General features: G+C 39.0%; 3 protein-coding genes across 3 annotated transcripts; 1 reads left to right on the top strand and 2 right to left on the bottom strand.

The window, feature by feature from the left end:
* The first annotated feature begins 5,346 nt into the window (after nucleotides 1–5,346).
* Nucleotides 5,347–9,660, top strand: LOC139728007 (uncharacterized). The gene is made up of 3 exons (XM_071638973.1): nucleotides 5,347–5,497; nucleotides 6,015–6,164; nucleotides 9,170–9,660. Exons 1-3 carry the CDS (start codon nucleotides 5,347–5,349, stop codon nucleotides 9,658–9,660), a joined length of 792 nt encoding a protein of 263 aa, XP_071495074.1.
* Nucleotides 9,661–26,368: 16,708 nt separating this feature from the next.
* Nucleotides 26,369–27,439, bottom strand: LOC139728006 (beta-1,3-galactosyltransferase 5-like). Its single transcript, XM_071638971.1, has one exon. It carries the CDS (start codon nucleotides 27,437–27,439, stop codon nucleotides 26,369–26,371), a length of 1,071 nt encoding a protein of 356 aa, XP_071495072.1.
* An 8,971-nt stretch (nucleotides 27,440–36,410) lies between these two features.
* On the bottom strand, nucleotides 36,411–70,612 carry LOC139727981 (probable E3 ubiquitin-protein ligase HERC4). Its single transcript, XM_071638951.1, has 21 exons — nucleotides 70,477–70,612; nucleotides 68,364–68,632; nucleotides 67,167–67,329; nucleotides 65,523–65,599; nucleotides 64,582–64,806; nucleotides 63,708–63,799; nucleotides 62,357–62,487; nucleotides 61,706–61,940; nucleotides 61,002–61,186; nucleotides 59,285–59,390; nucleotides 56,490–56,685; nucleotides 54,467–54,630; nucleotides 46,340–46,459; nucleotides 45,474–45,569; nucleotides 43,778–43,993; nucleotides 43,338–43,433; nucleotides 42,164–42,282; nucleotides 41,387–41,587; nucleotides 39,973–40,156; nucleotides 38,671–38,773; nucleotides 36,411–37,169 (listed from the first exon to the last, which is right to left on the bottom strand). Exons 2-21 carry the CDS (start codon nucleotides 68,590–68,592, stop codon nucleotides 36,961–36,963), a joined length of 3,147 nt encoding a protein of 1,048 aa, XP_071495052.1. The 5' UTR covers nucleotides 68,593–68,632; nucleotides 70,477–70,612; the 3' UTR covers nucleotides 36,411–36,960.
* Nucleotides 70,613–72,089: the final 1,477 nt, after the last annotated feature.

The raw sequence follows: 72,089 nt of genomic DNA, 5'->3' as shown, positions 1-72,089 counted from the left end.
TATTTTTTTTTCATATTTTGCACCAGGGACACACACACGCACACACACACACACACACAAAAAAAAATCAATTCGCACCCCTGGTTCTGGCAGCACTGATTTTATACATATCTATTAGTAATCTACAGTGTTTACTATTTATCGACCGTACTGTACATCCGTACGATACGGAGCACTTATACACGTTTGCATGTATGTGTGCACACTTACAAGTATGTAGGGTCTATGTACGTTACTTCTGACCAATCCATATTGCCAGCCCAAGAGCGAGCCTTAGCCTCATTAACAAAAGATGAAAAAAAAAAATGGAGGGGCAAGCATATCATTTTGCCCACCCCCCCCCCCCCCCCCTCCATAATTCCAGAGACGAGAAGATTTTCTTATCTTTTTTTTTGACAGAAAAACAAAAAGTTACCCCCATAAAAATATTGGAGGGGCCAGCATATTCTAATTTTGCCCCCCCCCCCCATAATTACTAATTCCCGAAATGAGAGGATTTTCTTGCTTTTGAAAGAAAACAAAAATGTTGCCCCCATAAAAATATTGGGAGGCGAGCGCATCATTTGCCCCACCCCACATAATCATAATTCCCGCGATGAAAAGATTTTCTTGCTTCTTTGTTAGAATTCGAGAAATCTGTCCAATTATTTCACCCAAAAGGAGTGGCGTAATTACGGAGGGGGGCGGGGGGGGGGTGCGCCCCCCTCCCAATTCGCTGGTAAAAAAAAAAAAGACTTACCGAAATAGTAATTCAGGTGTTAGTAAACTGCTTTTGTATGAAAGGGTGATCAAGAAATAAGATATTTTTCTATGATTTCTTTTAACCATAATTAGATAGTTATATAGTGTGAAGCATTGTTCAAAAAGCCCGGACCCGACAAAAGATTGTGATTCAGCGTGATTCCTGGCATTCTGCATATAAACAGGATGTGCGCAGTGTACTCAGTACATCTGAACTAAGAGTGGCTACAATGTTGCGCGATGTGATGTAGAATGTACACCTTTGTACCTTACGCTTCGTTATATCAAAGCTAGATCATTGATTTTGCAGTGTTGCTTTACATACTAGTCTATGTAAAAATGTCTTGCATTGCCAATAAAAAGACTTGAAATGGGCTAATTCCTAACTTTTCCATGTACATATAATACACACAGACAAACAAACATGCACAATTAGTTTAGGGGATGCTCTAAAGTGCTGATTTTGGACATCCTTTCCCCGCTTGGTCACTTCGACGCCACCTCGCTGGTCAAACCTCCCCCAGTCATGAACATAAACCCACACCCTTGACTACCAATGGGGGATCCAGGGAGAGGGGCGCACCGGGCGCACCGGGCGTCCCCCCCCCCCCCCTCCCCCTTTAATTTCCAAAGCGAAAAAAAAAACAATAATATAGCTTCAAACGGCAGTTTTTGGACAGTAAAATGTCAAAACTTTCAAGCTCGGTCGCTCCTCTCGCTCGCATTTAGTCGTAATGCCATTCTCCTGAAGTTGCTGCCAGTAATTGCCTGCAGTTGCGCCTGGTGCGCCCCCCCCCCCCCCCATAATTTCCAGAGCAAAAAAAAAAAATATAGCTACAAACGGCAATTTGGGGACTGTAAAATGTCAAAAATTTCAAGCTCACTCGCTCCGTTCGCTCGCATTTAATCTTTATCCCATTCTTCTGATGTTGCTGCCAGTATACCATTGCCTGCAGTTGCGCCCGTTGCGCCCCCTTAATTTCCAAAGCGAAAAAAAAATGGCTAAGAACGGCAGTTTTTGGACTGTAAAATGTAAAATTTTCAAACTCGCTCTCTTCGCTCGCTCGCATTTAATCGTTATGCAATTCACCTGATGTTGCTGCCAGTAATTGCCAGCAGTTCCGCCCGGTGCCCCTCCCCCTTAATTTCCAAAGCGAAAAAATATGGCTAAGAAAAGAACGGCAGTTTTTGGACTGTAAAATGTAATATTTTCAAGTTCGCTCGTTCCGCTCGCTCGAATGTAATCATTATGCTCTCCTGATATTGCTGCCAGTATTTGCCAGCAGTTGCGCCCGATGCGCCCCCTTAAATTCTAAAGCGAAGAAATATAGCTACAAACGGCAGTTTGTTTGTTTTTTACTGTAAAATGTCAACATTTTCAAGCTCGCTCTCTTAGCTCGCTCGCATTTAATAGTTATGCCATTCACCTGATGTTGCTGCCAGTAATTGCCAGCAGTAAGATGCACCCGATGCGCCCCCCTTAATTTCCATAGCAAAAAAAATACGGCTACAAACGGCAGTTTTTGGACTGTAAAATGTTACAATTTTCAAGCTCGCTCGCATTTAATTGTTATGCAATTCTCCTGATGTTGCTGCCAGTAATTACCGGAAGTTGCGCCCGTTGCGCCCCCACCCCTCCTTTATCTCCAAAGCGAAAAAAGATGGCTCTAAATGGCAGTGTTTGGACTGTAAAATGTCAAAATTTTCAAGCTCGCTCTCTTCGCTCGCTCGCATTTAATTGTTATGCCATTCAACTGATGTTGCTGCCAGTAATTGCCAGCAGTTGCGCCCGGTGCGCCCCCCCCCCTTAATTTCCAAAGCAAAAAAATATGGCTACAAACGGCAGTTTTTGAACTGTAAAATGTCAAAATTTTCAAGCTCGCTTGCTCGCTCGCATTTAATTGTTATGCAATTCTCCTGATGTTGCTGCCAGTAATTACCGGCAGTTGCGCCCGTTGCGCCCCCACCCCTCCTTTATTTCCAAAGCGAAAAAAGATGGCTCCAAATGGCAGTTTTTGGATTGTAAAATGTCAAAATTTCAAAGCTCGCTCTCTTTGCTCGCTCGCGTTTAATTATTATGCCATTCACCTGATGTTGCTGCCAGTAATTGCCAGCAGTTGCGCCCGGTGCGCCCCCCCCCCCCTTAATTTACAAAGCAAAAAAATATGGCTACAAACGGCAGTTTTGGGACTGTAAAATGTCAAAATTTTCAAGCTCGCTCGCTCCGCTCGCTCGCATGTAGTCGTTATGCCATTCCCCTGATATCGCTGCCAGTAATTTGTCGTTTCACACCGTCATTCCATAATCCATTTATAAGGGGTGCAACCCTCTCCGGCACTTCCACACCCTCCCCCACCCTTGCTCGCTCCCTCGCATACTACCCCCTCCCCCCCCCCCCCCCCCCCAAGATGAAATCCTAGCTACCGGTGCCCTTTCCCCGCTTGGTTTCCCTCAAAAAACAGTAAAAGTCTAGGGATTGAGAGCTTCCTATATTCCAAATGTCTGTCAAAAAAATCTCGTAAACATTTAGTGTCAAAACGCACCCCCCTTGAAAAAAAGCTGGTGACGCCCCTGCGTGGACGCTCATTGGGACTTGCCCCCCCCCCCCCCCCCCCCCCCAACCGTCCCCGCCAAGCAATTTTAGGTCCGGGAACAAAGTTTCGAAAGGGAGAGTGCATTTTGCCCATGAGAAGTGCCCAGCTGCACTGCAAAAACATCGGTGTTGGATTTAACACCATGGTTGTCAAATCTAACACCGATCAAGTGTCAATAGAGGACTACACCCACAGGTGTAGAAAGTATGTTGTGCTGGTATTGAAAAGTGTTCACCTGGCACTTCGTGGTGTTAATTTCAAACTGTTGCTGGTGATATTTTGGCACTGCGCTGGTGTTAATTCAATAATTACACCACATGGTGTTGGTATCATATTGCCGGTGTTAACGTCAATGGTAGAACACCCGTCCAGCTTCAATTAGAGACCACTCCAACCGGCGTTACTGTGGTGTAAATGTGTTTACACCTTTTTTTTCAAAAAAAAAACACCAACTAATTTATGGAAAAATTCTTGATCGTCTTGTTGAAGTTCAGAATCAACAAGAAGAACAATAAGTAAGAAACTATTCAAAAAACAATTTGTATTTTAGAATTACACCCGGAGGTGTTAATCTAACATTTTTTTGAGCACCGGAAATTTATCACCAGCTCGGTGTTTCATATTTAAAATCGGACTTTTTGCAGTTTGCGTTCATCAAATGAGCGCATGCGCGAAGTCTGGTGTCACATGACAAGTCTCGCCCCAAATCCCGATTGCCCCACAGTAATTTCAGTTACCAGTATGTGGATTGCCCCGGCGGCTCGGGGACAGTTAAAAATGTAGACGGTCAATCGATATGTCCCCGCGTTTACACAAACTTTTTTCGCATAATGCTTCCATCCATCGCTTTGTTTCTCTCTCTCTCTCTCTCTCTCTCTCTCTCTCTTCCTCTCTCCATCCCCCTCCCTTTCTTTCTCTGAATGACTCTCTTGTTAAAAACAAGATTTGAGTAATAATGTCATGTGACTTTCTTTTTTCACAGCAATCAGTTGAAGAGATAACCCGGTCTTTCATGACTCTGGAACTGATTTCCAAGAACCCGGCGATCCTGGAAGACATCCGTATCCATGACAATCGAGCTGATAAGAATATTAAACGAACTCGTCGAGATGTTGAATCTTCGTCTGTGACGACTCCTCACCCACAAGCAACGCAGCAAAGCAGTAATCGAAACCCACTAGGTCCCTTTGCATGGCCATTGCTTTCTGGTAAGTAGGGATATGGCATAAAATCATCACTCAAACTTGTTCTATTATTCATTCAATTCAATTCAATTCGATTCAAACTTCATTTTCACCTTTTTTCAACAGAATGTGCAAAGAAATATGAAAAATCTGACATGCGTGTCGTAGAGAATATACATAGCCAGCCAGAGATAACAACATGTTCATATATCAGTACAACAAAAAAAGAGGCATACAATCGTATTTATACACTCTGCGGGGAAAAAAAAAGTGGAGGTACCCACTCAAAAGACTATGCTTGTATTATGTGGGTACCTCTGAGGGAAGGGCAGACGGGGGAAAGAGGAGGTGAAAAGCTACAACTACAAAGATTACGGGAAACTGGGGAAATATGGAATTGAAAATAAAAGAAAGCAAAAGTGTGAAAAGAAGATATATGATTTTTGATAATACGTAGCTTAAATTTCATTAACTTTACATGATTTCCTGTTATCTTTTGCAGACATACAAACATACAAGCAATAATTTTGAATTTATGTTATAATCCATGTATAATGTAGGTTGAATATATATATTATATAAGAGTATAATTCTCCCGTACAAACAGTTAACATGCTGTGGTCTATATATGCTACTTGCAGGTGCAGCCATGAACATACAGGACAAACCAAAAGATTTAAGAGATCTATATTTTGGCAGTGTAAGTGCATTGTAATAGGCCTACATTATTTTCCAAACTTCAGATTTAACGAACATTACTATAGCAATTCCACCTTACTCATAGCCCAACTGGGCCAGATGCCGTGCGACTTGCTGTACATTACACAATGTGTGAATGTGTTCTTCCTTTTCATGGATTGTCAGGCCAGTGCTTTATGTGTCCGGCTGGTGTTCCAGGCCCACGAGGACCTCCCGGTCCAGCAGGTGTGGCTGGCAGGGATGGCCGCGACGGTAGAGATGCTCCGATCGATCTACAAGGTACAGTATGAGATAACATTTGAAATGACGGTATATTGGCTGCTTGGCTATCTGAAGAGTCATGTTTTCGTCTTTCTTCTTTCCTTCTGAATTTTAAGAAAGAGGACAGTTTTAGCAATTAAAGTCTTCATTTTGTATTACTGATTATTTTTCGGGTTTTTTTCACAAGAAATTAATGCCGCTCAACTAATTCGTCAACGCAAGTCTATAAGTCATCTTCAAACGCTATATCTATAGAAGTCACAATGTTTTCTACATGTAGATATAATCCAGATTCTTTCAAATTCGAACATTTCTGACCAGTTATAAGATGAGAAAAAGAAGCCATGAATGTCATAGATGCAAAAAGGAATTATTTTATGCTTATATATTTTTGCTGAAGAAGAATGGTCTCAGCACAACGAAGTTTTGGCTGTGAACTGGTAATTTTTGGGGCGGGAAAGTCTATTCTTGTACGATACTTCAACTGGAAATAACTGGCATTCGACATTGTTCGTTCATCATTATTTTAATGTAGTTGTGGATGAAAGTCCAGAGCCAGTGGAAGAGTCTGAGGAGACTATTTCGGCTGGTGAGGAAACGCGCTGTGACAATAAGACAAACGGTGCCCTCTACGTCAGATGGGGCAAACCGGATTGCCCGCAGGGTGCCAAACTCGTATATTCGGGTGAGTAAAATGAAACATAGTGGACAGTTACTTGCCATGCATTTGGCACTCATAAGGTGGCGGAGGACATGTACAATCTTCCCCTAGATTAAATGAGTGGTATAATACGCCTACGTTTTTTTTTTTTGTTTTTTTTTTTATACGAACTCGTCATAATATCTCACCCAAAGTGTACATTAGAACGAATGATTTCAATTCTGAAAATGCAAAATCTCCCTCGTTTGGGACCCCCCCCCCCAACACACACCCACACCCACAGTGTACCCTTGGGTTGTTGCGTAAAGAAAAACTCTGGTTCGTCACACAGGAAAGATTCTGTGAAAAATGAACCTGAGTTTTTCTCATGTAAAAAGTTTTATGCAACAGGCCTCCCTCGCACATAATTATCCTCCAAATTCTATACATCATGCAGCACCCAGTCTTAAAAGCAACCATCACTTCACATAGATCTGGTAAAGTAACGCTAGAAATTGTAGAAACGATCTGAAATCAATATTAGATGAACTCTAAACTGGTGGATAGCTGTTCTAACCAAGATGATGATGATAATGACAAATTTGATGAAGAGACAAAGCAATAATATTAGAGAGAATTTTTAAAGAAAAGGCCAACGATTAGTAAAACAAAAATGAAGGTGATATAGGTTTTCCCGCCCAATTTCATCAGATGTGCATTCGAATTAATGAAAAGGTATTCAATTCAAGCGATTTTAGTCACTACTCTCCTCTCACGGTTCATTTTAATTCTTTGAGTATTCAATTTCATTAAATGTCATTCCTCTTAGATTTAATTTCATTAAATTTAGAGAGAAACTCATTCAATTTAACGACTCAAAGTTGGCATTCAATTTCGCGCTAGCTGGATATACACTGTACGTTCAAATTCGTGCCAAATACCAGTTGCAATTTCATTTATCGGAACACGACATCGCACTTCGAACGTTCGAATTTAATCAGCATACACAACTTCTACGGGCCTTTTTTCACTGTCTTACGCTTTGATGATACAATTTCATTTTCATTCTGAAGTCTCATTAATTATGATATTTGTATTGGATGTACTTTTTTTTTCCTGTTGACCTGTCACTTTCATTTCATCCCTAACAGTGCGGATGTCACATTTTGGAAAAGGTCATATCTCAGAATTGTATATCTTAGGGGTCATAAGTATACGTCCAAATCCATATTGGTCCATTTTGATTCCATTCCTTAGTTCCTCTTGTCCACATCATAAGTTCAGCTGTAGATAGTCCTATTTCACCAGTGGGTTATGTATCGCCAGTTTTGGTGGTTGTCAAGGTCATGCTTCATCCACTAATTCTGTCCGTATTCGAGATGTTCGCTCATGAATGCTCATACGTAGCAGCGGGAAAAATCGTGTATGAAAGTGTAAATGTGTGTGTTTGAAAGTGGGGTTATACGAGTTATTAGCTATATGTGACCCTGCATCACAAAACCAACAAAAAGTCGCCAGACATGGATTTTCAGTTAAGAGCATATTCTGAAAGAGCAGACTTTTAACCTACTTTTAGTCCTCACACAAAATCAGTGCGTGCGACTTTTTGTTCGTTTTGTGATGCACGGTCACATAGTATGAGTAAAAAAAAAAATCAAATTTCAAAGCATATAAAGTTTGCATAGTCAAACAGCTGAGTAAGTACAAGAAATAAAGGCAACAACGAAAAAGACTGCCCATAATTTTTAATTGTTTGCCTTATCGTGAATTTGAATTCCTTAACGCTCTCCACGAAGGTGCTGATGCGAGTTTGTATGGGTTGCACTTGTATCTTTAATTTGAATGCCCTTTTTACACCCTTGTGTGAGAAACTCGTGAAATCGCATGCTGATGGAATTTAATTGAATGAACTAGGTACCTTGTTTAGTGTCGATCTCGACTAGCTAATAACTCGTCACAACCCCACTTTCAGGCGCATGCATTTACATTTTATTCATACACGATTTTTAGCCGCTGCTACATTACAGAGTATTCGTGATCATCTCGAATATACTGACAGAATTAGTGGATGAAGCATGATCTTGACAGCCAGCTAAACTGGAGATATAAACCTTTGGGGAAATAGGTCTATCTACAGCTAATCCGATTGCGGCTACTTATGATATGGACCACAGGAACTAAGTACTGAAATCAAAATAGATCAATATGGATTTGGACGTATGGGATCCCTAAGATATTCTGGGATATGGCTATTTCCTAAATGTTACATCCATACTATTAGAGGTGAGTTGAAAATAAAAGAAAGGTCGATAGGAAAGAAAAACATATAATACAATTAAGATCATTAAATGAAACTTTGAAATGAAAATGAAATTGTATCATCCAGGAAATGACAGTGAAAAAAAGGCCCGTAGAAGTTGTGTATGTTGACTGAATTCGAACGTTAAAAGTGCGAAGTTGTGTTTCTATAAATGAAATTGAAACTGATATTTGGAGCGAATTTGAACGTCTATCCAGCTGCCGCGAAAATGAATGCCAACTTTGTGCCGTTAAATTGAATGAATTTCTCTCTAAATTGAATGAAATACAATCTAAAAGGAATGACATTAAATGAAATTGAATACTCAAAGAATTAAAATGAACCGTGAGAGTAGAGCAGCTAGTGACCAAAAATCCCTTGAATTTGAACGCCTTGTCATTAATTCGAATGCAAATCTGATGAAATTGGGCGGGAAAACCTATAGTATCTCGTGAGCTTATTTTACTTGATGTCGAACTCGTGGGCTTTATTTACTTAGTGTCGAGCTCGTGGGCTGTATAACTAGCGGGCTGTATGACTTGTGAGCTGTATGATTCGTGGGCTGTATGACTTATGGACAGTATAAGTCGTGGGCTGTATGACTCGTGGGTATTAGTCTCGTGACATGCACCCCTTCCCTCGTTCCATACTAAATTCTGAAATCCCCATAGACTTAATACACAGACCACCAGGCTCCCGTATGGAACGGCTTTTAACTTATTGTGTATGAAATGATGTGCATTGTATACAGGGTCAGTCGGCGGTGAACTTTACACACATGCTGGGGGCACTTCTAACTACCTGTGTTTACCAGACCAACCGATCTATGACGAGGTGGAAACAGTGGCTCATGGTTGGCGAGGTCTCGTGTTTTCTGCTGAGTTTGAGACACACTCGTTTGTGGGCCACTGGCAAGAGCTTGCCGACCAAACCCCGACCTGTGCTGTCTGCCTGGCTCCTTGCGGACGGACGACGAAGTTAGTGATCCCAGCCCGCAACGAGTGTCCGTCAGACGACTGGCGTTTGGAGTACGCCGGTTACTTGATGTCGTCTGCTATCGTTCACCACAGAACCGAGTACATCTGCGTGGACCGCCACGCTGAAACCGTACCGGGAACGCATGGGAATCAAAACGGCGCTCTCCTGTACCTCGTGGAGGGGAGGTGTATGCATGGGAGCGGTCTTCCCTGTGGCCCTTATGTCAATGGCTTCGAACTTACATGTGCCGTTTGTACAATTTAGAAAACCCCTTTTGTTTCTGCGAAGTAGACTTTGACATAACCTTTGATCATGGTCACAACATCTAGGTGGAAATTTTTCCACCTCCCTGACCATGTTATGACTAAGAATTTAGGTTAAGCCCCAATCACATAGACATGCCGGATCACCCCGGATCTGCACAGTCAAACAGTCAAAGTTAGAAGAAAACATGAAACAACTTTAACAATAGAAATGCTCGTTTCGCAAAAAAAAAAAAAAATAGGCGTCTATGAGCAATGCTGAAATATGGTGTAAGATTTTAGTGAAATTTATTACAAAACACTTTTTTCGGTAATCTAATTAAAGGTAGCAGGTACGCGCCTTATGCAAATCACGATATGATAAGTGGGCGCTGCTGGTGACTTTGCGGCGTCAATAGGATTTATGCTATATGTAAATTTATACGTGATTTATGTAATACGTCTGAGGTTTATTGATCTAGATTCTTTTCTGACGACGCCCAGAAGCGGATCTAGGGGGGGGGGGGGGTGCACCCCCCCCCCAAAAAAAAAAATAAATAAATAAATAAATAAATAAATAAATAAATAAAAAATCCGGGGACCATCATGGGGGGGGCTTAATTTGGCAATGACCTCTCTACCCAAAATAGTGGTGTTTTAGATGCAAGAAAACGCCATTTTCACACACAGATTTTCAAAAATTCTCCCTACTGTGGGAGGGGGGACACCCCCTCCCACATCCCCCCCCCCCCCTCGCTCGCTACGCTCCCTCGCATACCGCCCCCAACCCCCCAACCCCAGTATAAAAAGCTAGATCCGCCCCTGACGCCAGTATTTGTATGTCTCATAATGACCCCAAACATTACAACTGACAGTCAATAGTGAACTTAATATGAACTTCTGAATGCCTATATATGAATGAATTATCAGTAAATAGAAGTAAAACACATTTTATGATATTCACCAACAGAAATATTGATGTAAAGGATTAACTACAAATTTAGCAGTGTCTGAAATTACACAAGGGGTGTGTTTGAATTCTTTTAGGAATCATAATTGACAATAGATTGATTTGGAAAGATCACATAAATATCATATGTGATAAAATTTCAAAAAATATTGGGATACTTTTTCAAAAATTTCAAAAAATATTGGGATACTTTTTCACCAAATCATGCGGCCGTCGGTGAGAGCAGACGCATAACTTTCATTCCCCAGCCACCGCCTTACACCGTCTGGAGACAGCACATTTACTCTTTAGTTTTCTTCGTTTTCTTCGCTTATTTTGCACCAACCTCGTTCACCACATTTAAGTTACTGGTACGAACCTGGACTACTGGTCTCAGTCCAATTTCTTCAGCAAATTCTGTTTCTACTAATTAAGCGCAATTATGCCCATGTCAACCAGAACAACGGTGCCACGCCCATCTGCAAGCAAGCAGCCGAGCCGCGATCCTGCTACTGCAGCAGCAGGGGAAGCTTCCCCAGGCCAGACGGCGGTTGTGGAAACTGCCCCGTTAACCCTGGAAGACTTGCAACGCAATCTCACGCAGCTTTCCACGAGAATTTGTGGAAAACTAGACCAACTTTCTGATGACGTCAATGCCATGAACAAGAAATTTGATGAGCTGGAGTCAAGCGTCAAGTTTAACTCTGCCAAAATAACCGAAATGGAAACGGAGGAGCTACCCAAAATGAAAGCAATGCTCGGCGAGAAAATTGAAAAGCTGGAGGAGAAGCTGATTCTTCTGGAAATCCACAACCGGAAATCCAATCTCCTGTTCTATGGAGTCGAATCTCAGCAAGGTGAGGATATCTACTCCACTCTTAGGTCTACCTTCATCAATCTTGGAATAGAGAAACGCGTAGCCGACGGCATTCTCATCGCCAACGCTCACCGCCTGCCGAGGCGCAACGCTACCGTCGAAGGTCCTGTGCCTATTATCGCGAGATTTTGCTACATGCGTGAACGCGACCTTGTACTAGGTGCCTACGAGAACCAACAGCGACAACCACAGCGCGGTATCACTGACGGTGCTCCAACTCAACCGCGTCCGCGAATCTCGGTGCGAACCGATCTGCCGCCCACCCTCAAGGCCAGACGAGGAACCCTCTCGAGTGTCGCGTACAAAATGCGAAAGGACAGGGGTCTTTCAACCAAAATCGCCGTTCAAGGTGCCAGAGTAATCCTGCAGTGGAGGGAAAAAGGCTCGTCGAAATGGAATCTCTACACTGACTGACCAGAACGCCAGATCATGATTCTCGTGTAAGATTGTTCTTATGCCCTTATTTCACTCATTTTGCTCTGATATCTCCTCTTTACCCATTAATTCTGTTGGTTCCTTTTCAAGTAATTTAACGTGTCTGAATGGAAAGAAATGAAAATGCCTTCTGTACATTATCACGTAGAGAAATGGTTTAAAAATTTTAAGAGCGTAATAGGCCTATTAATATGTCATTATTGACATTGGTATAATTTACACTGGTTCATTTTTGCTTAAAATCAGCATAACCATAAATTGTGTGGATTTGTTTGTAGAATTGAATGTTATTTTCTTAAATATAGATTTATTTTATAAAACTGCAAAATTATAGTATTCATGTCACTTCTTTCTCGAGCGCAGTGCGCAAAAAAAAAAAAAAAATTTGTTTGCGTATCAAGATATTACTTCTTGTCTTTTGTTTGTTTGTTTGTACCAAAACTCATGTGTTATGCATTGAGACCTAAAGAACGAAAATATTTTCCCCTTTTATTACTAAGCTGAACCAGCCGATTACATAACATCCGAATAAAAAAAAAATATTATACATAAACTAAAATATTTTGCATGGAATATTGATGGAGGATCTCTATTTCCGTTTTTTTTTTAATGTCCTTGTTTCATTCCCCTGATAACAAGCAATGAAGTTTCGTATCTACCGCAACTTTGTTTGCTGAATTTTTGTTGTTATAGCTGATTTATATGATAACATAACAAAGAGTGATACAGATAATAATGCTGCTCAATTGAGAGCAGTATGTAGAATTTGTCTACTATTTGATAGTATAATTTTCACATTGAATTTATTCAGCATATCTTGACGCATGCTTGATATGACAACTTTTTCCGGACTTTTTTTTTCTTCTCTCTCCTTCAATACCTTTACTCCCAGTCATACTGCTGTTCTTGCTTGAAATGATAGCGCATATAATTTTTTCCTCATCTTGTTTTATGTGTGTTTTCAACTTAATGTACTCACACATAATGATTTCGATGTTAGAGTCTGCTGTATCTTGCGACCCTCCAGACTATCGCGTTCTTTTCTAGGCAGATCCTGACATAATACCGCGAACATCTGATAACGAACGAATGTTCGGAATGTATTTGTTATGCAAAGTTATGTAGATAGCATTCCCCAGAGTAATTAAGACTTTCTCCTTCAAGACCTTTATTCCCCGTCATATAGCTGACTTTGCCTGAAGTTACAGTGCATATCTTCTTTTTTTCCATTCTTTCTCTTGTGTGAGTGTATGTTTTCTACTTACCGTCCTCATACATCAAACGTGATTTTGATACTCATTAGAGTTTGCTGTAGCATGCAACCTTATACAATAGACCATCGCGTTCTTTTCTAGGCAGACCCTGGTTACGTATACCGGACTTCCGATGGGAAACGAATGTTCGGAATGTATTTATCATGTAAAGTTATGTAAATGATCTTTCCTTGAGTAAGACCCGCCTTGTATTTTTGTAGTCTGTTCATGATTCACAGTATTCTCTTACCACCGTTTTTGTTCTGACGCTCACTGTAGTTTAATCATTATACGGTTACCCCACATACTGACTCTCACTTGCGTATATTATAGGCATTATGCCTTACTCGAGTCACTTCTTTTATGTGACACTCAATACCCCAATGAGATCAAATCTGCAATCATTATGTCATGTTATACGAATCAATTTTTTTTCTTGTTTTTTTTTTCATCCATCATGTTTGGCTCTTCTTATTTTCTCGTATAGAGTAAGCTTCGTATTCTTATACCAGTAACCGAAACATGACGTTTTATTATTCCATTGATTTAACCATTCTACCATTGTTATACATAGTTTTGTCCTACGAAATATAGAGCTTTAAATTAGGCGGTAGCCTTATACATTGTGCCATAAATTGTGAGCTTCATCAAAGAATTTAGTGACATTTCTGTTGATTTATTTCACTGAATAGTTTATTCCAGCATTTATGGCATCTTTCGTCCGCAATTGCAAAAATATGCAATTTTTCTGTATTAAGATGTTATCTGCCCTGCTTTGGCAAGGGGAAGCGAGTCACAAAAGTGACATTTCTCGTAAAGAGCTAGGTGTGTCTGTTATTTACACTGATGTCGGTGGACTAACATGATGTCTTGTCTAACGTGTCCCTTAGTGGGATGAATGTTTCTGCACGAAATTTGGCCTGGAAGAGGAACTCATTATATGAAGTATGAAAACATCGATGACTCAAATTCGGATGGTATGTCACTTGCTTCCTTTTGCCAAGGCGGGGCAGTTATCTCCCCGTACCTTAGATATACATGTTTTGCATGGCATCGCAACGAATGCTAAATTATTATGTGAATCTGCTATAGCTTGTGACTTTCCCCACATACCATCACATTCTGTACTTGGCGGATCTTCGTATGCGTACTCCTGATTTCCAACTGTGTAGGAATGCTGGAAATGTATTTGTGTTGTAAGCTATAATAGCCAGTAAAGGCTCGGTTGTATATTTTTGCAGTCTTTCCACTTATTTACAATATAAACGTGTATACTTATATATATGTATATATTTCTTTTTTTTCGGGGGGGGGGGGGGGTTGCTCTACTACAATTTAGTGAGGCTGGTACTTTACTATATCCACAAACATTTCCGACTTTACCACACTCATGACAGATTTCAGCCACTGTGAAACTTATCGTGTTTACTCAGGGCGCTCTGTACCTCATTCGTTAATTTTACTATTTCATACCCATATATTTGATTGTTAAACTGATTTCAAGTAGGCTACATTTATGATAATGAGCATTCGTTTATTTGAAATATTTGTATTTATACTTATCCTTTACAACCAAGTTGTCTCATGATTAACCATGCAAAGGTTCTGGCCATCTTATCTGATATTCTGCTTTAAAGTACAACACAATGTTCACCCTTTCAACGACAAATGTAAAACTTTTTAAATTATATCCGGATATAGAGCCCGCGGAGTGAAGCTGTTTAGCAACGCACGTGCGAGGCCTGGAACAGGCATGTGTTGTGGTTTATTCAAGTTTCCCGCAGTTAACTATGTTGTCATCATTTGTAAAGGGCACCGTCCTTCCTTGTCCTTCTTTGCACTGCATTTTATCTTACCATTTTGTTAATCAAACAAAAAAGTATCGATATTTACATAACACTTACTCAGCCGATTCAAACAATATGAGATCATATTGTATTAGCAGTACTCATGTATTTGCCTTTAAGTATATTCCTACATAAAATCTGTTACTTATTGAAATCTAGATAATTCAAATTCCCTTTGCATTTTCTTTTGATTTGGATTTTCATTTTACTTTTTTTTTCCCTTCCTGTCTGCCAAATTCTAAACGGTGTATGGTGGTGGCTGGCAGGAAGATGTGCACCGATGCTTTCTGTTATAGCGTATAATTATGTACTTTCTGAGGCGGATTTTTTGTATTATTGCAGCGGTAGGGCAATGCTCTCTGCTGATAAGATCATGTGCATTCCTTCTTCTTTTGTCTATACTCTCCGCCGATCATCTTGTGTATGCATGTTTTTTTATTTTATTTTGGAAGCCCACCGAGACACTCGTTGTATCTTCGTTCACCTGTTGTGTGTGTTCCTTGTTCTTCTCTCTCATCGTTATTGACCCTTCTAGCCCAATTCATTCTGCATTCTTTTACTCCCAGTTCCCTTCCTTCGCAACGATCCTCTATCTACTCAAGTCTTTACGCAACCCATGCACACTGTTATGTGCATCGATTATTTCCCGCGCCTTGTCACATTCCTTCTGCCGTGTCTGCTGGCTATTCTCCCATTGCATAATAACCTGGCATTCCTTCGTTACAGCGCTACTGTTCATGCAGGTTCATATCTTAGACAATTTCATCTTTCGTTATGGCTGATCTCTCGAATGCACCCTTTCATTCCGTGCCAAATGACGATTTTTTTGAACTGTATAGGCTCACAACATCCGAATCTGACTCAGTTGATGAGGCACCAGTAACACAAGCAACTCCTTATGACAACTTCGTTGCCGATAATCTCAATTCAGCAGTAAATGAACTGCCTTATGATCTTAGTAATGATTTAAATCTGAACACGTTATGTAATTACATAACAGTTAATCAATTCAAAGATATGTATTTTAATTTCTCTAAAGACACGTTTTCTCTGTTGCATTTTAACATAAGAAGTCTGAATAAACATTTTGATGAGTTAAAATTTTTATTAGAATCCGATGCGAGCCAATCACTCTCTATCATTGGACTTAGCGAAACCTGGTTGACTTCCACTACGGAAGATTTCTTTGCAATCGACGGATACAATATGTATGTCAGTAATAGATCGGACAGAAGTGGAGGCGGTGTTGCATTTTATGTATCAAGTATTTACAAATGTATTGTTCACAACGACATTTGTAGAATGGACAACACTGTTGAATCTCTTTTTGTAGAAATTTCTATCCCAGGATGTAGGAATGTGTTATTGGGTATAATATACAGACCTCCTAATTCGAATACTTTAGATTTTGTGACATATCTTTCAGACCTGGTAAAAAACCCAGTTTTTAGAAATAAGGATTGCTTTCTACTTGGTGATTATAATATTGATTTGCTGAAATCTGGAAATGATTTTATCTCAAGCGAGTTTCTTGAGACATTTTTGTCTTCATCCTTTTTGCCACTCATTACTAAACCGACTCGCGTCACGGATCACTCTGCTACTTTAATTGACAATCTGTTTTGCAATATCTTACCTCTTCCCGATTCTTTTATAATTCTCTCAGATGTGACCGACCATTTCCCAATCATGACTCATTTTACTTTGAAAACTTTGGCTAATGATGCTAAACCTTCGGCTCCTTTATGCAAACGTAGAGTCTCATGTGAAAAGTTAGCCAGTTTTGATGCCGCTCTTGATAATGCTGATTGGTCACGAGTTTATGAAAATGATGAAGTTAATCTGTCTTTTGATAATTTTATGGAAATATTTAATTCTCTTTTGGATGATATTATTCCAAAGCAAAAAAGTAAAAAGGATTATAAAAAGACGCCTAGGTTACCGTGGATTTCAAAATCAATTCTTCGTTCAATTAATAGAAAAAATCGATTGTATTATAAATATAAAATGGAAAAAACTGAACGATCAAAGAACAAATATACATTATATAAAAACACATTAACTAGGATTTTACGTTTGGAAAAGAAAAGGTATTATTCTCAGCAGTTGTTGAAATTTAAGTTTGATATTAAAAATACCTGGAAAGTTTTAAAGCAGGCAATGAATATTCCGAACAAAAAAGCAGAAATAGATGAAATAAAGTGGGATGATGAAATAATTGATGACCCTGTTGATATTGCAAATGTTTTTAATTCTTATTTTTCAAAAATAGGTGAAACGCTTGCTCATGGTATTCCGGCTACAGAACAGAATTTTACTGAATTCTTAGGCCAGTGTAACCCCAACTCTATTTTTTTAACTCCAACAAACAGATATGAGATTATCGATATTGTATCCTCTTTAAAAAACAAACGTAGCTCCGGTTATGATGATATAGATAATTGTATCCTTAAGGGTGTTATATCATCAGTCGCAGATCCCTTGGCTCACATTTTTAATCTGTCAATTTCTAATGGTATGTTTCCTGATAAACTGAAATTGGCTAAAGTAATTCCAATATTTAAAAAAGGTAATAATCTGGATGTCAGTAATTATCGTCCAATCTCTTTATTATCTTCATTATCGAAAGTTTTAGAAAAAATAATATACACCAGAATCATCAAATTTTTAAATGTGCACAAAATATTCACAAATTCCCAGTTTGGTTTCCGAGAAAAACATAGTACCATCCATGCAGTTCTTCATTTTATTGATAAAGTCGTTAATGCAACTGACAATCATTCCCATTTAATTAGTATATTCTTGGACTTCTCCAAGGCCTTCGATACAATTAATCACAACATTTTACTCTACAAGTTATCGCACTACGGAATACGTGGGAAGGCCTTGGAGTGGTTCAAGACTTATTTAGCTGACAGAAAACAGTTTGTTTCAATTAAAGATAATAATTCAGTTATAAGAGATGTAAAGTGTGGTGTTCCACAGGGAAGTCTTTTAGGGCCGCTGCTATTCATAATATATATCAATGATTTTTCCTGTTTCAGAGGTACTTTCCTTTATACATTATGCTGATGACACCAGTGTTTTTCTTGCCCATAACGATATCGATGTTCTTGTTCAACAAGCTAATACAGAATTGAAAAAAGTGACCAACTGGGTCAGAGCTAACAAGTTGTCATTGAATGTTCAAAAAACAAAATATATGCTTTTCAGCAATACTGTTGATTCTTTGAATTCAGAAATAGTTCTGGATGATTGTAATTTAGAAAGTGTGTCATATTTCAAATTTCTTGGTATTTTTGTAGATAATAAACTTTCTTGGAAAATACATATTGATCATATTTGCAAAATCATCTCTCGAAATATAGGTGTTATGAACAGACTAAAATTTTATATTCCTGAAAAGACATTACTTGTGTTATACTCCTCTTTGATACTCCCTTACCTTCATTATGGAATTTTAGCTTGGGGCAATACACATCAGACGCTGCTGAATAGAGTGTTATTATTGCAAAAGAAAGCCCTCCGTATCATTTCCAATTCTCCCACTCGTTCACATACAAATGTATTGTTTAACTGTAATAAGCTACTAAAAATTAACGAATTATTTTTATACAACTTAGGCCAATTTATGTATATGTATGATAACAGTTTACTGCCACCTATCTTTGGTTCTATGTTCCAAAAAAATCAATCATTCCATAATTACCCCACCCGACGCTCTGACGAGTTTCATTTACCACTTCTTCGAACGATTTTAGCAAAGAATACACTTATTTACACTGGACCTAATTATTGGAATTCCCTGAACCACGATATAAAATCTGCTCCCTCTATATACTCCTTTAAAAGGAGATTGAAGTTTTTTCTTTTGCAATCCTATAATGACGACCCCCTGAATCAGATTAGTTCATAGGCTTATTTTGTTTCCCGTCCGCAAAATCTTTATTGCCGTTTTTTTCATTATTGTTACCTTTGCCTTAGCTTTGATTATGATAAGATCTTCTTTAACTTATACCTCGCAGTTGAAGGGTTTGTTGTATATTCTTCTTTTCTTCTTCTTCTCCTTCTTCCTCTAACCTCCGATGATCGTTGTCTGTTGCTTACTCCTGTCTATTTTGTTACCTCTTCGTCGCGCTGTAGTCTTGTTTCCTGTCGTGTCGTCGAGTCAGTTTTCTTCCCTATAAGTAGTCTTGTTGCTGTCCCAGTCTTGTCTCATGCTCATTATTTCGTTTGTTATTGTTTTGTGTGTAACTGTTTGTCCGTCTGTCTCTTAGTGGGCTGCTAAACTTTTTATGCCAAACTTTTCGTGCTGCTTTGTTGCTATATTTAGTCAAATTTTGCATCGAGTTTTTAATACAAGAGGGGCCCACACTCTACAAGCATTGTCTTTTTAGTGGGTCCCTCCGTTTTTTCACACAGTGCATATTGACAATTCTTTCATTTTCGTTACTTCTGCAACAATTGCAATGTATTGATACTATTAGTTTTTCTCATTATTGTTGGTTTCTTTGTATGAATTTACATACATTGTTTCTGTCACTCAAGAAAGTGAGATTTATGTCTGTATGATTTTATTGTGGAAAAACGAATAAATTCGAACTTGAACTTGAACTTGAACTTAAATCTCTAATGCAATTGTTGCGTACTTTGGTCTTTGTGTTTGGGGTTTTGCTGCAAATACATATTTAGGCACACTTTCCAAACTACAAAAATGTGCAACAATAGTTATCAACCATTCAACTTATTTAGCTCACACTTTACCATTTTATTGTAATGCCAAAAAGATTTTAACGCTGTATGATAGATGTAAGTATGATTATATTAGGTAATCTTACGCTTTTATCGCACAGAAAGCTTTTACCCAATTTTCTGCTGCATTTTTTTCATTTTAAATTGCCATGATGTTATTCATCCCTACCGTATTATACCAGGAACGCTGATAATTTTCACATGCCCTAAGTAAGAACATCATTATTACTCAGAAATCTGTGTTTAATCAAGGTCCACTTATATGGAATTCAATACCAGACGATTTTCGTAAAGTTACTTCTTTTAATGAATTTAGATGTAATCTTATAAAAAGTTATCATTCAAAACTTCTCGACATGCTTTGCTGGCATTATTTCATCTCATGATTATAATTCACTTTTTGTCTGTACTGTTTTGTAATGTAAGTGTAGTGTTTCGTGTATCATTGCTGTAGATTTGTGTGTGTGTGTGTGTGTGTGTGTGCGTGTGTGTGTGTGTGTGTGTGTGTATGTGTGTGTGTGTGTGTGTGATTCTCTTCTTCTGGTACCTTCTTACATCTGTATATTGGTTCATCTCTTTGTTTTAAAAATATGAAAATGATTACCTCTAATGTATTTTTTTATGCTTACCTTGGTCGGCTAGATTTTTAAGAAAATTTTTAATTCCTTGTTCGCTGCTTCCCTTCAGCTCATCATGTATTCCATATATCTGTTTTTACTCTCTGCTTTGTCATGATTGTTTATCAACGGTCATTCTTTGACATTTTTGTTTTTATGCTGAACAAATGAATTCAATTCGATTCAAAACGCACCTATTGCGTAATCATACCGCTTTAATAGTTGTTATAAATTATATTTCTACCGTACTGCTTTTTTCATCCAAGTAGTTGACTGTAGTGGTACATGATTGTAGTGTGTTTCTTAACGTAAGAGTTGTTGCGACTCAGTCGTTCGGACCACGGACTTTCAATCATAGAGATCCAAGGTCTGTGTCCCTGACAGCAATTGCACCCGTATAGGCAAAGCACTTTATCCTCATTGCCGAGTCGCCGCCGGTACCTTAATTGCTTGCTTGATGGCATCCATGACTACGTTATGGCACGTGAACTACACTCCAGTATAATTCAAATTCATATACATTGTATAAGAATACATCCATGGTGGGAGGGGGGGGGGGTAGAGAGGGAACACTTGCCCCCGCCCCTTAAAGGTATACAAAGTATTGATCAATTATTTAAAGACCAAAACGAACATTAAAGGCACTTATCTTGTATAAAAGATTTCAATCTCATACCTGAAAACGGGCACTTACACTTATAAGTAAATCTAGTACAGATGGTAGCCTTGCGTCCTTCGACGAGTGTGCCCCCTGAATCATACCTTTAGTACACCCTTCAGTTTTCCTTTTCTTCTAAGCTTTCTAGCAATAATTATTATAAGAATATTTTTCATTGCTTGAACAATGCGATCATGTTTAAGCTTTCAATGAATACATTTCAGACTAAAATCGAATGGCAAAGTGAAAATGGCTCAACAATGCAAATGTGTATAAATGAATGTTTGCGAAAGGATATTGCCTGGCAAAAGTGACTGCTATTATTTTGTGTCAATAATAGCGTAATACAAAATCTGATTGGTCAGACGTGAAAAAAATATATACATTTCGAAGCGCTCGCTCGTGCACTCTGCTTGTACTTGGTAAAATGAATAGTTTTCGTAAGTTATGATCATAGTCCTTTGCAGTGATTTTTTATCATGTTTAATTCCCTAGAAATGTGTTTTCAAATGCTCTATAAACGCGATTTTTATACTCTGTTTTCAGTCCCTACCGTACCTCCCCCTACCTCCCACACCCTCCCCCAGCTCGGCCGCTTCGCTCCCTCGCCGAGGATCTCACACCATTGCACACCGTCACGGTAACGTGCCCCCGTCGAGATTTTGCCACCCCCCCCCCCCCCCCAAAAAAAAAAAAAACAACAACAACAACAACAACAACAAAAACAAACAAACAAACAAACAAGCAAACAAACAAAAAAACAAAACAAAAACAAAAACAAAAACAAAAACAAAACAAAAACAAGACAAAAACAAAAACTATAAGTGTTCTGGCGTGCTTGACGGTGGAGGAAAAAGAAATCTTCGCCCAGTCACGCCAATAGAGCCTTCCCTATATACACCACTATTATATTTTCATATTTGAAGGTGGAGGCGAAGACGATAGCATTTCATTGAGAAAAAAAGATCCAACAGGTCAAGCCATATTTGGTGAACTCGTGACTTGTCACTCCAGTCAGTGATATAGTGGAAGTAATAATCAGTTCATTAAAGCTTTCGTGCATATAGCATACAGAGAAAGAATGTGATGATTTGTTTGTGTACAAAATAATCGGAAATACTTGCAGTGATTTGATGCAACAAGGTTAGTTGTTAGCATAATGTCTCCCTCTCTCGCTCTCCCTTTCTCTCCCTCTCTCCCACTCTTTCTCTCTGTGTGTGTGTGTGGGGGGGGTGTGCGTGTGCGTGTGTGTTCATGCTAATTGGTTGCTTCTCCATGTCCTTGTACTCAATTCTGAAATAACTCTAAAGGAAAATTAAATTCTTGTTGTTGGTGTGGATTTATTTTTCAGTATTCGGTAGTTCCCTTTTAACTACTTTGCATTATTCCTGCACATTGGCCCGAATTCACGAATGTGGTACAAATGAAACCATGGTTTAAACTATAGACAAAAACCATGGAGCGCCAAGTGTCGCATGGAATATTTCGTTATGAAATCAAGTCATTTCGTCGATGAAATGATTATTTTGTAACGAAATGGCATCATTTTGTAAGTAGATGAACATTTCGTCCACGAAATGATTATTTTGTTAACGAAACGGTCATTTTGTCGACGAAACACAATTTCGTAACGAAATATTCCGTGCTACACTTGTCGCTACATGGTTTTTGTCCATGGTTTAAAACCATGGTTTCATTTGTACCACCTTCTGGAAGGAGAGGGGGATATAGCGCACTTATAGAATCGTGTTTTATATGTCGAAATGGGATTACCTCTCTCTGAAGCGTTGTCACTGTTGTACGCAACTCCATTTCCACCATGGGTCTCATCAAATTATGTCGTCCTGTTTAGGTTGGTGGAAGGAATTGGGATCCTTTGGCACTATGTCACGCAACATTGGGATAGACGATCACATAAGAATGTACATCTTTAGGTGCTAATTTCCATTAGTCGTCATCCGGTGGAGTGTAGTGGAATCTCCTTCCTCCACAAACCACAACAAGCTTTAAAGGGATGATGTAGTATTAGTTGAGGTGAGGATTCAGCTTTTAACTTTTTGCGAGATACTTAGAAACACCACATAAAATATCAAAGAGCATACAATTATACGAGGAATTTAAAGTTTATTTGATAAAAATCAGTTTCGAAATGGCCGAGATATCCAGAAACAAAGTAAAACAAAGCAATCCCAATAAAAGGAAATGGTCCCACCTTATGTAAGGATCGCTTTGTTTTGGATATTTACGCAATTTTAAAGCCAATTTTCATCAAATAAGCATTGAATTCCTCTTAGAACTAGAAGCACTCGCAATCGAGCACATGCATCCCCCGAACCCGTCTCCCATACTCAATCTGGATTACTTTTTAGGCCAGAATTTTGTATGATATGGCAACTGTTGCAGGATACGATAAAAACCAAATAGCTGTAGGTGTATAAATTTGACTATGATACATTTACATACCAAATTCAAAAAAAAAAACGGTCAAGAAACAAGGCAGGGTCGCACACACAAGCAGACCCAGTAAACTTTACCTTTTCACGTATAAAGACGGAACAAGCGAGGACGCCACCACCAAAAACAATATGGGCATCTTCATTTCACTATAATGCACCTTTTTGCCAAATTTGAAGAAAATCTTATTAGAAATGTGGCTGATAGAGTACACACAAGAAATGAGCATTGGCATCCAAAGTCGGAACACTAAGGGCGCCGTCTCCACAAACTGTTGTGTCCTTCATGCAGAATGATCACCCATACTTCTTCCTAGCAAGTCTGAATAAAATCTGTTGGGTAACAATCAAGTTATTGCATAAATAAGCACTTTTGCAAATTTTGACATGATCAAGATGACCTTTGACCCTGTAGAAGGTGGAACAGTGAGGGCAGCATTATCAATAGGTATAGATGTATAGATTTGACTATACTATATTTACATACCATATTTGGGGAAAAAAAATGGTCAAAAAACAAGGCCAGCGTCACACACACAAGCAGACCCTTTAATACTTACCTTTTCATGTATAAAGACGGAACAAGCGAGGGCGCCATCACTAAAAACAATAGGCCTCTTCATCTTACCATAATACACCTTCATGCCAAATTTGAAGATGATCGAAGAACTGCAGCCAGTAGAGCGCTCACAAGCAGACCCTATTGAATTTACCTTTTCATGTATAAAGACGGAACAAGCGAGGGCGCCATCACCAAAAAAAACTAGGCGTCTTCGTCTAACCATAATACACTTTCATGCCAAATTTGAAGATAAATCGGAAAAGAAACCCAACTGGAAGAGCACTCACAAGGAAATCTCTGCGGCGGCGGCGGCGGCGGCGGCGGCGGACGCGGCGGACGCAGCGCGACGAGGCCAAATCCATAGTATCCTCCGAACTCTGTTCGGGGGATACAATTACAATGTATATCCTCTTTCATATTTCCTAAGAGGTTTCTCATTATCTTGAAAAATTATCATTAAAAAAAAAAAAACGTTGGAAACCTGGAGCCCAATCTCAACCTAACCTGTATCATCCCTTTAAACTACAGCGATCGGGCTGGATAGAGACCATGATGCCACGAGCACGACGAGTTTGAAAAGGGTGTATCAAACGTGAGCAATTCATTTTGGTGAAGACAAATAGGCCAATGATACTTTGTACACTAATTGTCATTGTCGTTGCTGCTAGCTCCCAGTGTTATTACCATTAGCATCCATCACCTTATAATTATGTTTATTCTCTTTTGTTAATAGTAAAGGGCTTAAAAACATTTTCGTCACAAGCGCTGCAATGTCCATATCATTATTGCTATTATCATTATTACTATTTACATCACCTGCATTATCACATTATCATTATCACTGTCACACAATACTCAATGACTCCATCATTTACATCATCATGCTCAATGGAATCATAATCGCTACAATTGTAGGCCTATTCAAATCTTTATATTTATTTTTGTTTATTTCGTTCCGTATTCATTTAGAGGATTTGCTATGAAAAATTACATTACATGTGATAGCAGTTTGAAGAGGGTTTGTACTGTGGAGCACCATGTCATGCCACATAAGCAGTCTGTGATTAACTAATACAACCCAACATAAACACAATCCAAACAACATGCTCCGTCAGATACGCATCGACACCAACACACCAAACCTTCTTATTCCCATCGTCCTAAACATCCTGTTGACATTATATAAACACGCTGCCCATAGTACTCGAACAATAATCCACACAATTCCTAACGACACATTCACTCAATCACTAATGCATGTTTAGATGTAAAATTGCAAATTAATGAAGACATGACACAATTTACATTCATGATGAAACACAATAATGTTTGGATTATCAAACCAGATTTTGCTTAAATGCCTCATCGATGCCAGCAATGACCACAATAGGTTGATCGGTGCTTTACGCCAATTCAGGGCATTTGATATGTTTTCTGAGTTAATTATGCCTGGTTTCCAAGCTGTATTTTGAGCTGTTATTTTTTTTCCCTGCCAGCGATGAAATAGTTTGTGTACATGTACCCAGTATATATTGCTTTCTTCACCACAAAGGAAAATGTTTATAAAGACTTCATGAAATAACCTGACCGCATGTTCTTCACCCTCTTTCTTGTTTTTTTTTTTTTCTTTCTTCAAATCAACATTATGTGACTGGGTTGTCTAATGGGCGCTTGTGATAGCGCCACACTGAATAATGGAATACATGAAAATATGATTAAATAGCAGAATAAGTAAAGAGGTGGAAACATGAAAGATTTAAATTGAGTGGAACAATAACGACAATCGAAATAGTTATCAAGGTCAAACATAGCTCACAGTAATGTGTTCGGTATTGTTCTACATAATTCACATCCAGGGAGTGTATAAAATGAATGTTACCGCGGGAGCGTTTTGATAAAAGGGTTGTTGGGGTATTACATTTCGGAACAATTACCATAGCTGACGAGGGTACAGAATTTGGCAAAAGATACCGCTTTAACAGTCAGGGTAAATTGACTGAAAAAAAAAAATATCCGGACGCTACTCAAACCTTGTCGCGCTAACTCTTGTTTGAAAGGCTCTGTTAAAACGAGGTTTTGATTTGTGCCTGAACACATGTCTGAGCATAACTTTATGCATTTTTGACAAGAACAGCGCTCCACTTGCCGGTATTTTACACTACAGGCGCTTTATAGCAACCTCAGGATATTCAATACATGCAATATTGATGTTTGTTTCTGTTTATTGTTTCGCTTTAATATCGTAAGTTTAGAGTGACCAGCACTATTCTTTCGCCAAGTCAGGGAGCTAGCGCTTATTTCAGTAATACATTACACGTGTCTCAAGTTTAACTTGCGTCCATTTTTCGAACGTTTGCTTTGCGACTTCTGAGTAGGTTCTGGGGTACTCTGGCTTGGCGTTTACCCTGAATGAAGACTCGCCATTTGCATTTCTTGCTCTCCGCTGCTATCTGGTGGTAGACGTACTGGTTTTGGGGGTTGTCGACGCCGTGGACGACGTATGGACGATGACATGGCTCGATTGCCAGCAACGACGAATTCGTGGTCGATGGGTTGACGAAATTTGAAGAGTCGACTGGATAAACCCCCACGAGAGAAGCTAGGACGCCGAGGTAAGCATCTTCCACTGGGAACGGGTGTCTCATGGCTGCTTTATGTACCACATCACTGAGGGTATGGTATGAAAGAAGGTATCCGAATCCACTCGCATAGGGTGGATAGCGCATATGTGGGTAGTCCTGGCGAGAAACGTACCACCTGTGTGTGGGGTTCCGGTGGACCTCGGCGTTCTCGATTTTGCATCCGACATACAGGTGATTCTTTCTCCACGCCGTCGAGTCTCGGAGGGCTAGGTCACCCGCGATGACATCAGGGTCTACAAAGCAATCATCATCCGTCTTCAGGTAATACTTCGGTCGGCAGTGGCGCCATACCCATGACATTCCGTGCAGAACTTTTACCGATAAATTGCGATAGGTATCGACATAATTTCCGATCAGTATATCGCCATGAATTTTGCTCTCCGATTCGACCGATTCTAAAATCGATCCATTGAGCCCCCCTCTGCCGATGAGGAAGAACGTCCGGTACCTGGGAGGGTTGCCGTTAAAGGAATCTTGTCCCCAAGTTCCACGTATGGCACTTCGACGTATCACATTGCCAGGTGACGATAGCACCACGATATTCAGCAGTAATCCTCGCTCGCAAGCCGGAGATAGATCGGTGTCGGCGTCCTCGTGATATTGGTCCCACACGACATCTAACACTGTGTCGTTTGCATTCACACCGTCTAGAAAGAGCATGTCATCGTCAATGCTCATTCCGCCAACATACGATTCGTCAAATAAAGTCCGATCAGGGGCGTCATCGATGTTTGCCGTTCTGTAAACACTGACCATGACGACGAGCAGGAGAAAAGACGAAACAAATCGCAATGGGTTGAAGAGTAGTCTTAGGAGTCTCCATCGCAAATTGATGGAAACCATATTCCTCTTCTGTTATCAGTCCGACAGATTCGATTTTTTTTTTCGGTTAGCTTGGGCGAAAAGGAATCTTGAAAAATGACTGGGAGAAATAATTACCGTTTTGTAGAAATTTAACTACACACGTCCCGGCCTAGAAAATGTTTCCTTCAGTATGTTTGTTTGTCGGCTCGTTGCTGTCATTTCGGACAAAATAATCCTCTCACTGCCACGAAATTACACAATTCCGGTGCTCACTCGGTCTTCCACTTTGAGTGTTATACAAAGATAGGCCACGCGAGTATACAGCACTGATATAGTGCTAAGAATATTGCGTAAGTATAGACGATTGAGGTTTACCCGTATACCATTCACTGTGAAGACTCACATCACCGTAAAATCCAGGCACAAAAACACGCGAGGTGTAGGGACATGTTTCAACATCATGACCAACGTTGCGGGATCAACTTAAAGCGGCAGCCTTAAAGCACCATTATGTAAAATAATGCAGCGAAAATTCCTGAAAGATTCGAGTTTCGTGAAGGTTTCAGTGCGATGTTACATGCTCACGTGATTCCCAGCGGTATAGGGCCATTATACTGTCTTGTTACGAAGTAAAGCTGTATGTAAGAAGATGCGTCAGCGTGTTAAGGAGCCACCGTGCTCGAATATTTCACTTCCGGAAGAATCAGTGACTGGGAAGAGTGTTGGATTGCACAGATTACACTATTTCAGCATGACATACGTCGTTATACACGGTGGAAAAGCCGAAGTGAATGACGACAAAATATTGCATACGAAATGTGCAGGACAGCTATAGGGCAGGCACGTTCATCCATGGGCTTGATTGGGCTATTGACAATGAAACATCCGTCCTGTCAGTGATTAGCCGGCTTCCTCTGGTTGCTAGCATATCTGGAAGGGCACGAGGAGCTTTTAATAGTCGTATGACCCTAGGAGCTCAAAAGGAGGGCGGATAAGAAGGTTTGACTGTGCGTGTGCCTTCATTCTTAAGGAGCACGTGAAGGTGGGGGGAAGCGGTTTGCGCGACTTTGCACAAACCAAGCCTATCGGTGCATCATTAAATTATCAACACTCAAGATAAGATCGAGTAGCACACAAGTCTTACGGCTACACAAAATTTAACTGCGAGTATTTTACAATGATAAACTTAACCCCCCCCCAAAAAAAAAAAAATAATAATAATAATACAAGTGCTGCGTAATCATGCTTTCCTTGAAAGGTAATCAGGAATTAAAATAAGAGAGAAAATAGGTTCGCAATTACGAAGGGACAATTCTGATTGCTTAATCTATTTTTATGTAATAATGATAACATAAGATGGAAAACATAAGGTCCCTATATGTCAGCAAAATTGCCCAGTTACATCAACCCACTTTCATGTATTGTGAATACATAAGTAAACGCGTTAGTGAGTCAAAAATGAAAATGATGATGAACGACGCGTGTGGGAATGATTTTCTGCAAACGTCTCTAAATATAACAGATCCTCCAAAACCACGAAACATAACAATTGAAGACAACCGCAGCTGTGTAAAGGGTAACCGTGTTACGGGACATGAGTCAACCCCATCACGGGTCTCTGCCCCAGCAATGTGTGCCTAGTGCACGGGAAGGTGAGATAGGGGTTCGGTGTCTGGAAATAAAAAACCGAGGATAATCGAATAAGGAACACCTCCCAGACGGATGCTACGTGCCGTTGGGTTTGCAGGAGATAGAGCTGACGAATTATTCGTCGACTCCCGAGTGACACAGGCAAGAAATACAGGGCGAAGACGGGCGGCGGCACAGCGAACGACAAAAAGCATGATGTCACTCGAGGATGAAATTTTGCCACTTTTGCTGCAACTCTTTGCTAGGACTTAAGCAAACATGCGACATTTACAACTCCAGCATATCTCCCGACATCACTATAGAGACATCTCGGGTCGATCTTGAATAACAAAACCTCATTAATGTTGTTTTTGCACACTCCTTCCTGCCCTGATTCTGAGGTTTTCTGCAACTGACAACGATCATTATTCCAAATCTATTGGAACTTCCTTTTCGTTAATTGAGACTTGCGCATGTAGCATATTGCATATACTGTACAAATATGGGAGAATCTCCTTCAGCTCTTTTTCATTTTTCAGGAACATTGTTGTCACGCAATTTCCTCATCTACACACATTTCTTTCATTCTACTAGGGTGATATGCACACTATTTTAAATACACAAACAAAAACACTGGAGTGAGATAATAACACACACACAAACATACAAACACACACATAGTATTTACCATATACAAACTCCATGCTTTTTACTCATATTAATTATAACTGAGAAATATTGGACAACACTAAAAAAACATAAATATGATTAGTCTATATGAACTCCATGTTATTGACTCATATGAATTTAAACTGCAACTGAGAAATACTAGGCAACACTACACAAAGATTTTTGTTTCTCGATATTTATTTATGAAACACATCAATACCTCTTTGTGATGCCGGTTATATTTTGATCGATGATTAATGAAGTCAAAAGACAGTCCATGAAAAAAAAAAAGGCAACTGCAATCTTTTGGTGAAAATTTTTAACATACACAAGGTGGGATTACACACATAAGAAAAAAATCTTGCACATACCCTAGTGATGTAATAAATCAGGTGTATATATACATCATATATATGCATTTATATATAAAACACAATATAATTGTGTAATCACACTTTAAGGTTCTAGACAGAGAATAACACAGAGACATGCGTTTATGACAGTCCATTACACTGTGAAGCACAGTCAATGACAATGCAGACATTGATTGTTGTCACGATTTCTAAATGCATTTATCACATAATGAAAATGTATAGGAGATCTTCAACTTGAAAGTTTCAGAGACTTTCTGAAAAGTCACTTCTCATCAACGATCTACCATGAAAGGATGTACATCTAAAATATGAAATCATACTGACAAAAGGCACAGAAAATGATCATAACAAACTGCTAAGTAAATGTTTCAAGTATTTGCATAAATCCTGGTAATTGTTCATTTAAGTTTATTTCTAATGGCTTTCAGATATCAAGAGTGTCACAACATTATTACTATGTATATACTTCATTTGTTTATACTGCTCTGGCTTTTTTTTTTTTTCAAACCATTTCATCAAAACATTTATTCTGAGTTGCATTCCCCTAAGAGAGTAATTGTGTAATTCCTTTCTGCAGAAAAATGATAATACAAATGTGGGATTTGTTTCACTGTAGGACCCACTGCACCATAGTGTAGACGGGTGAAATTTACTGGTTTCAAATCTTGTGCAGTATTGGGTAGATTCACACTATCCCAAAACCCAATTCGTCAGTTACAGACATATCATTATCATATCGATACTTCTGTCTTCAAGTTGCATTCTCAAACACATCCAATGTCATTTATTTCACACTATGTAACTCAGCATAAGATATTATTTCATCTTTGAATTTAGGGGGGTTCAAAAAAAAAAAAAAATGGGCGGATGACATTTGCAGTAAGGTCAATATCTTTTCTATGGAGAGGAGAAAGCATGCCTATTCTGCCAATTACTCAATCTATTTCATCTAACTCTGAACTTACCGGTTACTATGACAACACAAGTGCAACAGTCTGTCTTGCATCAACTCATCACTGAAGCCACATAACTCCAAAGATATCCAACAAAGATATTTCCATATCAATAGTTGTATTGATCACACTTACTAAATATGTCTATCTCAAAGTCGTTTGGTATCCAACGATGATCTACACTAAATGAAAATCATACAATGGCAGAGTAACAATGGTCTGTTTATGCTGTAGGTGATGCAATAATTGACACTCGTGGTCTTTAACCACGGGTAGGATTTAGAAAAAAAATCTGCAAGAAATCTTGGGCAGTATCGGGTGTCATCACTGCAACAGTTGCACATGAGCACTTGAATCATGCTGTCATATGATGCCAAATGACAAATACACAATTCATGGCGAACCACAGTTAGGGTATCCATCCTTTTGGATCGTTTGTTTGTTTGTTTGTTTGTATGTTTGTTTTTTATAAGTTACACATGTGGAAGCCTCATGAAACCGCGAAGAGCCAGCAAATCATACTGCAGACCTTTGAGGTACTTGTCGTATATGGTGACAGGCTGACGAGATCAATTGTACATATACCCTGAATCAACCCTCCTCACATTTTATTCCTAACTCCCATTTGCTTTTGTCATCAAGAAATCTCACACATCACCACAGTTATGTGAAATGGGGGTTCTTGGCAGTCTGTCTCTCCCAGGATTGATGATATATTGTACGCTGACAGCAATTCAAACTTGGAACCACATCTCCTGTGTTTAACATGCAGCACAAAATACACATAGCAGATGGGGGTTTACATGATACATTATATGTCACATGGCACCGTCACAGTTCTTGTTTGGTTTGTTGACTCATGTGTGGGTGCTTATACATTTAAATATAACTTTAGACATACACACACACAAACACACACATATATTATACATAATACTTGGTAGATTACGTACCTGTACAGCGTATCTTGTAAACAATTCTATCATTTTTACACTGTTTCAAGAAAGCATGGAGTTTTGGCATTGGCTGTTCATGGAATCTAATGACGTGACTATTGGTACAATAGGCTACTAAAGTTAAGGTAATCTTGCAGAATTATCAAATAACCCTGTCTTTTCCAAAAGCAGGCAAGCTGCGCATCAATTCTACAAGAAAATGCAGTATTGCAGAGGCAACCAGTTAAATTCAGTGGCATCCAGTACGTGTAAGGTCTTGGCATTGACATCTTGAGATCATGCCCAGTGTTTCAGGTCGAATCATACTGGTACTACACGGGAGCCTTGTTACAATGTTTATAACGAGGACCTAAAAATCCATGACATTGCCTTGCTACAGAGACCATGGTTTCTCACTATGTTGGGGTTCAAAAACAAAGAAATATGATGCGGTGGGATCTGCAAAAACTACCTTGTTATAAAAGACACTAGTCATATCTGACCTCTTTATGAGGTTCCACCCTAACTGGTGTATGTTATATGCTCACAATACTATTGCACCACAAGTGATGTTATCATACAACTTCTTGTACACCGAATCAAATATATATAATGTGGTAATAAAACAAGGATTGCACATTTTAAATGCAGAAGAATATCTTGCTAACACTGACGCGCTGAATACTTCAATGAGTGCGAATAATAAAAGCGATGAATGCGCAGAAAGAAAACAACAGCTCAATAACTTCTGGTACGGCTACTACTGTGCAATCTCTGACATATTTTGCATACTCCCTCACAACGCAATAATATATGAAAAGGTTAAGTGTGTATTGCATATAGGTTAATATTACATGTCTTTGACTGAATTAAAGAAGCAGTTTTCAAGCACCGTTTTGTGACAATACTCTGCTGCCCACTTGGCAAAATCAGTACAAAAGGATAAATTGATCATTGGGAGACATACTTACCAAACTGGTACACATATACATTGTATATCTGAGGCACTCATGAGCAATCTACACTGTAGCTTCCAGAATGCCATCAGTATTGTACATTTGCGGGATACAATTATTATGGAATCATAAGATTATCTGGCACACACAATCATGTTCGACAGCAATACATTTTCTGAATTGCTTTTGAGCAGAGTGGTGTGTTACTTTACCCAGAAAAGACTTAAATGATAAAGACAGACAAACATTATCACTTAGTTGGCATTTGAATCGATATCTAAACGGTATATCATATCTGGGGTGACAACACTCTGTATCAAAAAATCATACATTTTCAGGAGAGCAAAAAAACATTGTAATGTTTGCAACATTTTTGCACAATATCGTCAATTTTTATGTCAATCAATGTTCAAACATGGATATGGACTGCATCGATAACTGTTCTGCTTGGAAACCTACATCAGTGATTTTGTTACAATATTTTTGGATTTATTATTATTATTATTTTTTTTAATAAACTGTTATGCCAAGGGGTCTTGTCATCCCAGCAACAAATGTGCATTTTACACAATATTTGTTTCCATAACACTTTTTGCTAGTGGGTGGTGGATTTGAAAAATCAAACATATCCACAATTTATTTATTTATTTATTGTATTTTTATTTTTATTTTTATTTATCTTTATTTATTTACTCTATTTTTTTTTTTTTTTTTTTTTTTTGGGGGGGGGGGGGGGGGGGGGGGGGGGGGGTGATAATTGTCAGTTCTTGGAGAGGGATGGAGGTACAATGTATGGTACAGCACTAACCAACAGCAGATAAAGCAAGGCAACATGCTCTTACAGAGCACAGTCTCTCCCCTAGAATGTTTTACTCTTTTCAGATACATCTTCCTGTTAACCCATTGAAGGCGAGTCCCGAGTTTACTCGGGCAGGTGTCTGTGGGAAATGTGTGTTGTAGCAAAATTAGCTCATCCTCAAAGGGTTAATATACAGGTGATTCATCTATTTTACTCAACTCATTCTACAGTGTACTTTACACGAATGCTTCATTCATCAATTTCTTGCTTTACATCCATGATTGTTACATCAGCACAGAGGATCAAGTTGCAACTGTTAGCCCTAAACTGTACAACACTGAATCACTACATATTTTTATCAATCATCAGCATATGAAGAGTTCGTTTCCAAAAAACGATAAGTCCATATTTGCCAAATGGAGATATTTGCGATTAAAGGTCAAGAAAAATAAAGAGAATAATAAGAATCTTTTTGCTTCTTTAGGCCATAACTTCAAAAATGTACCTTTATATGTAGTGACAAATATATCATTTAAAAGGTATTATTTTGTAGTTTATGACAGAGTTCTTACTTCAAAATCTTCAAAAATCGGTTTTTGCAAACAAACTCTTCATATGTAAAAGTTTGACTTCAGACCATGTCATTATTATCACACTACAAAAACCCTAGTGTCATTTATGGTAATAGGGTTTCAAAATAAAAGAAAATAATTCAACTGTAAATAATCTCTAGAACTTGTACCAAGGAAAATGGCTTGTGATGATGACACATCCATAACATTTATCAATTACTTCACTTCTGGAACAACATCTTTACTTATATAATTTGTTTAAACACATGTTTCATGTAAGAAATCAACAAAAAATACCCAGGAGAGTAATTTGAAGAAACATTTAAAGCTGATTTCAAACTGTCATATCTAACCTTTCTCAGGGTAGATAAAATTTGGACTCTGGCCAGGAGTTTGTGTAGATTTTCATACAATAATTACTCAGCCATGGGGTAACTTCAACCAGAGACTCCAACTCTCCCGCTCTCGACGGGAGATTTCCTCCCGAAAGCCCATTTTTTCCAAAATCTCCCGTTCTCCCGCCCTGGCTCTATGTCTCCCATTTGAAATGATCTCTTACTCAGTGTCATCATATGTTGAAAAATGAACATGAGATAGCATGAGAGAGCATCTAGATCCCTAGAGCTTCCAGGGCCCTTCAGTGGGCCCTGGACTCCGGATGCAAGGAACTTCGCACTTTACGCTCGTGATTTGCGCTTCACACACATCAAGTTGGAGTCTCCCGTTTTCTAGGGGTTTCAGGCAGGAGAATCTCCAGATCAGAAGGTGCTTAGGGTTGGAGTCTCTGTTCAACTGTGCATTCGTGTACAAACTCTTTTAAGCATACTGGAAAGTGCATTTGACTTTTCCAGAGGGAGTTCTAAGCTAACTAAGCATAGAGAAAAACTATGCTTAAGCAATCATGGTTGCATGCATATATGCTCACATTGTGCATGGACAAGACAACAGTCACAATCCACTATAACGCTTGATAACAACATCACTTCTTCCTCTACATCATGCAATATATCATGGCATACGAAACATACATTTTGAAGAAGTACATGTACAGCTCAACAATGGACTGTGCAATGAAGTGCACCTTCAGATACATCAGACAGAGATCATCACGAGTCTCAATGTCTGTGGCAAAGGCTAAACATCAAAAGGGATGACATGTAGCAATGGTGCTTTTTGTATCAATGTGTCACACACAAATTACCAGTACAGGACAGTATGAGTGTGATTGAGACTTGTAGTTACGATACAACTACGCCAAACTGACCTTCACAGACTTGCGTAGAAACTGTGATGATTATTGGTACATTCTCATGATATGTGCGATATCTGTCTCTGCATATCCAGTTTGCATAAAGATTCAGATTTTGCTCTTGTAACACCAGAAGACACAGCATCCTGAACAAATGTCTTCAAACATCATGCGCATAGCATGATGAGGACAATGGCCCACAGTACATGACTTCCATACAGCATGCATGTGAACATATGTAATACAGAACAGTACAGGGTATTGATAAAGTTATTACAGAACGCACAGCCGACAGGCATGCTTTACTCACTATAGTTGGTAGAACAGGAAATTTTTAGGATTCTCTCTACATTTGCTGTCAGAAAAAGTTGGTTATTCAAAAAAAAGAAGAAAAGATTAAGTATTAAAACTCATTACGGGGAAAGCATTTTATTTTCTGAACATTGAGCAACATATGACAGAAATAGACAACTGCCATTCCTGTGAGAGATTTTCCTCACTTCGGACCTGTTAACAGATTTTAACACCTTCCTGTAATAAATGTACATGTCAAACTGTGTTAAGCTTTTTAAACATATCATCAACAACATACTGCAGATTGGCTGTAGCTATCCTATACCATAACATTTTGCCATATAATGACACATAACAAACTTGTATAGAGAAATAATTTCTTCAATGTGGAAAATATGCAGGTATAAAAAAAAAACATTAAAGGGCAAGACATACATTAGAATAATTTGTTCATCATCTCATGACACTCTATTTCTAAAAAGGCACTGAAATAGAATCAGACTGATTTGTTTCAATGGCCCCTCTCAGCATTGCATAATGTGGCAGTCACTGCATAACATGTGTCCTCCCTCAGATAAAGGAAGGAAGAGACTACACTGAGGCATCATTCCTTGAGGGGGCCTCATGTCTATTCCCTGCCACTGGCATCCACACCACCAACACCTCATTTGCTTGGTATCCTTCACGATGAGGCACCACTGCATATACGTAATAAACGATGCTCCTCTTCTTCAGAATCCTATGTGCCATTCTCACATGCACTAACCTGTACAGGATGAGATCTGCACTAGACATATCATCTCAGGTCGCCACGCATCTCCATGCAGATTCTGGGATGGGTGTAGCCGTGCCCCCGTTGAACATGAAAGTGATTCCTCCAAAAGAGGACACCAGCCATCTTCATTTATGCTGAGATAATTCCCCCAAAAGCTCCTTCCACAATAAATTCACCATCTGGGCAGGAAGGAGCTCCAGCCAAGAATATAAGCAGGTGTCCCCAATTTCATTTGGATTAAATCCACGACCCTCCTTGGTTGGGTCCCTCAAGCCAGTGTGAACCCTTGGGTGTGTTCTATGGCTGTGAGCAGCTTTTCCTTGAGGACCTCCTTGGTGGTGTACATGGGCAGGTCCAGGAGGTTGAAGCAGGTGTGGGCCACGGGGTAGAACTCCTCACCCCCTTTGACTGGTTGGATGATCACCTGTAAACTCTTCCAGCCTTGGATTGGGATGTGATCATTCCCTGTCAAGAAGACTGAAAAAAAAAGAATAATAACAACCTGAAAACAAAGGGCCAACCAAACTCATACACGTAAGCCCCATTGCCAGTTCAATAGCAAACTTCCATCTTAACAGAAACAATAAACACTTTAGCCTACGATGTAATGCAAACTGTGAATATAAATAATTCCTATGTATTATAGTGCATCTGAATAGTGCACAACCAGAAAAAATTTGTGGCATGAAAATTTCATGAATTCGGACCTATGGCCTTTTTCCAGCATGAAACTTTTGCACATTGGAGCCGGCAGCCTTTTTCACAGTATAAATGAAACTTTCGCAAATTGCTGACCATGAAAAATTACAAGTACTCATAATCAAAAGATATCTTGCACACAAACACTGAGCACTGGTCAATAAGAAACACAACGGAACTGAATACACACTACAAAACACACACAGTTTGAAAGTGCAGTTGCAATTTTGTTTGATCGCACACTACACGTAGGTCTAACTGTCCCAGCAGCACTACAGGTCAACTGATACTTCACTGGCATTCAATGCATTGTCTAAACTTTTGCATGCATTTTACATTCACAAATCTTGGCTCCTTGCAAGATTTGCAAAAGCTTCAAGCACATGAAATATTTCTGGTTTTACAGTTTACTTGTCGAGTATTGACAAGGATTTTGGTCCATTATTCCTCCATATACATACTACATATTTCTTCTGCACCCATGGCCTAGGACGGTGGTAATATAGGCAAAACCCTTCAACAGAAGAAGGAGTTTAATCTAAAGGGTCTCACCTGTGATACAAACTTCATAATCCACATGAACCTACTTTGTACACAGAAGGGCCTGAACATTGATACTACCTGGGCCTGAATTCAGGCTTTTGCCTGATAACTGGTATCCCTGTGTCTGCTTGATAATCAACAGTACAGTTTACCCTTGAGAGCAGTGATTAAAAACATGTTTGAGATAACACATTTGATGCATTGTATGTGTAGGTCAGTTGTATCACAAAACATCCTACCATGCAAAAAATTTTGCAATAAATCCTAAAATATGAGGAGATATCACTATTTTTCTCAATAAACCATAACTGTAAAAGGTTTATTCTAGAAACATTTTTACTACAACTATTGTTCACATTTTGCATATTTAACAATACTTGACATTAATTATGCCGATTTGAATTTTTACATTGGTTGTTTCTATCCCTAGCTCACATTTTAAAACTATTTTGAAGCACTAAAGCTGGGTTTTTGTTTCATCTGCAAATGGTAAATTATGCCTTTAATAATACTCCTTGTATCACATATCCAACTACCAGCTGGTTCCATGATACATGTGCATCTACACATTACTTAGATTAACCCACTGAGGACGGGCTTATTTTGCTGCAATATGCATTTCCCATAGACACCTGCCCGAGTATCAGACTCCTCCTCAACGGGTTATCATGGCAACATTTGCATCCACACATTACACAATTTAACACACCAACATGATTCCTTTTTCATACTGTACCTAAAAATTTCTTCTTGGCTTCCAGCGGCATCTCTCGGAAGACTTGCCAGAAGAATCTGATTGTTCGATGGCCCGGGTAATACTGCCCCTTGTACTCCACACTCTGTAAACACAAAACAGATAATTGACACTGTTACACCCTGGAGGCTTTGCGTGTAAGCTGCAACAGAAGTCGCGTGTAGAAGGGTAAGCACTGTTTGGGCACCCGTCCCGCTTCATCATGAATATTCATCAGGCAGTAAGATACTGTACTAGTAAGTGCCCAGAACGCTAGATAGGTGCCATAGAATGTAAAAATCTATAAAAATTGCATCAACGGGGAATGTAAAAACGTCTCGCCGGGAGATGGAAAAATGTTCAGTTTTGCTGGGAAATGTAAAAACGCTGGCGGGAAATGTAAAAATCATGTATTTCCACGGTATTACGGATACACGTAGATGATGAATATTCATGATGAAGCGGGATGGGTGCCCCAACAGTGCTTACCATGTAGAAGGGAGCTCTACATCGTAACACCTTACACTTCACTGCCTGATTACTGCAATAATGGTAATGAGTTACTGTAAAACATGATATATTCGCAGCATGAAATTTTCGCGAGTTGCCACTGGCACTCAATGCACATAGTGTAGACAAGAACTAATTTCGCGAATCTTGGCTCTCGCGAAATTCGCGTAATTAAAATGCACGCAAACATTCCTCGTTTACAGTACACTTGCCTGTAGGGTACATACAAATCACTGAGACTTTTTAAATATTGTTATTATTATTATTGTGCTTAAAGGAGACCTCCAGCTGATTTTCGGACTTTTACATTTGAACAACTACAAATTAGCCATACTGAATACATAGTTTCAGAATCTATACTGATTGGGATAAGGAATAAGAATCTTTTCAAAATCTAAAATTGCAATGAGCAAGAATGATGAAATAGTAGCCTCACCATTAGAATGCATAAGTTGGGGCTCAAAGAAGCAGAACAAAAGAAGGAGGCATGTATAGATTCTATGCAGGTGAACTTGTCAAGCAAGCGGTATTGTAATGAAAGTACACTGCTACATTTCTGAAATATGTGAGTCTCCTATGTCATCAACAATGTTCAGTATAATTTGATGAAGATTTTTTTCAGACTATTGGTTTCTCTGCTTAAGGACCACAATCAATTCCATAAATCTATGCATGGAACTGTCAATTTATGTACTACATGATGTGAAATTATGAAAATCATCTGGAATGCCCCTTTAAGGCAAAACGAGCTGGGAGGTGACTTGAACCAGTGGCTAGGGATGCCTCCGGTCTGACCTTTTCAAACTCGTCCCAGTCATAGTTCTCGTCTCCCACCACCATGGCCATGAGTTCCTGGGGGTGGAAGAGATCCAAGACGTGGCCTCCGCAGACTTCCAGGAAACCCTCGCTGAAGGCTGTGAACTGTTGACCCACAGAGGTGTTCAGGGTGTAGTCGACGTAGGCATCCACGTACTCTTGGCTGTGATAATGGACAGAATGATTTCACCGCACTCAAGGCTGATTTACACATACATGTACATGTAGCTAGCCTCCTCCACTAAGCAACATGCAGACATTGACCTTTCACAACCTGTAGTAATGACTTTGCTCAAAGGCATAGCTACAAACATTACTCTTACTTGAGATAAATGTGTGATGGAGGATTTGAAATACAGCATTATAGGGGCAGGTCAAAAGAGACCAATTTACTAAATTCCCCCTGCAACAAAATCATTTTTACAAGCATCTGTTGCATGACTGCAAATTCAGTCGATGAAACAAATGACACAGATCTGTTCAAAAGGAAAAGATGAACACATTTTGAGAGATTTGACCATACCACCATCCACAATTTGTTCTATTACAGTCTATCCTTGGGAAGTTTAAAAATCTTCTCAGCTTTAAATAGACAGAATGCACACAGAGATACAAAAGGATTAAAGTCAACAAGAATAACTGCATGATGTATCAAATAAATTTTGTACAGACATCTTAACAACAGAATGACAAAGTCTTTGTCTCTCTTACACGACATAACGTCATCTGCCTGCAAGAAGGGCCTGAACATGAAATTTCAACCCAAAAAATCATATGTACATGTAATACTCATGTCTCTTGAAATTACATCTGATTCAAATCACATTGTGACCCTAAAGCTTTGATCAATACTGCAAGCAGCAGGGTTTTGAGCAGTACAGCCAATACATCAAGATAGATACTACAGCCTCTAGTATCTTCATGGAATTTTGCAAGCATTGTAATGTCAATCCAAGGGAATAAATTCTTTTCACAGACAAAGAAATACAAAGGAGATATATGTGAAAATGCTATCATGATAATTATCCAAGACGGGGGGGGGGGGGGGGGGGTACGGAGAGAGCAATTTCACTGTAAGTTTGATGCATGCAAGTTTCACAAAGTGCGAACTATAGATTCTTTACTGTTATTTATAAACACATATCTACTGATATTTAGAAGATGGAAATTTAAATTAGTACGATGCAAGATTTACACTAAGACAATTCAGGCAAAAATTTACATGTATGTGTGCTTGCGTGCGTATGTTTGTATGTGTTTGTGTTTGTATGTGTGTGTCTTGTGTCCATGAGTGTGTGCCCAAGATTGAAAATGTGACTCCACCACATTCTTTGTGGTAGCAGAAGAAGCCTAGTACAGTAGTGACTTGGTTTAGGATGGAGTGCTCAATTACCGGTTCTTGGCCGTTACTTCTTTCTGCCCTCCGTTGGGGGCGAGGTCCGTGGTCTGCACCTGGCCAAAGTTGTCCTCGTCGATCTGGAAGACGAGTGGGAAGGTGTCGCTGAAGCTCTCCTCATCTTCGTAGTCCAACATGGCCTGCAGGTTGTGGGCCACTTGAGGCTCCAGCTGCTTGAAGTCCTCTAGGGTCGTCTTCCTGGCGAGGCAAATGGCACGATACCTTGCGAAAATCACCAACTGCATCTAAAGACACTGAGCTACAAATTCATCACAAACAGCACTAACTGGGCAAGCAGAACAAATAATTAGTTCACGTAGCTTACCACACTGGCAAATACTGTAAAAGGAGAAATATTCGCTGCAGGAAATTTTCTCAAATTGGAGCCAACAGTCTTTTTTTTTTAAGTATGAAATTTTCGCGAAGTGTCACAGGTATTCAATGCATATAGTGTAGACAGGAACTTTCGCATGCATTTTAATTTCGCGAATATTGGCTCTTGCAAAATTCACAAAATTAAACATGAACGCGAAAATTTCTGGTTTTACAGTACATTGTATCTACAAGCCACAAGGAATGGAATGTGTTAATTCCTTGATCATACTAGATGGCTACAACTGCAAGTATAATTCCTGCATCTGAAAGGTTATGAGCGCTTTGTCATCAGTGCAGGTGGTGAGTGTTCATTCTCTTTTCATGCCAATATCATGAATTCCTTCTGATGTGACTGATACAGTATAAGTCATCCGCATGATGGATACAAGTGCTACCTACCTCTTGAGAAGTTTCTTGTAGAGGGCGAGAGGGAAAGGCAAGGAGATAATGATGTGGTTGTAGATGGCAAGTCCACAGACCAGACCCACCAGGCGGAACATTACAGGGTCCTCAAACGACTGTGTATGGAAATAAACAGATCAGAGAGCAGGTTGTTCAGTGTTTGGCGGAGACATGACATTTGCTCCAGCCACAGTTGCTCCGGTCTTATTTTCTCCAAGGACTTAGGGTTGCCATAGGATTTTAGGTTTAGCTTGATGTGAGGATAAGGATCATGGTTAGGGTTATGTTTGTGGGTAAAATTTGTTTGGCATAGCATGCAGATATTTCATGGAAGCAATTGCCACAGGAGCAAATGTCATGGAACCATGTTTGGCATCAGAATTGAGCACAGGAAATTAAGGAATTTATATTTCAGTTTAGTATCACAGTTGTGGAAGTGATAAAACATACATGGTGTTACAAACAACTACAAATATATTGTTTCAACCATCTCACAAAGTGGTAAGCTATGACTTATGTTTCTAAAGTTGTCACTTATGATGAAGACCAGTTTGAAAGAATGCATTCTTTATTTGTAAAAGAGCAAATTTCAAAATGACCCATGTGCCCATAATATCATATCCATTCTCTTACATATATTACATTTGTGTTTCATTTCTTGAAATAAATGGCCTTCTCATATTCTTGTAGAACATAATAAGACACAAGGCACACCTCCATGGCACAGAACGTAATTCTTATGATGCTCTGAATCTAACAAAATAACAACAAATGCCGTGTTTATGCAACCTTTGATGCCCACAACATTAAACTGGGACATCAAGTTGACTGTAAATGACATTCCACCTCTGAGAAACCATAAACAAATATATGAAATTAAGGATCATGCCATCAACTGACCTATTTTGAAAGCATTCCAACGTATATATTATATTTCATCAGACATGGTGTTCGGCATTGATTCTAACCAACTGATTTCAGCTCATGTTTGTGCATCCTGTAGATATTCATGGCTACTCAGGCAACATCACCTCATCAATTTCTATCCATGTGTATTTAAAATTCCTTCAATGAAAGAAATGTCATTCCTAGTGTTTTACATCTTGACACTCTTCTATGTCCACAAAATGGTTATAAGGAATAGGCAACTAATGAAAGTGAACAGTCTTACCTTGTTGTTGAACCATATTTTGCCTGAATCTTCAAAGTATCTGAACATGCCATACTTTGGATCTAGAATCTCCCTCATTATCAGCATGAAGAATTCCTGCAGAATGAAAAAAATCAAATGTAAACAAATAAACGAAGGAAAGCATGATTTCAATTACACTTTAACTTCTCTCTACACAGATAGCACATCATTCAAGCTTTACTAACCTCTCAAGAAACACTGTAGCTTCTTCTAATTCATATAAAAATTTCTTTTTCTACAAGTCAGCATATGGAAAGAAGAGTATGTATAAAAAGGTATTACATATAAGAAGCAAATGATTTGCATGCTTTTGATTTTCATGCTAGCTTCATATGTCGGGTGCAATTCACAAAAATGTCCACTTTTATAGTGATTAGATATTTTAATGAGAGGCAAACTCTTGAGTACATGTATCCCACCTTCCGGACACCCCCCGCATCCACCGCCTCCTCCCCTATGAAGACAACTTTCAGGGGCTTCTTGAAGTCGCTATGGAAACACTTGCTGAGTTGGTTGATCGTCGATGGCACGATGGTCTTCCGGTTGATGCACAGCACCAGGCACGGGTTCACGGGGTCAATCTGAGAGGAAATCATTCTCTCCAGATTCCTCTGACGCACCTCCTCGATTGCAAACTGCAGACACACACACACACATAAAAATACAAATCATTTCAATTCATATCACATCTTATTTTCAATCATATTTTTGTGCCAATACGGTGCACTCCCGTTATAACGAAATGCTCCGGACCGGCAGTTTTCTTTCGTTATAACGAAATTTCGTCATAACGGAACAAATACAATATATAACAAAAACAAGGAAACCACGCTTATATCATATTCTGTTTGTTGAACACTCATCATACACTGTGGAGATATGTGAAACGGAATGGTATACTGTACCTTTTAAATTTCGTTTGGATATTACATTAAAGAGAGCATAAAATTGACGGAATCTGTGCGTGTACACGGAGCGAACACACCGTGATGTGAAGCGTTCGCCCATGCTTGTTCCGCTACGAATTTTCGAAGGCGATCCGCATTTGGTTATAACAGAGCACATTTCTTTTGTTTTTCTTTGTCCATGGGGCACAGAAAAGACTTCGTTATAACGAAAATTTCGCTATAACCGTGTTCGTTATAAGCGAATTTTGTACTATAGACATTAATGGCGATAATTTTGGGACCAGAAGTTTTACTTCGTTATAACAAAATTTCGTTATAACCGTGTTTGTTGTAACGGGAGTGCACTGTATAGTTTATAAAAACAAAAGTACTAATAAGATATGTTAACAGATACACGAACCTCTGAAAACAATCATTTCTGAAACAAAAAGTTGTCAAAATGGACAAATTAAACTTATACTTTAAGGTAAATGATATGTCTAGAACTGCTCAAAAAGTGGAGGCATAAAAAGTAGAAAAGTAATAAAAAGTGATAGAAAACACGACTGAAACTCAATGCTATCCATCACACACAACACAAAGCTTCAAATGAAGGTGGCGATTGCTTTCTTGTACTTAACAAATGACACCATGAATGTACATATTTTCAGTACGCACTTTGACTGATTAAGCACACTCATCTGTAGACACAAGACAGCAGAATCTGGGGTGTCAATATAAATGGCAGTAACTAACAATAATCATTAAGATTTATTCTCATTTACTATAGTGTGACTATGTGTTTACACATTTCAAACATGTGCAAGTTCATTGTCCTTGCAGATTTCACACATCTGCAAGGACAATTAACTGAAACATATGTCAATATAATGAAAAGATACATTTTTCTAATGTCTGTGTGTCCTACACTACATGTACACTCACAAAGGGTCAGTGCAATGATACTGCTCTTGGCTTTCATTGCACATTTCACATTCAAAAATGTACTACGGGGTATGTTCAACATACTCTTAAACACAGACATGGTCACTTTAATGTCTTGCAAAATTGTAAGACTGGTAACGTGATAGAAAAAGCAAAACTTACTCTATAAAAACAAATACACTTTAACAGCAACAGGCACAACAACAACAACAAAAAACTCTTGTGTCCACACCAACCACCACGAGAAGCTGTGAAAAGATTTCACTTTGAAAGGACTACTGACCTTCATTTGAAGCAATGCATCGATGTGAAGAAGCTGTGTCTTTGTGTTGGTGTCAAAGACGAAGGGATAGTCACAAAATGTGAAGGAATGCACATCCTAGCAGAGACAGAGTGAGAACAACAAAGGGCATTCCAAGCGAAACGTTTCACTGATTCAAATTAAGATTGAGGATTAGACTTCACTTGTGACATCTATCTCAAGGATTTTCTTTTTATAAAGCACATTTTTGAGTGAACACGAAAATGCCACCAGCTTTGTTCACATGTCTAGCATTTAAGAAAAGTAAACAAAGGTGTAAATCATCACTAGTTGGTAGTAAAAAATAGTGATTTGTTAATTATTCAGCATACCCTATGTAAATACAAAGAAATGAGATGACACTCATATTTCTTGTCATTTTTAAAAGCAAAACTGAGCTTTTACCTTCCCTTACATACACCTGGCAAATGTTTCCAGTAAATGTTATATCATAACTCTGGATCAGTAAATTCTAAGTCTAGAGTCAGACAGCAATCATGTATATCTTCGATTAGAATGTACCTACATGTCCTAAATCTGCGGCATAAGTGTGAATAATACCCCCACATTTATTTTCTTTTTAGCCCAAATTACACAATATATGTCACATTTGTGTTCTCAAAAGTGGCAATAATAATTCATCTGAGCACTACACATATTGTTGGCCCTCCTTGAATTATTTCCCCTGGTTGCATTGCATCCTCATTAGCGTTAGATAATAGGCCCAAAATTTTGATTTAATAAAAACAACAACAACAGAAACACGCACTTTAGCCGCACTGATACAACAATTGCCACAGTCTTTGTTTCATGAATTTGAAAGCAAGTCACGGCGACGAGTTTCTTACCCCTGAGCCAACCGTTTTCTGAAGGAAGAGGAGAAAGTGCTCCTGGATGTTGATGTACTTCCCAATGTCTGGGATGTAGAACATGTAGTACGGAAGAATCTCGCCATTATTGTTGTTAACCTGCAGAGAAATCCAAATTTGAGAGACAAAAATGGCATACATGTATTAAAGCAACAACAGTGAGTGCCGTGACAACACAAGGCATCAAACATGAATTTTAATACAGTACAAATCGTTCATTGCTAGTACAGTGTACATCACATATTGCATGTTTGTTAATGTCTTTATTAGCCACATTTTGGCATTCAACTTCTTTAGAAGTCAGAATGGGAATTGGAAATGTTTCCATACAGTCTGCACTATTAATGCTGCAAGCAACCTTCAAGGAAAAGACAACAATGAAGAGAGAGAGAAAAAAAAAAAGCAAGAAAAGATGAATGCACATAAAAGGAAACATATAAAGTATCGCACACAGACACACACTATACCTTGTACATTCAACACAATGGCAATTCCCGAGTGTCTGGGATTCAATGCTCGTTTGTGCAATAAAAGGTCCAAGGATAAAAAAATGCTTCATAAAATCCTATTCATTGTATACCCAAAGAGTTGTGTTCACCCCCATTACATGTACAGGATCAGGTAAAATCAGACTGTAGTGCTCACACTCAGTGAGGTGACGTCCCTCTCTGCTCTGCTAACCTCTACGATCTACATAATTGGCACATATATAATGTATATATGAAGGGGGAGGGACATATCATCTTCATATAGGAATCCACTCTGAGGGTATATGAATTTGTAAATCTATTCAAGCTATTCTCTGTAATCACTTGTAGAGCACATGGGTATTGCACGGAACTAAAAATTAAAAACAATTGTCAACTGCTGGTGAGTCAAATACATTATCAACAGGTCTAGACTTTGAATTGCGCCTTCACTTTTTGAGAAAAAAAAAAGGGGGGAGACAAATTGTGCAAATATGATCTCACATGAACAAATGTACACAAAACAGCCAAGCACCATAATATTTAAGGTTATAAAATCTACTATTAAAGGCATGCAGTTACAACACAACATCACTATATCTTCCACTGATTCCGCATTCTTGTCATGAAGATTGTGCAAATCATCTAAAGATTTCCCACCCATGTGCCCATCAATAAAAGACCGACCAACTTCCTCATGAGACTACAGACTGTCCTCACAATTCTTGCAAATTTAACCTGTTGAGGACGGTTTAATTTTGCTACAACGCGCATATCCCATAGACACTTGCCCGAGTATACTCGGGACTTGTCCTCAACAGGTAAAAAACAACTTGATCACTGGGGTGCATCTTCAGAAAAACGACACACATTTAATAAATCAACCTGGTGGTCCAATTGTATTTGTAATGAGGACCCACACAATCCATGCTCCTCAATTACAGAAAGAGTTAGACCAAGCCTCAAGTAGCAGAGGATACAATGAGCTTTCCTCAATGGCTGTCTTCATGGTTCTTGCCATTTCAACAACTTGTTCACTGGGAGTACATCTTCAGAATAACGACACACATTTAATAAATCAAACTGGTGGTACAATTGTATTTGTAATGAGGACACACACAATCCATGCTGGTTTCAATCACAGCGTGAGTTTGATCACATCTCAAGTTGCAGACGATACAATTAGCTATAATCATGTATGTTACAAGTTACCTGGCAACAGCACACTGCTTCTATACAGCAGTACAATGTCAAGACCCTCAGAGGAACATTTCAATACATTACTCAACACCCCCCCCCCCCCCCCCCCCCCCCAGTACAAATAGGGGAAGTCCCTGCTGCACCCTAGTTGTGTATTTAAAAAGAACTATGATATAAGGCCCTGGCAGCAACAGAATATATCACAATTATTGAACATTCTCAGAAGCCAGGACAGATATTACAATCAATCTGTTTCACTGGACTCAACTCTTCTTCTAGAGCTGCTGCATGACATGAATGTTTCATCCACCTTCATCATCTGCAAAGTGTGACATAGCAGGGGTAAGCCCGAGAATACCAACACATTTTCTCCACTTTTTGCCACTTTTTTTTTTTTTACTTTCCAAGATTGCAAATGATCTATCAATTCTGGGTCAGAAACTTCTGGCTGGCTTTGGGGTGATGCTAGCTGCAAATCAATCAATTAAACACTCCTGGTGATACCCAATGCAATCTTGAAAAACAAAGGTTTTAAAACTAGTGGAAATGGGAGCATTGCTAATTTGTGAGGATGCATTCATCAGTTAAATATTTGTTTGTTTGGGTTTTTTTTAATGAGAACAGAGATAATGATATCTATGACATTATTGATATTAATCAATGACGCTTACATAGTGCATAACACATAGTAGTGTAGGACTATGCAATCCAGAAGGAAGGGAATAGCAAATTTCAGTTCGAATCTTTGCATGATATGATACTATATTTGAACTTATTTGTCAGAACTTTGCTTTGCATACTACATTCTTTAAAGTGGATTCAAAATAATTGAACAAGCTAGCGACAAATGTGGGCATGAAAAGTCTCAGCCCATTGCACTCAACAGTGTAACTTCATAATTCATTGATCACTAAATCAATTGTTTCAACTTTGCCACAGGCTATAGACCAATTCTGTGATGCGCTATGTGCATTTCTGGCATGGGCAGCGCCATAAACGCGGTGTCTTAGCCGACCCCCCTCCCCTCTCCCCCACCCCTTTCCGCACGCGAAATGAAAAACTGATGCATGGTCGATTTAGCCAATAGGCGTCTCGTACGGAGTGCGCGAACGCTTGCTTAGTGCGTGAACCTTTGTTACAAGTGCATGATAAACATGTTGCCCAGGGGTGGGGGAGAGGAGGGGGGGTCGGCTAAGACACCTCAAAATGAGCTCATGGCTGCGCCCAGTGCCACAAATTGTCTGCTGCCCTCAACGAACCCGAATCGGTCTATAGGTAAACGCATCTGTAACTTGTATCTCTCATCCTTTGACCTATGACACGTCATTTCATGCATATCTCAAACTCATGAGTAATTTTCCTATCATATCTTAAACTTTCAAAAGATGGAATCATCTTGCACATGTCACTAGCATAACCTCACACGGTAGTGTTGTCGTGTTACACGTTCTTCTCCTCTGAACCCTGATCTTTGATATTTCTACCCTTGAATCATTTTGATAACTTGTTGTGTTACGCAATCTTCTCCTTCATAAACCCTATTCTAACTAGAGGAGTCAAATTGACCCCCCCCCCCTTGACATTTCGCACCATGATTCCGCAACGCGCAGAGATGATGCCGCATCATTTCATGACTTTTTTCATTCAAGTCTCCCGCATATTTTGAGACCAAATTTGCAACGTTCAGGTACACCATTCTGAAGTTACGTAATAATTTGCATACAAAAGTCGACCTGAAAACAGCTCAAACTCACGATTTCGTGTACAAATCCAATGCAAATTTGTGTGTGTGTGTGTTAAATTGATATAAATTAAGATTATTTCCACTTTTAATCATTGAAATTAATCAATTCTAATGTAGATAAGCTTGAGAAAGTGCCTGCAACAAAATTTGGTCAAAAAAACAATAGAAAACAAAAGGTCGAAAAACAATAAAATACATAAGAAAGAAAAAAAAGAAAAAAAAAAGAAATTGTGCTATTTTTTGACAAGAAAATTGTTTGATGCGTCTTAAGGAATTCTGACACAAGAATTAAGCAATCCTTCATTCTTTTTAATGGAGTTACAGGTGAAAATACAAATTCCATGCATAAATTTACATAATTACTTTATTAACAATAGAAAATCAATATTTTTCTATTTTGTGACCAACAGCTCAAATTCACGATTGCGTGTACAAATCCAATGCAAATTGTGTTTTTTTTTTGTGTTAAATTGATATAAATTAGATTATTTCAACTTTTAATCATTGAAATTAATCAATTCTAATGTAGATAAGCTTGAGAAAGTGCCTGCAGCAAAATTTGGTAAAAAAACAATAGAAAACAAAAGATTGAAAAAACAATAGAAAACAAAAGGTCGAAAAAACAACGAAATAGATAAGATATTAACAAAAAAATAAAAAACAAAAGAAATTGATTTTGATTATGCCATTTTTTGACAAGAAAATTGTTTGATGTGTCTTAAGGAATTCTGACACAAAAATTTAGCAATCCTTCAGTCTTTTTAATGGAGTTACAGGTGAAAATACAAATTCCATGCATAAATTTACATAATTAATTTATCAAAAATAGAAAATCAATATTTTTCTATTTATGTGACCTAATAATCTCGTAGTTGACATCCGACTCTATGTTCAAGCAAAATTTTGCGGCGATCGCGCCATCAGCGGCCGAGATCTGAAGAGATCTTGAATAATTTTGATAACTTGTTCCATTACATAATATGTAGTATGCTTGCCGTAACTGTTATTGACCAGTACTGGTTGGCACAGGAAAGTAACTATGACAGGAAATTTCTGATTAGGAATCTTTTGACTTTTTGTGCATGGAACAGCTCATCTCCTTGTCAACATGGGATGTGGTACATCAAAAGCTGCACCAGCCACAGTCCCAACATGCAGCTCACCCCTCCCCAACATTTCCAATGCCTCAAGCCTCTCCAAGACCCCACCAAGCCCCAACATGGATAATGATGATGATATCCAGAGTAGGGATGAAACCGATGTCGAGGACAGGGATAATAACAGTGACGATGTGGAAGAGGCATGTGCGGCCATCATGAGAGGGATGATAGCCCAAGAAATCTTAACACAAGCACTGATGCAAGAGTTCCTCAGGCCCAAAATTATTATCAAAGAAGAAGTTGTGATACCAGCTGTGACGAGAAGTGGTGTACAGATCACCGAAGTGGAGGATGAAAACTAATCTGGCATGAATACATTACTCAGAGCAACAGGCAATGTGGACATGAAATGTGATGCTACAGAAGAGATTGCGCAAGCCATGGAGTTGTGTAACCTTTCTTATGCAATGCCTGGCACAGCAACAATCCTGATGCCTTCATGTTTCAAACTGCATCAAGCAGTCGTCCTGACAATGGAAGGGTGGAGATTGACACTGACTAAATACTTGGTGATGATGATTATGATGGCAATGCTGATGATGCATGCAGGGAGATTATGGGAAAAGCCAGTGCACACAAATTTCTAAAACGAGTATCAGAGCAAGCACTTCCCACGCCATGGTGGGTGGCTGAATAATAAATTTTCTGAACAAATTATGTACATCGGCTCAAAGAAAATGATTAAATTGTTTTCAATGGGTACTCCTAGGCTTGAAATTGACACCATTTACAGTGACAACAGAAATGGTAACAACCATCGCAATGCAACTCAAGACAATTGCCTGAGAGCAATAACTGCAAAGTCTGCATTCAAGAGTGATTGACAGTCTTCATTAATTAAAAAACACATCTTCAGAGTTTATGAAGATGTACAAAACTAAATATGAATGTATTGATGTGAAGGGTGATCTAACTTGCAGAGCATAAAGGCATAACAATGGTTCTTGTACAGGAGTAACTTATACCTGCTGAGTGAAAAGTAATCTCACAAAGTGATGAAGTATGCATAAGAAGTTCTTACAAGCAACAACAACAACAAAATGTTATCACTGCAATTGCTTAGACATTAAGAAGTGTAGAAAGCTGGTATTTGCCATGTTTCAGTACCATATATCACAAACTGTTAAACAAAAACTAATCTCAAAGAGTTGAATGGTGCTTTTAAAGGTTGGTGTACTTCCAAACATGTGCTATCCTTGAAATGAAACTGTAAAATATTTGACTTCAGATAATGAAGTGGTACTGGAGGAAGTAGTTGCATTGTAAGATGTTATTAGTGTTATGGGTTTACAACATAATATGTGAGATTTGTGGATGCTGTTTCCTGGAATGTTCTACAGTGTAAATACCATTTTCAGCATAATTCTCATACTTTTTGAAGATAGAAAATACATATATATCTATAAAGATCTGCTTCTACAGTTGAAGAGAACATGATTGACACTCATAACATGTATCTGCAGCATAAACTGGCAAATGCTAAAAGCAGAAGTTGGTATCATCATTTTGTAAAATGCAGAGCTTTTACATTCAACCTACACAGGAGATATTCTTTACTCCTGATATTTGTATCTGCACTGCAACTATGGTTATCTTTAGCTAAAAAATAGTGGATGTTGTATCATCTATTATATGTGACTGTGCATCACAAAACCAACAAACAGTCAAATCCCTTGATTCTACGTGAGGACTCAAAACAGGTGAAACAGGTCAAACAAGTCAATCTTGAGTTTTTCATATTTTCTGAAAGAGTTATTCTTTATCTACATTATTCCTTAGTATGGGAACATAAAATGAATGAGAAAGCGTGTTTTCAGCAGTTTTTCTACAACCCTCTCTTTCTGTAAAGTAGTGAGATCAGGTGTGTATTAGAGGCACCTTTTCATTTCTTGAAAATCCATTGCACACTCTTCACATTAATAACTTTTCTTCACTCTAATAATTTTTGAAAGGATAATGTTACTGCTTTGAAAGTAGGCATTAATCATTGACTGAATGTGTTAACAGAGCATATTCAATTTCAGCTTAATCTGATAATCCCTTCATTATTGTTGCTAGGGTGGTTTACATCTTGTTTTTTGTCCCATTCATCGCACAGCTAGTGCGGTTTGGTGAAGATTAAGTGCTTGAATGGATTCTGCACTTTAGAGCCTCTTTACTCAGTTCACACTTTCCAGATAGAGTATGTGCTTTCTTTCCAATATGAAGATAGATTAGGAGAGTCCATTTGAATAGAGTAAAAAATCACTTTAAAGCTGAGAGTCTGTTCTCATGGAATCTGCCCTTAACCTGTTGAGGACGAGTCCTAAGTATACATGTACTTGGGCAAGTGTCTATGGGAAATGTGTGTTGTAGCAAAATCAGTCCGTCCTCAACGGGTTAACTAAAAATCTATGTCTGGCAACTTTTTGTCGGTTTTCTGATGCAGGGTCACATATGTTGTATCTTGTCTACCATATTGAAACTGCTAAATCCTTTTGCGCCAAGGATCATCTGGACATTCTTTGTGTACATCTGATTGGAAGTGTTGTATGCTGTACCATTTTCAGGGATTTGAAATGGCAACTATAAGTACTATATATACAGTGTAAGTACACATAATGCATGGATGCAGGTTGAACTTGAACCTGAATAAAAATGACTGAAACTTCATTAAATGACATGGTACATACATTGTATGTTTAATGAGTGGCTGGTGTCACAATGGTATGCCACTGACATAAAAAATGTATATAATGTGGCAAATAAAGCACAGTTGGACATCGTCTTTGGGGGCATTCATTCCCAGGAGCCCATCACCTGATCTGGAATTGACACATCACGGGCAGCCTTCAAAGATGGGGTGAGATCAGTGGGTGAATTTAACTGGTTTGTCACAACTGCCGAATAACTGAGGGCTAATATTCCAAGGTTTTACACCTCGGTGCAATATTAGATCACAGACATGGTGAACAGACACATCAGTTATTCACTGGATGTAAAGCCCACCGCACACTACATGACTAGAGGTCGTAAAACCTTCTGACTGTCGATTTGACGTCACCATACACTCAAGTGTAAGGTCACAAGCCTAGGTTGCATGACCCGACGGAAAAGTTTTGGCATGTTGGAATTTTCAAGTGGTCGTGCATTTATAGCTAGCTACAGTAGCTACAATGTAGCTCTTAGCTGCGCATGTGCTGTGTGCTATCAGAGCACATGGGAGGCAGGTTGCAGGTCCTAGGTCAGGTCGCATAGTGTGCATTGCCAGGTGGCATGACCTGGTCTCATGGTCAGAGGGTTGTATGACCTCAGGTTGAGTAGTTTGCAGCGGGCTTAACGCTGGGCTCTGGTCTTTTGTCATTCCATGCAAGGGAGGGCAACAAAGACTGTCAAAGAGGTTCACAATAAAAGCATCTGTTCGACATGAGACAAAGACAAAATGTTCAGAAGCCACTATCAAAATCCGGAATCTGTCCCCCTCCAGTTTTAAGCAGAACCAAAAAAGCCTAGCCTGAGTAGGGTTAAAGTTCACTTACATCTGCAGATGTCTTACCTTGCACAGTTTGTCTAGGACTCTCATGCACACATCCAGAAACATTTGATCCTCCTGCCGCAGTTGTCTGAAGGAACCAACTTGGAGCATCGCCATGACGCCATCCTTGTGAATAGTGAGGATGCGGTTCAAATGCCGCGGCTGAAACCCGGCCCACCAGTGAGCTGTACAAGGTATAGGAACACCAACAATATAGATTTTCTCTCTAGCAAGACATAGAAACTAAAGAGTTAACAAGGCAAGTGCCAAAATGTGTCTTGCCCATTCATGTAGAAGAAATTAATGTTTTTCTAACTTCCGGAAGTTCATTGACCCCGCTTATTACTGTATACGCCGTTATTTTCGCGAGGGTTTCATTTTTGTGAATTTCGCGAGCTTTGGGCTGATCGTGAAATTAAAGACACACGAAAATATTACCCCGTCATACATTATGTACAAATTGATGACAAGCGCTTGCCGGACCACCAGCGCGCGGCTGTTACACCGGCCAATACGTACTGCAACTGCTGGCACATACTAGTACGCGACAGTGCGACCGATCTGGAAGTGCAGTACGATGATAAACATGCATTAAAATGTGCAATCTCCGTGCTACATTACCCTATGCAAACGAACACCGCCTCGATGTGGTTGGGTGCGTGAGGCCTACGGATATCCGGATGCATGTAAAACTTTCGCTAGCGCTAGCGCAGCTCTGAAACTTTGTAGTCTAACTTATATAAATTTGTTGCGACGTTTGGTAGGTACAAAGTGTACTTGTGAATGTCGTATGTGATTGTCTCACTGTAAGTTCCCGTATCATCCCGTCTTTTCTATTGTCATGTTTGGGAAGTCACAATGCAAATGGAAAAACGTTACAAGTACAATGTACGTTGGCAAGTGTTTTGAATGTGTTTCTGGGGCTTAAAGCTTGGCAGTAGACCCGACTAGTACTAGTATCAATCGCGAATTTAACAACAAGCGAAAATGCCACTGATACCGTGATTCGCGAAAATATCTGTACACGAAAATATTGGCGTATACAGTACCTTTGACCTTGTGGTGACCTTGTGGTGAGCTTCAACTCCCTAAGGGACATTTACCAGCCAAGTTTGGTCACAAACGGACATAAGGATCAAAAGTTAAGAGCCATAATCGAAATAAGCCATAAACATATAACATTGGGCCCTAAAAGTTCGTTGACCCCTATCTGTGACCTTTGACCTTGTGATGAACTTCAACTCCCCAAGGTACATCTACCATCCAAGTTTGGTCACAAACGGACACAGGGATAAAAAGTTATGAGCCATAATCGCGCAGTAATCGCCGCGCCGTTATGAGCCATAAACGCGCCGTAAAAACTTAACATTGGGCCCTAAATGTTCGTTGACACCTGTCTGTGACCTTTGACCACGTGGTGATCTTCAACTCGCTTAGGGACATCTACCATCCAAGTTTGGTCACAAAATTACTGACATTTACATCAAAAGTTATGAGCCATAATAGAAACGCGCCGTAAAAACTTAACATTGGGCCCTAAAGTTCATTGACCCCTGCCTATGACCTTTCATCTTGAGATGACCTTCATATTTGGTAAAATGTGTAACTTTGTATAATCACTCTTCCCTCCAAGTTTGATCGAAATTGAAGTCCTCAGTAGAGAGTTATTCAAGTTTTTGTAGCATTACGGACAGACGACGGACCGCAGACAACGGACGACGGACAGACGGACGGACAAACGCCACAGGCGATCCCTTAGTCTCCCCTCACCTACGGTGAGCTCGACAAAAACCTGCATTTTGAGATTCACGCTAGGCTTCATGAATCTATTTGAATTTCATTTCGTCACAGAATGATTCCACAACAGAGATGTGTGAAAATATAAGCGGCTTTTTAAACTCTGCCACAAAATTAGAAAAATGGCAAGTGGCAATGCAAACTCATGGAATTTAATATTCCCCAACATTGAATGCCAACATGGATGAAAGTAGTTACATACTAAAAGTATAATCCATTTAAATCCTAGTGTCTCACTGTAACTCACTTAATATCTTGTCTGCTGCCCCTTTCAAGCTACAGAGTGCATTCCCCAGTTGGCAAATGGTATGTCTGCACCATCTCTCCTGAGGCCTGCTGAGGACGGGGCATTCCATTAGCACTAGGTAGAGTCTGAGGGCCTCCACATCAGGAGGGGACTCTGGAAGACTCGGCACTAATGTTGATGTGATGACTTCTGAAATCTAGTGATAAAAAACAATAATAATGATGATAAATTTCAACAAGGAAAAGTAGAAATTACGCGGTGCGTAATGTATGTCCCCGCCGGAAGTAGCATTTTGTAGCAAAATGTACAGTATAGGTCAAAAATCAAGGTCAAAGGTCAAAGAAGTCAAAGGTCAAAATTCTGTGTAGAAGTTTTGAAGCCCTCACCTAGTGCCATCACTTAAAGCAAACGGATTCGAAATCGGGTTAGAAATGGCGGAGTAGCATTTTGTAGCCAATGTACAATATAGGTCAAAAATCAAGGTCAAAGGTCAAAGAAGTCAAAGGTCAAGATTCTGTGTTTTGAAGCCCTCACCTAGTGCCATCACATAAAGCAAACGGAATGGAAATTGGGTTAGAAATGGCGAAGGAGTAGCATTTTGTAGCAAAATGTACAATATAGGTCAAAAATCAAGGTCAAGGGTCAAAGAAGTCAAAGGTCAACATTCTGTGTAGAAGTTTTGAAGCCCTCACCTAGTGCCATCACATAAAGCAAACAGAATCGAAATCGGGTTAGAAATGGCGAAGGAGTAGCATTTTGTAGCAAAATGTACAATATAGGTCAAAGGTCAAGGTCAAAGGTCACAACTGAAATTCTGTGTAGAAGTTTCAAAGCTCCCATGTAGTGCTATCATATAAAGCAAACAGAATCAAAATAGGCTCATAAATGACAGAGAAGTATTAAATTGAACATTTTGATCACACAAGAACGCACACACAGACAGACGGACGGACACATACACGTACGGAGCCCGTTTCATTGTCCCCTGCTTGAACTCGTTCGGTGGGGACAAATTACCTGATTATAATGAAAGGATTTGTCTGGTGCTGAACAAATACAATGGTACACATGTCAAAAAATGTACAATTTATCTGCTATTCAACGTAATTTTTACTACGAACTGCTTACTATCTAATGTTTAAAGGACATGTCCTACATACTACTCAATCACCTACAGTCTCTTTTACTTTAAAGGGGCCCTGAAATCCAAATGCATGTTGATTTGTGTTGATTTATACCTTCAACATCACTTTTGCGGTGAAACGAATATCTAGAAACATTCCATATATTTTTAACGATTTTTTTTCTTCTATTTTTTACAATTTTTTTTCTTCTATTTTTTTTTCAGATTTTTTTTTGGAAGGATTTTTTTTTTCTTGGAATGCACCTTCCTCTCGACTCAGCATAACTTGCAAGATTCTGTGATATTAATGTGACTAACAAAAGACATGGCGAGGGAACATGCAAGTTATGCTGAGTCGAGGGGAAGGTGCATTCCAATATCTTTTGTTAAGCATTTCAGTACTTTAGCAATGATTGACAGATGAGGTCATCTCAAGAATACTGGTTTGGAAGGATTTTTTGTGGGCGTTCCCAAGTAATCTGAAGAAAAATAGAAGAAAAAATCGTTAAAAATATATGGAATGTTTCTAGATATTTGTTTCACTGCAAAAGTGATGTTGAGGGTATCACAAATCAACACAAGTCAACATGCATTTGGATTTCAGGGCCCCTTTAAATTACTTTTTACCTCTCTTGAAATTCTAATGTAGGTCCAGAACAAGTAAAGGCTACTGACTACTTAAACTGATGACTCAACTGGCAAGCATAGGACAACTTCAACTTCTTCTCATACCATTCCTGTTAATCATCATTCTCAGCTATACTCATCTTAAATTTCAACAGAAGCAGATGAGAAAATACCTTGTAGTGTCTTCAAGTCTTTTGTTTGGATTAAAATAATCTACAAAAGATTCTCTACAAAACACTTTGTCCATGAATAGATATGAAGATATTCCAAGAAACATATCTATTTCTCCCTCCACAGCAAAACTGAGAGAATCGTTGATCTTAAAGGTCCACTTTACCTATGGGAGCAGTCACTTGAAATGTGTTCAAGATATCGCCTTTCATGCATATGTGTAGGTCTGTTGTACCACAAAACACCCTCCCATATAAAAGTTTTGCAATAAAGCGTAAAATATAAGGAGATGTCAGTATTTCACTCAATAAACCGTAGCGGTATACGGTTTAGTCAAGAAACATTTTTATTATAACTATTGTTCACATTTAGTATATCTAACAATACTTGGCATCGATTTTACTGATTCAAATTTTCACAGTGGTTGCTTCTATCCCTGACTCACATTTTAGAACTATTTTAAAGCACTATTGCTGGGTTTTTGTTTCATCTGCAAATGGTAAATTATGACTTTAAACGGCAGTCTCATTCTCATGCGTAATGCTTCTGGTCATTGAAGGGTATGCATAACACAGCTACCACTTTGGTAGTTTTGATGAACTCAGACTACTGTCAACTTCGAGCCCCTGCCCCTAAAACTAATGCTCACCAATGACCTTCTGAGTCTTCAATGGTCACCAATCTTCTGACACTGGTAAAATCTGCTAGATCTGAGCTTCCATGTTGTATGAATAAACCCATCAAAATCTTACTGCTTGCTGAGTTGAACTTTCAACCAAGACACGCTATATTTCAAAAGGACAAATGCAAGAGTACAATGTACCTCGGGCTTTGTAAAATAAACAAAAAAACAAAAACAATAATAGGAACTCACAATTTCAAGGATCATGTTCTTATCCGAGAGGTGCTTAAAGGCAGATCTTGCAGCATCAAGGTCCACTCCATGGTTGGACTTTCCACAACAGTAGTGATCATCATTTCTGGCATTAAAACAATTCCATCATACAAGCAGTCACTTTCATGCTTATACACTGTACCATATATCATAATACCAAGTGCAATATTTCATACGAGCCATGACCATCACACTTGCAAGTTAAATCGATTTATGATCAGATCTATTTAGAAACTTCATATACTTTTGAGCTGATGGCTCATATTTTCTGCATAGGCTTGTGGCCAATAATATTCTTTTTGAATGAAACATAACATATGTGACCCGCTACAACAAAATGATCCTAAAGTTGGGCGAGGTCAATTATTTGAAAATTGCATGGCATAATTTCCTAATCTTTCTGCTTTAAATTGATATATAACACATCTTATAAAAATAATCGGCTGCGGAGATATCGATGTTTAAAAGAGAGCATATCGAGACGTCTGGGAAATCAATGTTTCGAGAAAAGCACCCTTAAAGTTTTCCTTGCAACGCAATTGCGATCAAGGGACACGCAAGTCAGTTTTCACCTCCGGACAATAGAAGGCAAGCCCTAGCAACTCCCGAAATGCTCATTCAAGCACAGCGTCGGCGGTCTCCTCACCGACCAATCAGTGACCAGGAGACCAGGGTGCCAGGAGAAGCGGCTGGGCATAGCGCACCCCGCCTGCACGCACCAGTCGACTGGGCAGTGTGTGAGTTTCACGCTTTGGTTAGCGGCAAGCAGCAAACTTACAAATGAGATCACTCTGGTTGTTGTTAGGGGCGGAGCCTATCTGTGGCGCTCAATCCAAATTTTGGAACCAGTTTCTGCTTCGTTGAAACGCCAAAAAACATGGCCCAGAAAAACGCTATTTTTTGGTCTTTCCTTTCATCATTTTGCTTCAAAATTTCGACAGATGATAGAAGATATGTCAGACTACAATAATATGTCAAAATCAGAAAATCGTAAGTTTTGACCAATCTTGATGCTCTGACTTCAAACTCGATTTTCACAGCTTTGACCGTGCGCGACTTTAGGACCCTTTTGTTGTAGCGGGTCACATATGTTAAAATGCAACACTACATTTTATATCTAAATTAAACAATAGAGAAAGAGAAAATATCATTTGAATTACAAATTCTAAATTAAAGTAACTAAACTCTAAACATGTCAACATCACATATCACACAGAAAAAAAAATCTCTCAATGTGATCTTTTTTTTAAGTAGCATAAAAACAGGCAGACTATTCTTCAATATCATTATTCCTTCATTTCTACTTTGTGCTGTTCTTGTTTTTGAGAATCTATATTCATTTGAACCTATCTGTCTTATATTAGGCATAAGTATAATCTGTCTACAACAGTGCACACGTTTGGCAAACGAAAAAGGAAAAAAAACACCCCTTGCTGCATTTTATTTGGAAATCAGTCACATTCTGTGTGGTGCTTTATTTGTTCATTCACAAGGATATTCTGAAATCATGAGTCAATAAAAAGGAATGACACAAGACTTCAAAGTCCATATAACAGTGATGAGGGTATATATATAATGTTATTACAAGAAAAGAACAGCTTAGCCAGTTGCAGCTTATAAAGTACACCAGAAGACAGATGATTCAGCACAGCCTGCATATATACATGTACAATGTATACAGCATCATCACACTCACGGCTTTAAGAAAGATGCATTGAGGCATGCAGCGGATGAGAAGACCACCTCTGCAAGCTTTCTGGCCTTGGGTGGTGGGGAAGTGTTGGGCACCACTGAGGCCAGGTCCCTGAGAAGCTTGGCTGAGAGGGCAGCAGGCTCCTGGTGGGGCACAGGATCCCTGAAATCCAGTGGCAGATCTAGATTCTACACATAGGAAAGATACACAGGTAATACTCACTCAGAATGGCTATCCCCTAGAAAATACTCCGATTATCAGACTTACTCTCACTGCATTATTATCTTTTTTCTGACTCAATATTGCTTCAAAAGATTATCTATTCACCATCATACTTTGTGTATGTGTGATTAGTCACTTTTTAACGAGTGCACATGTAATAGTGGTCATAGTAAACGTGAATGTTCATGCAATAATAAGTGCTTGCATCATAGCACTATTATTATAACATCATATTGACATTTCAATTAAAAATATATATATATACATTTTCTTTTGTACTTCTGCCACATTCTTTTATTTCTTAATAGTCATCAGTACTTTGCAACTTTTCTTAAAGAGTTTGATATGCAGGCACAATCCTAATTTCAAAACACAGATATCTCAAAAAGCAATACAGGTCTGTCCACTTCCAAGTTCTTGTGTGTCTCTTTGTCAGTGCATTGTATTAAAAAAAAAAATTATATGTTTCTAAAAAGGGGACTCACTTGTGTTACACTTGTGACCGTACAGAAAGATTGACCTCCTCCGGCGTGTATGCATCTCACAACATATCCCTCTACCTCCATATTCTCCTCAGCTCCCGAGTATGGGACCCATGGGCCGGAAACTTTGGCAGGATCACAGTGGGACTCTGTATCCCCTTGGCCCAGCTGGCCCAGGACCCCGAGACCAAATGCATACAGTCGTCCACTTGCCCCTTCAAGGACCAGTGTGTGGTGTCTGGATGGTCAAAACAATTTTTCCACACAATCAAACTTCTTGAACTCCATCAAATAGACAGACAACTTTGGGATTTTCTTTGCTTTGTTACACTTGCATCACATAAACACTATCTGCTTTAGTTACATTGATGTAGGAGTGCTGACTGTTTGGACTTTCACTGTAGTAAGAATGAACAATTAATACTGACAGAAAAGTTGCAAAAGCCATTTCTTCATATAGATGACAGCAAGTTATCACAAGTCATAAAGTTTGTCATAATGTTCACAATTTTAAATTCCACTCGTACCAAGTGACTGCATGGGGGGGGGGGGGGGGGGGGGTTCAGAGTGGTATAATAAGTTAGAACAAAAGTAGCTATATAGCAAAGTGATGCATGTACCAAACTTGGAATCTACAGCAGAAAAATCACCAACCTTCCACACGCCACCTGCGTGATGGTGGTCCCCATCAGGTCAATGACCTTTCTTGGGTTGAGCTCATTTGCATCTGAACCATGACCCAGTTGACCCTCTGACCCCTGGCCGAAGAGAAAGACGCCACCATCCTGTACGGACAAATTCAACAAGAACAAATCCATAATTAACCTGTTGAGGATGAGTCCCGAGTATATGAGTCCCGAGTATACTCGGGCAAGTGTCTGAGAAATATGTGTTGTAGCAAAATCAGCCCATCCTCAATGGGTTAAAGGGCCTCTACAGTACTGGTTGAGGTGGGGATTCATGTTTTGAACATTCCTAAGTGAGATAATGAAAAGCCTCTTATGAAATATGAAAGAGCATGTAATTTTAAGAAGGATTCAACGTTTATTTGATGAAAATTGGTTTTCAAATGGCTGAGATATCAAAAAAAGTGCTAATAATAAAAGGCGACATGCCACAACTTTATTAGGATCTCTTTGTTTCACCTTGTTTTTGGATATCTCAGCCATTTCAAAACCGAATTTCATCGAATAAACTTTTGATACCCCTTAGAACTGCATGCTCTTTGACATCTCATAGAGTGGTTTCTGAATATCTCGCAAAACGTTAGAAGCTAAATCCTCACCTCGACCAGAACTGTACACACCCTTTAAACTTCACTGGACATCAATCAAATAAGTGGGGCAGAGTATTTCATGGTAGTATTTTGGTATGACTTCATCATCATCTTCTGTGAGGCACACAGAAAAATCATCTTTTTCCCAGCGCCGATTTCAAATCATGGTGACAGCATCACACAGACGCTGATGCTGTCTTACATCAAGCTAATGGGGAGTCAGTTTCATTGGCAGGATTACATCTTAATCCCAGGGTTATGTAAGTGTTGCATTTGAATGTATCGATTGATATCCATTGTATTACCCGAGGTTAGCATACATAGGCCTTTAAAAAAAAAAAAAAATCTACTTTTGATAATACAGAGCTCATAAGGAAATTGGACATGGTGTTCTGCCTATCATGAACGTCTCTTTTCTGAAATGAAACAAGCAATCACTGATACTGTAAAACAAGAAATATTCGCGGCATGAAATTTTTCTGAATTGGAGCCAACGACCTTTTTCGTGACATGAAATTTTTGTGAGCTGGCACTGGCATCCAATGCATTATAGTGTTAGACAAGAATTTTTGTGTGCATTTAAATTTTGCAAATTTTGGCTCTTGTAAAATTGCCTTAAATATCCGATATGAAGCCAATCATGAGTGGCAACTATCTAGACTAAACATACCTCAACAATAATGTATGATATATGTGACTGCGCAGAAGGCTATTACTTATACTACTTACAAGAGTAAGCAGGGCAGTATGGTCTTGTCCACATGCCACATATCTCACTAACTGAGATCGGAGATTCCTGAGTAGAGTTGGAAAGTATTTGTCTGCAAGAAAGGAAAAACAAATATGAAAGTGAAAGTTCTGCTAAAGAATTCATTGCTACTTGTAGGGACTTTATCCCAACAGGATATTTATTACTCTATGTCACAAATGTGATATTCATCAAAACAAATACACTGTAAATATCACAGTATTTTTACTCAACAAACAAAAGGCAACTGTGGAACAGCCAGAAAGGAATTTATATTGCAACCTTCAGAGGAACTACTACCTCTTATACAAAGCAATGCTATATGACACAACACATTGTAATGCCATTCAATACAATAAAAGACGATAACATACGAAACAAATATGACAGCAACAATTTGATGAGTGCTCTCTGATAAATGTCAACCAAAACATCTTAATACATTAACACATTAAAGGGGATGGCTAGTAACTGATCAGTGGGAATTAGTGGGATTGCTGAGGGATGATTGTTCCAATCCTTGTGGGATTCATTTAAGAGTACATTATATATCTATTCTTGTGTGAAAACTATTTGCTTCAGAATGGTCTCATATTCAAGTAATGTGCAGTTTAATGTTTCCAGGTAAGCGTCCCTGGTCAGTGACGGGGCATTAATCTGCACATTACTTGAATATGAGACCGTTCTGAAGCAAATAATTTTCACACAACAGTAGATATATAATGTACTCTTAAATGAATCCCACAAGGATTGGAACAATCATCCCTCAGCATTCCCACTGATTCCCATTGATCCGTTACTAGCCATCCCCTTTAAGAATTTCAGACATGACAAATTACTACAGCAGTGACCTACGCTCTCTGTTGCCAAGCCCAAGCTGCCCAAAGTCATTTTTGCCCCAGCTGAACACTGACCCCGAGACGGTAAGGGCAAAGGAGTGTGACCCTCCGCACGCTATTCGCACAATGGGCACACCCTTGAGAGACGTGAGCTCAGTTGGCCTGTCAACTAGACTCGACCCTGAAGAACCGATGCCCAGTTGACCGTATGTGTTGTCACCCCAGGTGAATACTCTTCCGTCTGCCAAAGTGATGTCATAAGATATAACACAGGGATGATAATAAGCGATGATTAACATATTAATAATAATAATGTCATAAATTTATATTGCATCATACTATTATTACCCCCGTCTCTGGATACATTATTTCCTGCCAGCACTGACAGTGCTCACTCTCCACTTCCTGGGGAGCATTCCAGCCAGTCGCCACTTTACAGGCGTGCACATTCTTCAGCAAAAAACAAACAAGAAACAGCAGAGACCATGATACAGATAAGACAGAGATGCTCAAGTACAGAAAACTAAAACAAAATCAAGCTGTGACAGCTTCATGACATGAAACGTTCATTCATCTGATTCACGTAGGATAACATTTCAGCTTTGTCTTTGTTTCTGTGATATGAGTGCTACTACAATAAGTGAAAGGACCCACATCATCTGATGGAACATCAATCTAGAGAAAAATCTCCTTTGGTACAGGGAATCAAATGAACTCTGATTGAGACATTCCAGCACACATGATGTAAAAAGAACAGACCTAAAATACTTTGCGTTCAGCCAAGACAGGCACGAAAGAAAGTGTAGCTGCAGGAAAGCAGTGATCTATGGGAATGTGCTGCCCAACTTTTCTGGGGCACTGGAGAATTTTGCCAGTTTAGAGCTGTATGTTTTAAGTTTTTCTGAAGCTTGATCACACAATTGCTGTCCTGAATTTCAACATGAAAGGTCGTATTACCTCTCGACAATGCCATGGAATGTAATTCTCCACAGCAGACCTTGACAACATGGTGGGATCCCAGATGTCTCAGGATCCTAAAAAGAGACAGAGAGAGAAAGAAAGAGAGATTCAGAGAAAGAAGAGATAGGGACAGAGGGACACAGAGAGACAAAAGGAGACAGAAAAAAGGTGTGCTTGTTAATTACCTCTGCCAAGGGAGGAGGTTATGTTTTCATCGGTGTTGGTTTCTTTTTGTTTCTTCGTTTGTCCATGAGCAAAATAATTCAAAAAGTTGCTAACGGATTTGAATGAAACTTACAGGGAAGGTTGAGAATGAGACAAGTAACAGATGATTAAATTTTGGTAGTGATCTGAGAATTTTTATAGATTTTATGAAGGATTTCCAATATTTTATCAGGTAGGGTCAATAAACTTGGGAGTTCAAGCTGCATTTTTTAAGTCTTCATACGCGCACTAGAATGCATGCTCTAGTTTCTGGTCCAGGGCAAGGCGTGCTGCGCAGCTGACATTGATGACATAACAAAAGGTTTCTGTATTGGGAAATCAGGCAATTTTCAGCATGCATACGTATGGGTAGTTATCACTGATCTCTATGGAAGAACAAGATCAGTGGTTGGAAATGAGCTGCTTGGCGGAGGTCTGCGCTCTCAGAGTGCTTCTCTAGCTTAGTTTGCACCTGCTTGATTCACCATCTACAATAACATCTGACACTCAACAAAAGATTACAAAATGTGCTTTAAGCAAATGCTTCTATTACAAACTATTTGACACACATCAGAGGCATAGTGATCTCATTTTATCAACATTAAAGCTGGATGAGGAGACTACTACAGCTTGTGAGTCATATGCGTACAACAGTATAAAGAAAATGTAAAAGAAAATTCAACATATTTTCACTTTTTTGGCATGATAAAAGTGCACTTGACTTGCCTCTTTCTAAAGGCAGGGGGAATAATATTACCCATAACATTTGTCGGTAACGAGTCAGGGGAATGTGTACTTTTTTCAAAAGGTGGAATTTTGTGAAATTCTCTTTATATTTTCCTTATATTGTTGTACGCATGTGACATCTAAGTTATTCATACACTGCAGTAGTCTTCTCATCCAGCGGATACTGCACAAAAACGTCAAAAATTCATAACTTTTGAACGGATTGTCCAATTTTCCTCAAACTTTCAATGATGTGTTCTACTAATATTGCTACATTCTCTCAATCCTTATGTTTATGAAGGTGAACTTGTCCTTTAAAAGCGACATAAATTGTAATATTGGTACATCACAAATTCTTATTCATGCCTGATCAAAAATAGTTTGACCATTGAATGATTTGAAAAATTGCCATGAAAGATTGTTTTTTAAGTTTCACAGCTTTTTACTGCCACTTCTGCATACATGTGTTGTCCAAAAGTCATACAATGACCACAAGTTTCCCGAGAAGAATTCGGAATGTTCTAGTAAGATCGACATTTTCTTCTTTATCCTTCGACAGTGCATAGCTTCCGCACTTGAACTTGGATGACAAAGATGGGGCACTTTTAAGAAATCAATGTTATTATACTCATTCACCCTTGAAAAACATAGATATGGTTTGGGCAGCGATTAATATAATATTGCTCTAATTACACATGTTCTTCTTCTTACTTTGGTTTGTGTTTGGCTTCTCTGGTTCCAGTTCCCAGGCCACACTGACCCCTGTCATCACGCCCCCAGCCTAGGACTTGACCCCTGTCTGAGACTGCCAGTGTGTGGTCACCCCCACAGCACACCTGAGATATAACAAAAGTCTCCAGTGCAGACACTTGCACTGAAGCGTGAAGAACGATTAGCATGTTAGGGAGTGATTTAAAGCATGTGGGTGGAAAAAAAGAGAAAAAAAGAGCAAATACCAGTAGTAGCAATATCCATGCATATTAGACATCTCCTCAGCATGCTAGTAGACCAGTTTACAAAACTATTGACATCTATCCAATATTTCTTCCATTTCTGACATAGTAATGAGTTATTCTACTCACCTGTACTTCAAAAACAGTTTTCAGTACTTGGGGTCCAGTTTGTATACAATGTACATTAGTTGATTGCTACATTGGGCAAACCTATGGTAAGCTTTCAGGTCGTCAAGAAAAACCATTGTCAGAAAGGCAGATACATAATAATTTGTATTAGTATTTAGTAAACGGGTTTATTGGCATCCAACTGTACACGGTGAATCTCGATATTACAAAGCTCAAATCAGGCCCAATTACACTGGCAAAAGATCAGGCCTACATTTGAACAAGTCTTGGTTTTCGGATCTACCATCTACATTCCCACTGATTCCCACTGATCACTTACGTACTAGCCATCCCCTTTAAACACTGGTAACCATCCCCTCCAGAACTGAAAGGAAAATGATGATGAAAGAGTATTGCAAGAAAAAAAGGCTCAAGCTGTTTCTTCAACCACTTCATCACTTTACACAAGTACAGTTGTATTTACAAGGATACACACCATGTAAGGTGATGTCTGATTGCACAAAAAGTACTGTATTCTACCATAAAGACAAATCCCAGACTTGATACAATCATCCAACTTCATCTATGCAAATTACAAGTGCTACCACCATCAATACCACTGGTCACTACTACATCCACATTACCACTATGTGGACACTTAGTATAGGAATGATAAGAGTAATAATGATCATCATCATCATAATAACAAGGAAAGGAATAAAAAGAAAAGGAAGTGAGGATAATGAAACCAATTTAGAGCCAAGAGGTCTACAGTAGCTTCTATCTTACAATATCACTAATCTTTCTTAAAACAACACACAGTATTACTAAACTATTAAAAGCTCACCTGGTCTACTATGGCTGCGATCCTGTCCAAGTTGTCCCATGTCATTAGCCCCAAACATATAGACAGTTCCTCCCTGGAGCACCACACCAGTGTGACGCAGACCACAGCCAACTGCCTGCACCTTCTGCCCCATCAAAGTTGGCACTTCTTTGGGTAACACCTGATGGGTCTGGCTGCTATGGTTACCAAGACCAAGCTGGCCTTCTCTGGACGATCCCCAGCAGAACATGGCTTTTGATCAGTGGCACATATGTCAGCACTTGATGGCTCTAGTATGGATAATCAATGGTGAAGAATCTGAATATGACATTAACATTAATCACAAAATTCATTACATGTTATACAATAGAGGAATTTTTCTCCTGTCCTTAGTCCTATCTTGAATACTGTAGAAATACTCCAGGTAGGACTACGGATATGCAGACAGGGTCAGTATTGAGGCAACAAATACTCTGTGTTATAAGGCTACATTATTTTTTCGTTGGGGTCTACTATAAATTTCTATTGACATCAAGTATCATCACTGTATCAGTGATGGGTATTTACCAGGTACATTAACACATCGAAAATTCTTTCATAATATTATTACCCAATCTCCAGTTTTGTTCCAGTAACTTCTGCTTATTTGGGGCAACAAATGCCATTTCACATGTCAGCCAATCATTTCCTTGGATACAGTTGGAATTCCCTACATTTCCTAGATAGGTCAGTACAGTACATCAGTAGTGAGAACTGGGGAAAACCATGAAGCACAGCATAATCACTGTTTGTCAAGCACTCAATCATGACGTCCATATTATGTTGAAGACCCACAATATTATTGAGATTCTACAACTTGTTGTAGATCTTATTCTAAAGCAAGCCGCCCACAATTTGACCATAACCATACAAAATGTGACTACCTACGTTGTACATGTAAAACCTATGGTTTTTAATTATGTGTGGTCGAAATTTGGCAAGTAAGGTTGAACCTTGGTGCAGGTTTTTTATTACAGGTTTCTAGTCGACTACGGTGCGTTATCCAAGGAAGTGTAGCCAATCAAGTAGGCCTACCGGTATGAAGTAGAAAAGGCTAGGTAAGAAATGTTAAATAACCGCACCGGCGACCCAAACAGGCAACACCTTCTTCGTGTTACTGGTTACAGTGCAGTAGTGAATCCAGGTGGGGATGCACTGGGTGCACACCCCCTCCCTTTAATTCTTTAAAAAAAAAAGAAATAAAAAGAATAAAATGGGGAAGCATGCAACCCCCCCCCCCCCTTTAATTTTGTAAAAGGCACCCCTCCTTTTGTGGAATTCCTGGATCCGCCCCACCCCTGCAGCGCCCCAGCCAGGGTAAGGTAAGGTTTACTATAATCTAATAAAGTTAAGATTAGAAATAGAAATCTATCACACTCACTCAACAGTAAATTACACTAAACAGACGGAAAAATCTGTATGTCTTGGGACCCGTTTCATAAAACTTGTCATCAGTGACAAGTTGTCATAGATGTGACAAGCTACTGAAATCCTTGCATCTGATTGGCTGAGTGAAAATTTGTCATAGAAATATGGCAGTTGTCACTGATAACAAGTTTTATGAAACGGCTCCAGGAGTCTTTTATCATTTTTTTACTTTTATGGCTCTCCTCCGTAACACCCAACAGTTAGACAGGAGGGGATTCCGTGAAGCCAGTCGTACGTTTACGTAGTCTCTGCGGAAAATATCCCCGACGACCGATGCAGACCAATCTTTCACTCAGTCAACTTTAAGAGCTATTCAGTACACTATTCAGTAATTCAGTAGAGCAGCACATTGCAACTTTTTTGGTGAGTTTCGAAACTATACTTTACTTGACTGTATATAATAAATCACATACATAGCTCTTTAATATTACCTAGACTACAATGAATAGACATCTGTAACGTTAAGAGCTAAGTAAAGCAAGTAAACACTGCTACCAAGATGGGTAGATCTATACACTTTACACTTTACTCTGAATTACAGCACACTCTCTTGTTACGGGCCCAGCGTTGTTTGTAAATGGTTTCTATATGATGTAATTTAGAACTCTAACGTTAGATCTCTGATCTAAATGCATGCAAGGGCCCTCTTGATCCGCCCTTCGTTTACCTATTCCGCCGATTGTTATGTCAGGTCCGGTTCTCTGCAGCACTGCAGCAGAAGGTTGAGAAGGCCGACCATACACACTTACTTGTCCAAGGGCAAGACCGCCAAAAGACAAGAAAGAGGTGGCAGACAGACAAAATTTTGGCAATCTCCCTCCTCTAGATTCCACAGTTTACAGTAGATACCGTGTAGCACTGACCTCAACTCTGCAGTGCTTTGCTGCATGCTCAGCTCAGCTCACTGAGCTTACTGAGCTATACAAGTTACTCTACGATCTACTGCTGTCGTACCCTACGAACGATACTATCGAATACGAATAATCAGTAAACCAGGCGCAGGCTGGTAACAGACCGTAGTCACGTACCGTACTCTGTATTTGTACGCAGATCCTACCGAAGCGCTTCCCCACGGCCCCCAGCGTATGCACGTATTATATTGTAAACTTCTCTGTAGGATAAGACCACAGAAGAGTTCTGTGGATAAGACAGGGAGGTGAGACAAGTGCTCTCCTGTTTCGTTTCTCGTTCCGAGACTCTGATTATGAAAGCTAGTACAGCTGTATTCATGAGTGCGAGTGCACGTCGTATGCAGCATCGATGGTGGTCAATGTTGTGTGTCAGATATCAAAAGCGTTGAAAAGCTAAAGCCTCTAGAAATCAGACTAGCAAAATATCAATTTCTTTTATCAAATTGATAAATTTCGTGCGGAACACAGCGATTATCTTCAACTCTGATATCTAAATTATGCATGTTTTTAGCAGACTAACGGTGAAGATTACAGTCATTAGGCAAAGTTGTATCGTATGTCAGCCAAGTTGGGGCGATATCCAGAAAAGAGTGACTGAAAGTAAGACTAACTGAAAAATGACGATGAGTTTATATCGGTTCTTTTGGCCTGGAAGTTTCTATATGAACTAACAAGTTTCCCTGAGTAAGAATTGTGACTCTGAATTGCAATAAATGAAAGTTCGAGATTTCGTGATCCCTGTTCGTGATGTAATAGTTTGACGATTTGATCCAGTCGGTCTGACATTTCGACACAGTATGAAACAAAACATCGGGCGATCATGATTAATAGAAATATTTTTTGTGTGTGTTTTATTGGAATCAAAAGCAAATCAATACATATATGAACATGTAAATTAGAACAATCATCGGGAAAGAGAGAGAGAGAGAGAGAGAGAGAGAGAGAGGGAAAAAAGCAGCACTACCCATGCAATAGCAAATAGGTCTAGATGTGCTTTAAAGCAGTCACTTTGTCTCATACGAAATATTATCTATGTATAACAAATATGATACGATATATTATATTCTTAAAAAAATTAAAAGTAGATAATACAATAATAACATATTATAATATATTTGTGTTACGTGCAATTGATAAGAGGAAAATAACTATAAAGTGCCAAGAGAACTGTGAAACAACACCCACAGGAGGGCACGGGAATGAAGTCTATGCACATTTTGTCACAGAACTGAACAAATATATTCAAAGCATAATTAATTCTAATGCATCTGGATATTTTAACTGAAAAAAAAAACAATCACTTAATTAAAAGGAATCTCAGCCCATACACCCCCACGCGTGGTGTCCCTTGGTACATCAATTCAAACAA

The sequence above is a fragment of the Diadema antillarum genome, unplaced genomic scaffold, assembly GCF_040938485.1.
Source record: "Diadema antillarum isolate AM-2024a unplaced genomic scaffold, OU_Dant_1.0 seq00000161_RagTag, whole genome shotgun sequence".
Lineage (NCBI taxonomy): Eukaryota > Metazoa > Echinodermata > Echinoidea > Diadematoida > Diadematidae > Diadema > Diadema antillarum.
Note: the sequence above shows the minus strand (reverse complement) of the source record. Positions and strands in the feature narration are given on the sequence as shown.

Bases quoted from the DNA above. Each gene is read 5' to 3' on its own strand.
- LOC139728007 (XM_071638973.1), top strand. From the start codon at position 5,347: ATGTGTGAATGTGTTCTTCCTTTTCATGGATTGTCAGGCCAGTGCTTT. The intron at 5,498-6,014 runs GTACAGTATGAG...ATTTTAATGTAG, and splicing joins TGCTCCGATCGATCTACAAG to TTGTGGATGAAAGTCCAGAG. The intron at 6,165-9,169 runs GTGAGTAAAATG...CATTGTATACAG, and splicing joins TGCCAAACTCGTATATTCGG to GGTCAGTCGGCGGTGAACTT.
- LOC139727981 (XM_071638951.1), bottom strand. From the start codon at position 68,592: ATGTTCTGCTGGGGATCGTCCAGAGAAGGCCAGCTTGGTCTTGGTAAC. The intron at 61,187-61,705 runs GTGAGTCCCCTT...TCCTATGTGTAG, and splicing joins CGGTCACAAGTGTAACACAA to AATCTAGATCTGCCACTGGA. The intron at 43,434-43,777 runs GTGGGATACATG...TTCATTCTGCAG, and splicing joins ATGCGGGGGGTGTCCGGAAG to GAATTCTTCATGCTGATAAT.
- LOC139728006 (XM_071638971.1), bottom strand. From the start codon at position 27,439: ATGGTCAGTGTTTACAGAACGGCAAACATCGATGACGCCCCTGATCGG.